This window comes from Zingiber officinale, chromosome 9B (genome assembly GCF_018446385.1).
Source record: "Zingiber officinale cultivar Zhangliang chromosome 9B, Zo_v1.1, whole genome shotgun sequence".
Lineage (NCBI taxonomy): Eukaryota > Viridiplantae > Streptophyta > Magnoliopsida > Zingiberales > Zingiberaceae > Zingiber > Zingiber officinale.
Window position 1 is genome coordinate 20,080,432 of NC_056003.1, and position 72,089 is coordinate 20,152,520.

General features: G+C 39.7%; 1 protein-coding gene and 1 pseudogene across 2 annotated transcripts; one reads left to right on the top strand and one right to left on the bottom strand.

The window, feature by feature from the left end:
• Positions 1-6,065: 6,065 nt before the first annotated feature.
• On the bottom strand, positions 6,066-7,571 carry LOC122025369 (polyamine oxidase 3-like). 2 transcript variants are annotated; one of them, XM_042584174.1, is made up of 7 exons: positions 7,498-7,571; positions 6,990-7,105; positions 6,768-6,856; positions 6,551-6,664; positions 6,379-6,466; positions 6,287-6,300; positions 6,066-6,111 (listed from the first exon to the last, which is right to left on the bottom strand). In XM_042584174.1, the coding sequence occupies exons 3-7, from the start codon at positions 6,779-6,781 to the stop codon at positions 6,093-6,095; spliced, it is 249 nt and encodes an 82-aa protein (XP_042440108.1). In that variant the 5' UTR covers positions 6,782-6,856; positions 6,990-7,105; positions 7,498-7,571; the 3' UTR covers positions 6,066-6,092. The 2 variants fall into 2 exon arrangements, with proteins under 2 accessions (XP_042440108.1, XP_042440107.1); XM_042584173.1 differs by lacking the exon at positions 6,066-6,111 and having other exon boundaries at positions 6,202-6,300.
• A 24,330-nt stretch (positions 7,572-31,901) lies between these two features.
• LOC122022868 lies at positions 31,902-42,903 on the top strand (annotated as a pseudogene).
• Positions 42,904-72,089: the final 29,186 nt, after the last annotated feature.

Below are 72,089 nucleotides of genomic sequence, written 5' to 3' on the forward strand. Positions count from 1 at the left end.
CATTCATTGTGAGTACAGAAGAACAAAAAAGACCCAAGTAGGAGGAAGTTCGGATAGTCTGCGAGTATCCGGAGGTATTTCCCCAGAAGAGCTACTTGGACTACCTCCCAACAGAGAAGTGGAGTTTGAAATTGAATTGGTTCCTGACACCAGCCCAATTTTAAAAGCTCTGTACCGAATTTCTCTAGCAGAGCTAAAAGAGTTACAAGAACAATTTCAGGAGCTACTTGACAAGGGTTTCATCTGCCCTGGTCATTCACCCCGGGGAGCTCCAAAGTTGTTCATTAAGAAGAAAGACGGATCCATGCTAATGTGCATAGATTTTAGAGCGCTGAGCAAAGTAGCAGTTAAGGACAAGTACCCTCATTCCAGAATAGATGATCTATATGATCAGCTAAAAAGGGAAATAGTGTTCTCTAAAATAGACTTGCGCTCTGGGTACCATCAGTTGAAAGTGAAGGAAAGTGATATACCCAAAACAGCTTTCAGGACCAGATACGGACACTATGAGTTTGTAGTCATACCTTTTGGTGTGACTAATGCACCTGCAGTCTTCAAGGACCTGATGAACAGAGTGTTCAGAGAATACCTTGACAAGTTTGTCATTGTGTTCATCGACGACATTCTAGTCTATTCCAGAACCTCAGAGAAGCATGACACGCACTTGAGGATAGTACTGCAGACTCTTCAGCAAAAGCAGCTTTACGCTAAGTTCTCAAAGTGCAAGTTCTGGTTAGAGTAGGTGGCGTTTCTAGGCCACGTCATTTCTAAAGAGGGTATTCAAGTAGATCCAGCCAAAATAAAAGCGGTCAACAACTGGAGCAGACCCAAGAACGCCAGGGAGATCAGAAGCTTCCTTGGTTAAGCTGGGTACTACAGAAAATTTGTGGAGGACTTTTCCAGGATAGCCTCTCCACTGACAGCCCTGACCAGAAAGAATAAAAGGTTTGAGTGGTCAGACAAATGTGAGCAGAGTTTCCAAGAGCTGAAGAAGAGACTACCAGTGCTCCCATTCTGACTGTTCCAGCTAGTGACAAGAGTTTTGACATCTATAGTAATGCTTCCAAGATGGGTCTAGGAGCTGTTCTCATGCAAAAAGGAAAAGTTATAGCTTATGCTTCCAGACAACTCAAAGATTATGAGAAGAATTACCCCACTCATGATCTTGAACTGGCAGCTGTGGTCTTTGCACTGAAACTCTGGCGACATTACTTGTATGGAGTCCAGTGCAGAATCTTCACAGACCATCAGAGTTTAAAGTATTTCTTTACCCAGAAGGACTTAAACATGAGACAGCGTAGGTGGCTAGAGTTGGTCAAAGATTATGACTGTGAAATCCTCTACCACCCAAGTAAAGCTAACAAAGTGGCAAATGCACTAAGCAGAAAATCCAGTGCATCCCTGATGACTTTGTCATCATTAGCCCTGCCACTGCAGAAGGAGTTGTCAGACTTTGGAATTGAAGTTATTTATGGGCAACTCACTGCATTGACCTTAGAGTCAACCTTACTTGAGGATATACAGAGAAAGTAAAGTGAAGATCTAAATATCCAGAAGATCAAGCAAGGGATACAGAAAGAAGAAAATTCAGAGTTTCGAGTATCAGACAGTGGAATTCTTTATCAGATGAGCCGCCTTTGTGTCCCCAATGATGAAGAGATGAGAAAGAAAATTTTAGAAGAAGCTCATAGTACAACATACTCCATGCATCCTGGTTCTACCAAGATGTACCGAGACGTGAAACAGAGGTTCTGGTGGTCTGGACTCAAAAGAGATGTTGCTAAATATGTCAGTACCTGCCTGACATGTCAGAGGGTCAAAGCAGAACACCAGAGACCAGGAGGAGTTTTACAGCCTCTTCCAATACCAGAGTGGAAATGGGAAGACATATCCATGGACTTCATAACAGGTCTTCCAAGAACTACAAATGGATATGACGCTATATGGGTAGTAGTGGACAGATTGACTAAGTCTGCTCATTTTCTAGCCATCAAGGTGTTCCACTCTGTAGAGCAGTTGGCACAACTGTACGTTAAGGAGATGATCAGACTTCACGGAGTTCCTAAATCTATTGTTTCTGATAGAGATGGACGCTTCACCTCACACTTTTGGGAGTGTGTTCAGAATGCACTAGGCACCAAACTCAAGTTCAGCACAGTCTTCCATCCTCAGACTGATGGACAGACAGAGCGAAATAGGGAATATTAATAAGGGATTTTTCTGGAATTTTTGGAAATTTTTCGGAGCTCGTATGGATAAGTTCACGGGGATAAAAAAACGGGGTTCGGGAAAAGCCTGTTTAGGCTACCCTGTTTTAATGAGGAAAAGATTTATTTTCTTTTCCTTTTTCTTTTCTTTTTTCTTTTTCTCTTATTCTTTCCCCGCGAGCCCTAATTTCCTCCCCCTGATCCCGAGCGGTTCCCTTCTTCTTCATCCTCGCCGAATCTGTCTCCTTCCTCGCGACGCCCATCTCCACTGCCACAGCCGACGCCGCCGGAGAAGTGCTGACGGTCACCTCCTCTCTGTGCCGAGCCCTAGTGCTGACCGCACACCACCGACCACCTGTCCTCAGCAAAGGAGCGCCGGCCACCAGGTCCGTCACCAGTCGCGGCTGTGCCCTAGGCTTCTCTTCTAGTGCCGCCACCACAGCGACACCGTCTCGATGCCCTAGCCGCCGGCGATGCACGGAGCCAGCGCCGCTGTCCGCCTACTTTTCCTCGGCCGAGACTTTCTTCTACTGTGCCCTAACGCCACTGCCGCCGGCGACGCACGGAGCAGCGCCGGTCATCTTCCTCTGTGCTCGTGCCTAGCTAGTCACCGGCGCTCGTCACCCCTTGCTGTGGAGATTTCAGCGCCACCGCAGTTACCACTGCTTAGTTCTTTGCTGTGGGGGCAGAGCCCTTCTGATCTGCCCTAGTTCTGTCGAAGCCCTTCAAGCCGTGTCTGAGACCTCTCTATCGGGTCATCCTTCTTTGTCATCAGATGCCGGCAGGAAGAAAGCTACCGACACAAGTTTAGGGTAAACATTGATTTAATCTTATTTAGTTGAGGAATTTATTGTGGATTTAGGCATTTAACTATGTTAGGTGTCTGATTTTAGAAATGTTGATTTGTTGGGCAGCAACTTGACCTAATGTCACCACCCACCATTTGATTGGATCTGCTGCCATCGTTGGAAAGAGGAAAATTACGTATATGTTGAGGTGAGTTTGGGAAGATGAATTTGATGATTTAGATGGTTTGAGCTATTGGTATTATTTTTGTTATGTAAGCATAGGGTTAATTATATTAAATCCTGGGTAGACCTTATATGGTGATTTCCTTTGCAGACATTGTTGGAGAGAGAGCACTAATCGCTGTGATCTTCCTTTTGTTTGATCCAGAGGTAAGGCTTAATGAATACAATCAAATATGTTAGTTGATTTTGATTGATGGTGTAAATAGGGTTAATGAAACTAACCCTAGATGGTCGATGGATTAGAAATTAGTTTAGCTATTTGTTTATAATTAAATTAGCTAAACTGTATGATTTAACACAGGAGTTTGACGCGAGACGAGTATCTCGATTTATCGGATTGGACCATTTCTTATTGGAGGCGGGTACTTTTGACTTATTGTCTTTGATATGCTTAGTAATTAAATTAACAAGATGCATTAATTGTGTTTCTTACTTGTTTCGGTTAATCACTGCCCAATACATGCTACCTGTTGATTGATTGTTTGTTTACATCTTGTATGGATATGTACCTGATTCCACATGCTCATGGGTAGTGATATAACCATATTTTACCATGTCAGGACCTAGGTTTGATACCTTGTATGATCAGATACCTTGATATGATTCATTTGCTTTGGTGCACATTATAATATGTCCAGAGATTGGTTTAGTATATTACCATGTTTAGTGACATGCACCATTCGCATGATTGCATGCTAAGTGATTGGTTGCTCCTTTATTGTCGAGCACTTTGCCAGTTTCATCACTGTTCGGTGCTCCGTTGTGACGCTCATGGGTAGCGGGACACAGCGTGGTAGCACGTCAGTTTGGCTCTTCCGGTGCTCCGTTGGTCCGCTCATGGGTAGTGTGACGCAGCGTGTAGCACGTTAGAGATCCCTCCCCGTCACAGTGTACCGGGAGATGAGAGCATGGCGCTCCCCCATTTATGATTTGGGGTAGGAGTACGTATGTACTCCGACAGCATCCCGTCCACTCGATCACTCATCAGGAGTAGTGTTGCAGAGTGCACGGTCATCACAGCCCTACCCACTTGGTCCCACTTTTGTTGTGAGTTGGCTGACTGGCGTCAGGGGTGACCATGACATTGGCATCATATGCATGATGCATTTATTGTTTGTGATTGTGATTGCTGCATTTATATGCTGCATATTGTTTGGATACCTATGTTTGACATGCATACAGGATTCCTATACCACTCGGACTGTTTGTCCCTATACTCAGGTCCTGGTTAGTACAGATTCTCTCTTGTCTTCTTCGGTTGCATTTACCTTTATTTTTATCAGGAGACTGTACGCATGATTAGTGCTAGGTGTTATTTCTTTACTTTGCATATCAACTGTACCTGCTGAGTGTTGGACTCACCCCGCCTCCATTGTTGTTATTTTCAGGTTGATGCTGTCAGGAGGGAGTTCCAGTTGCTAGTCCCCTGCAGACCTCCAGCTATTTGCTATCGTTTGTATTGTTTTTGATTCTCACTTGACTATATTTGGATTTGGATGTTGAATACTTAGATATTATATAGTTTGTCTCGTTGATGGATTTGTTTTCGATTTTATACTACTACATGCCTGCCTGGACGGCAGAAGAGGTAAGAAAAATCGGATTTGGGCTTTACGAGTGTAGTTGAGTAGGGTTGATTTCGAGTCAGAGTATTACTATGTTGTTTATTTTATTAACTGCGTGGTTGTGACAGCCAGAGGCTGAATACTTATATAAACTGCGTGGTGATTGGTTTTATTTACTGTTATTATTCCAGCCGCCTGTGGCTGAGGTATTTATGTATGTAGAAAGTTTCAGATTGTCCGCCGTACAGGGGAGATGCTGCCGAAATTTCTTCGGACAGAGACTCCTCTGGGGCGTGACAGCGAGTAAATCAGATTCTGGAAGATATGCTCAGATCTTGTGCACTAGATTTCAAGGGAAGTTGGTGCAAGTATCTATGCTTAGCTGAATTTGCCTACAACGATAGTTATCAGGCTACCATCAAGATGACACCCTATGAGGCATTGTATGACAGGAAGTGCAGATCACCCATTTGTTGGCAAGAAGCAGGTGAAAGAAGAGAGATGGAAGCACTACAAGAAAAAAGCCTTACAACAACGATTTTTCACCGTTGTCGTAGCCCCTTTCGGACTGTTGTTAAAGGCTGTGTTGTTAAAGGGGGTACTCAAAGACAACAGTTTTTAACCGTTGTCTTTGAAGACAAAGACAACAGTTTTTACAACGGTGAAAAACTGTTGTCTTTTCCTTCAAAGACAACAGTTTTTTACCGTTGTCTTTGAGCGTCTACCTTTAATAACAGGGTCTTCAACAACAGTTTTAAACTATTTACGACAACAGTGAAAAATCGTTGTCTTTTTTTGATAAAAAATAAAAAAAATATTAAAATTTATTATATAATTTTCTAGTATTATAAATCATTCAAAATACTAAATTTGTAAATAAAATTTAACATATAATTTTCTAACATTCAAAAATAATATTTACAACATTCCGAAGAAATTTCAAAAGCAGCCAACAAAATGATAACGACACTATTAAAACAAAGGTAGAACAACACAACATCCTAATCCTAGAAGAGTAACACAACATCCTAATCTTGATATCCAGTTTTGAAGAGTTGGATCATTTGAACTACTTTTACCATGTACAACACTAGAAGAGTAACAAAACACTGCTTCTTAATTCTCCTAATCCTTCATCTTCTTCATCCTTGCCATGTTTGCATCGTACTTGGATCGAAGTGGACCAAGTAGATAAAGAAAGAAGATAAACTAAATGCCTTCATCTTCTTCATCCTTGCTTCTTAATTCTCCTAATCCTTCATCTTCTTCATCCTTGCTTCTTAATTCTCCTAATCCTTCAAACTCCACCTGTAAGAAGAAGATAAAGAAATGTCACTTGATCTAAACTAAATGCCTATGAATAATAAAAAAATCTGAAATCTCATAAAGTATACTTAATTCATTAATAATGCATCATATTGAATGCCTCTCCATGACTAGCTTAATAGCCTGTGCTATAGACATGTCTTCATTTGTTTCATACCTGAGTTTGTTAGCCTGTAAACATTGAACAATCATTTCACAAGAGAAATATTTCCAAGTTATCAACAGATATAAGGTTAATAAAGAACTTGCCTCTTCCAGAATGGTTTCAAACACCTTACCAACTTTTTCCACTAGATCTTGAGGCACTTGATGTCCATCACCATCAAAGAGTGCGTAGCTGAAAAATAGAAGTAAATTTGTCTCCATAAGATTATAGTCTCCATGATCAGTGATATCTGTTAGTTATTCAGTTAACCATTACCTCTCCAAGTCATGATCATACAAGACAGAATTGTCACCAGAAGTTCGATAAATTGGTAGACCAAGTCTTCCAATCCAAGATGCCAATGGATTCTCGTTGCAGACACCATGCAACCTGAAGTGTCCAAATTAAAACTTCTAATCACTGAAATTTTGAAGGCTGGCCACAATCCTCTTCAGAAGGAATGAAAACAAAAACACAAAAAAAAGAAGCATATCAGGCTGCTCCCATGTCAACAGGAAAACCAAATGAGTAGTTAGTGTGAACTCGACCACCAATTCTATCCCGAGATTCTAAAAGCACAACCTAAGGAATAAAAAATAAACTTCCATGTGATACAAATTTACCCAACCACTTCACACACTGCATTCATATCAGAACTTAGAATCTAATATGTAAAGGCAACTGAAAAAACTGTTAATTTATATCGACATAACACCTGAAAAGCTGCATTTTTCAGTGCATGAGCAGCTGCAATCCCTGCAAATCCACCACCAATGACAATGGCAGAAGGAGAGTGAGATTGCCTTGCTTCAGTCTTCTGATAGAATGATGCTGCAAGAAAATTTAAGTCAATATATATATAGATATATATGTTGATGTGAAGAAGTAAAATGCAAACTAGAATATATTTTAACACCATGAAAAAAAACATAATTAATAATAAATCCAACACAAGAACAAGCAACATATTCTGTCGTGTTGTATATATATTTACCAAATGCATTTTCCTTCCACATGGTTGAACTCTAAAAATAATTCAGAAAGTACCCCAATAATAAGACTGACAATAGAAAACACCCCAAACATAAAAATTTAGTTTTATTTGCAATTATGACAGATAATCATGTAACTAGCTTCAGTATTCCCACAAAAAAAAGATATGTAACATAACAATATACTGATACAAAGAAAACTAAAGGGATGACCATTAAAGGAAAGAATACCTTAAATAAAATGAATTCAGAAAGTTCCCATAGGCTCTGGATTAATCCTTTAAGTTTACTTTGATCATGAGCTAAATCATTGCAGTGAATAGATTTAAATCGAAGTAGGTAAAATTCCCATTTTGGCAGCCTGTATACCTCACGAAACCCATCTGCAATTTCACACTAGAGGTTGAAATCGAGCTCTTAAAAATCTTTAAACTTGATATACCGAAAGCTGGAATAGAGCAGGAGGCTATACTCACCAAAAAAATCCAAATTGATGTTGGAAATCATTGAAAAAGGGATGAGTAGTTTCAAAACTCTACTAAGCTTGAACACCAACATCTCACGACTGGAAGCCCTAAGAATCGACCTGAAATCAGTCAAAAAATTGAAGATTTTGTGACTAAAAATTTATGCAGAAATAGGTCACAAAAAGGACTCTATTTGGGCAGAAACAAGCATAAAAAATATGTAAGGAACAAAACCCCTCAAATGATTTGAAAATGAGGGAGGCGGGGAGGCGAAGGGTGTCAGTGACAGTGGCGAGTACGCGGAGAAGAAGTTTGTCCAAGAGCAGCAGAGATCTCTTCCTCCATCGCAGGTTCGTTTTCATTAGGGTTTGTGTTTGATCACTAAGTCGCATGTTGAAGAGTGCATGATAGAGAGGCCTTTTAGTTGAGGCGGCAGCGACGCATATGGCAGAAGCGAACCTGAGGCCCATCTAGGATGGAAGGCAGTGGAGCATCTAGGGTTTTCGACGAGAAGATGCAAGAGGAAGAAGTAGAGGACACTTACTGTTAGTGGATTTCATGTCGGAGGTCTTGCCGGTGAGGGCGTCCTTAATGGACTCGTGGACTGCTGCTGCTCCTGCGCGGCTCCGGTGAGCGAGAGATTGTGAGAAAAGAGAAAAGAGGGACGGATTGAGAAGATAAAAGGGTGGAATGCGGCGGCAAAAAACTTTCGGGGAGAGGGAAAGAAAAAAAGCGGGGCAAAAATTGGCGAAGGGGAAAAAACGGCGAAGGAAAAAAAAACACCAGTATTCAACATCACTTAATCGACAATAGCTTTTAAAAACTGTTGTCGTAATCCCAAAAAAAAGCGCACATAGACAACAGTTTTCAAAAACTGTTGTTGTAGCATTTAAAAACCGTTGTCGTAGTCTTAAAAAAACATAAATAGACAACGGTTTTTAAAAACCGTTGTCGTAGGCTAAAAATATTGCTAAAAGACAACGATTTTTGTTAAAACCATTGTTAAAAGGAAAAAAGACAACGATTTGGTATAAAATCGTTGTCGTTTGAGTGTTGTTGTAAGGCTTTTTTCTTGTAGTGAAGTAGAGCTGGGCATTCAGACAGAGCTATCCAGGCTATCCAGAAAATCTGACAAAGAATCGAGACTGCCCATAGCAGACAGAAGAGTTATGCTGACACACGCCGTAGGCCACTTGAATTCCAAGTAGGGGATTCAGTCTTTCTCAAGGTTGCTCCTATGAAGGGAGTGATGAGATTTGGCAAGAAGGGCAAATTAAGTCCTCGCTACGTAGGACCTTACCTGATCATAGAGAGGATTGGGAAAGTAGCTTACAAGCTGGACTTACCACAGGACATGTCGGCAATACATAATGTATTTCATGTCTCCATGCTAAAGAGATCGTATTCATGACTCTAGCCAAGTGATTCAGCCTCAGATAGTGCAGATCCAAGAGGATCTTAGCTATAAGAGCAGACCTACACAGAAAGTGGACAGAGAAGTTAAGAGACTAAGGAATAAAGAAGTACCACTAGTGAAGGTCATCTGGCAGAACCAGAAGCACGAGGAAGTCACTTGGGAGCGTGAGAACAGTATGAGACGGAAATATCCAGAACTATTCTAATTTCGATGATGAACTTTTTATAAGGTATGAGGGATTGTAATGACCAAATTTTCCCTATTTCAAGTTCTAAATGTCCTTAAAAATATTTGGAAATGTTTTTAAAATATTCTAGATATTTTTAGAGTATTTTTATGCAATTTTTGGAGGTCGTTTGGTATTTTTACTAAACGAAAGAAGTTTTGACAAAAAAAACGTCCAAGCCGAGATTCGAACCGTGGACCTCGGACCTGAACCGAGCCTTAACTGAATCCAGCCAGCCAACTGTTCTGCAAACGTTTTGTGAATAAATATGGAACGAAATATATTTAAGTAGTAGTAAGGAACGTTTAAAATAAAAGGGGAATAAAATGCTCGGCTGAGGATTCGAAACCACGACCTTTGACTTGGTCAAATTGTGGTTGACCAAGTGTGCAAGTGGGTTATGTTAATTAAGGAAAGAACAGATTGTATATAAGTAGTCATTGGTTTATTGAAACCCTATTTATAAGAAGAGAATTAGGTTTTTCTTTTTCGAAAATTTTCTCTCCTCTCCTCTCCCGACGCGTGCGGCTGCTCCTCTCGGGCGAAAGCGATGCCGGACCTAGGGTTCCTCTCCGGCAGCCGGCGACGACTTCTTTTTGGAAGCCGTTCACAGATTCATGGTCTTCTCGTCAAGGAGAACACGCGGATAGGAAGGGATCGCCGAGATCTTCACCTCCTCCAAACCCTAAGTCGTCATCTTCTCGGTTGTAAGTCCAAGAACGTTAGGTAAGTGCTTCTCACCTGCAGTAGGAGTAGTTTTCGGATCTTCGTTTCCATTTTTATCTTCGAAGCATGTTGAGAAGAATGTTTCCTTTTTCCTTGCTACCTTAATGTGCATGATCGGCCTAGATTTTAGCCCTGCAGATTTAGTTCTTGTGCATCAGATAATTCTAGGTCTTGGGTGATACATTCCGTAGATGAGTTGTTTCTTCAAGATAGTAATGGGATAGCTCATTGTAACGAAGTTCCTGTTCGGATTTGTGGGTGATGCAGCAGGTTTTGGGTGCCCTTATGTTGCTTGACAAAATGTTTTCTTTGAATGTTACCATAGACAGGGGACGGTTTGTTTGCTGTGAAGGGATTTGAATAGTTTTAGATCTATTCTAGTTTAAAGCATGCAGTGTAACTTTAGATACTTGCTGTTTAGATTTTCTTTGTTTTAGAACTTGCTGTACAGAAAGAATTGAGGATTGATAGAGCTTTAGTTCCTATCATGATTTAGGACCATGCAGAATTTAGGCTTGGGTTCCACTGTTGTTGTGATATTGAACCTGAATTTCCTTCTTAAGATTCAGATTAGAGTTTCTTTTGTTTGTAGTGGTCCTTTTAGCAAGTGCTTAGTTCTGTTGTCATTTCCTTTTGGTTAACACGTAGCTTTAGATCACCTTACCATATGGTTTGAGTATTTTAGTTTCGAATTTGCAGTAGACAATTTTGTAGCAGAGTAGATTTATCCATTAAGATAAACATGTATATGCACATGCTAGTTCCGTTCCTTAAAGTTGCCAGACCCGAACAATATTATATTGAGCATTTCGGTTTTCCATTTGCTAATAATTAAGCATGATCAGTTTTCCATTTTGTTAATAGAGCATGAGCAGATTTTTATAAGTATAGGATGCAGATTTTAATAGGCAGGTTTTCATAAGTATTGCTTACAGATTTTCTACTTGTGCTTGCTGTCATATCTTTGCATTCTGGAATTAAAGCATGCTGTACAGATTTTCTACTTGTGCTTTGCTACCTCCATGAACATTAATAGTCTTGTTATCCTAGCATACAGTTTAGATTTCTTAGTTGTATGTTTCTTGTGTAGTCGAACAAACATGAACAACCACTTAAAATGAGTAAGCAATATCAGAATTTGATTGACTTTGCTTTATTTTAATAGCATGCTCAGTTAGTTGCAATTCTATACTTGTTAGACATACTTACAGTGATCTAGTAAGCTCTATTAGAGGATTATGAGTAGCTACAAGTAAGAAAAAGACCAAGGTCTAGTTAGAAAAGATAACAAGTAAATTAAAGTAAGAGGCTAGTACCCGACTTCCGAGGTTGTCGTTAAACAAATCCAGGTGACCAATTCCGAGGTCTTGGCCCTGGTAAGACCAAGGTCTTTATCCTCATAGGACTGGAGGCTCGCTACCTCAGTCACTATTAGAGAGCGCGCATAAGATGGTACTAAGCTTGGGCCCAAGAAAGAGAAGAAGAAAGTTAAATCTTAATTTCAAGTATAAGGCTATAAGTAAATGAAACAAGTATCACCTATGTTTAGAACCAGTAAAGTTTAGCTCTTTTGATTCTAAGCATACCGTATTAGTTTTCATTTGCTTTCCTTATGAGTTTATTGAGCATGATTAGCTTTATTTCCAGTATGCAGATTTATTCTTGTATATCATGAGTATGCAATTTATTTTAGTGCTTTGCTATTAGATGAGCATGTTTAGCCCTTTCTTTTAACATTTCAGTTTCAGTATCCTTTGCATATTATGCAATTTCGAGTTTTTGTGAGATAGATTAGTATTTACTAAGCGTTTCGCTTATAGATTTATTTTTCCTCCTACTGCAGATAAAAGAAAAGTTAAAGTGTAAAGAGGAAGGCGACAAGGAGGATGTCTGATGGAGGTGTGTGATGCCAGGACTATGGGAGAGATCTGGGAACATTATTAAGTTATTTTGAGTTTTGGTGAAAACATTTGAGACTGTATCATTTATTCTAGGTTCTTGAGATTATCTTCGGTTCTAGATTGCATGCTATGATGTAATTGTTAGTAAGTTAGTACTTTGATGCTTTCTTGAGTTTTAGTTTTGATATGTTTCTTTTAGTATAGTTATGTTATAAATGCATGTTATGTATGTATTGGATTTTAGTCCGCTGAACAGCAGATACTCTGTCAAAATTTTAAGTTTTCTAGAAACATTTAGTACAGCTTACTACACTAGTTGTTTTAGAATCTATAGTAGTTAAGTAGTTGATATATGTTCCATCCGCCTATGGCTGAAGTATATATTTTTGTATCTCAGTTTATGGTCACCGGTACAGGGGAGATTCTGCCGAAATTTTTCGGTAGGAACTTCTCTGGGGCCGTGATAAATCTAAGTGTTGCTAGCAATAGCATAAGTAACACTAGTAAGTAGAGTTAGTAGTTAAGTAACGGTCATCCTTAGAGAGTAGTATATTATAGTAAGAAGGGTGGTCGTTACAAAAGAGTATTTGGGACATATGATAAATGATCTCAAGTGAACCAATATGTGCCAAAGGGATTAGAGTTGGATTTGAGTCTCTACTGTAGTTGGTTGGCACAATTGGATTAAGTTTCATGCATGAAAATATGACATTGGGGTCATATTGCATAAAAATTAGTTTTTGATGTATAAGTACCATATAAACCTATGCTAGGGAAGTATTGTGGTTTAGTATGGGTAGATACATCAAGAGGAAGCCAAAACTAGGACTTTAGGTCAAGGGTTCAATTGAACCATTTAGATAGTTTTGAATTTTGTATCATTCTTGGGATCTGTGATAAATATATTTTTTTATATATTTTTACCAAGTAGATAAGGTTAAAATAGACTTCTCCACAAAATTTGGGAATTTTTGGAAGTTTGTAGAATTTTTGGTGCATTTCTGAAGTTGGCTAGAAAAGGTTAATTTTTGCAGAAATAGGGTACCAGTCGACTGGTAACAGTGTTTTTGAGCACAGAATGTCTCTGTAAGCTCATTTTGATGAGGGCAGTCGACTAGTCCTAATACCAGTCGACTGGTAACAATGTATTTCGAACATAGAGGGTTCTATGAGTTAAAATCGAAGGGGGCAGTCAACTGATACCTAGTGCAATCGACTGATACTAGGTTGGAAGTGTTTTTTAGCATTATAAAGTGACCAAAAGGATGATAAACATGTATGTAATCTTATGAGGGATTAATACATGATATTTATGGTCATTAGAGGTCAAAGAGTCCAATTATTAAGAGATTGTTGGAGCTCTTTTTGATGTATGGCAAAGGGGGAGAAGTTTAGGTTTAAGTGGGAAACCTACACACCTTTGTAATAAATCCTAACTCAAGGGGAGCTTAGGTGAAGGGGGAGTGATTGTTTAGGCAAAGGGGGAGAAGTTTACCTTTGCGGGAAATTCTAGCTCAAGGGGGAGCTTAGGTGAAGGGGGGGCCTAGGGATTTAGGTTCCATTATTTATGCCTGAGTTGATTTGCATATTTATTTGCATATGTATTGTTATATTATTTCCCTAACTTAAACGGATTGACAAACATCAAAAAGGAGGAGATTGTTGGAGCAATCTGAGTACCCTAGGTTTTGATGTTTGGGCAAAAGTTTAAGTTAGGTTTATTGTTGTATTTGATATGCATTGTGAGTGTGAAAGATACAGGTACAACAAGGAAAGTCCAAGTGTGATCTTGGCAAAGGAGGAAAGTCCAAGGATGAGTCTTGGCGGTGTAAGTCCAAGCATGTAGTCTTGGCAACATAAGTCCAAGTGTGACTTGGCAATGGATGAAGTCCCGAAGGTGAGGAGCCTCTTGGCAAAAGAAGACCCGACAATATGGACAAGGCCGAAGGAAGCTCCAGAAGGAAAGACGTGAAGGATGGGGAGATGTAAAATACCGAAAAATGGCGAATAATAATAAGGGAGTTTTCCGAAATTTTTGGAAATTTTTGGAATTTTTTTGGGAATTTTTCAGAGCTCGTATGGACGAGTTTACGGGGATGAAAACTGAGCCCTGGGAAAGCCTGTTTAGGCTACCTTATTTAAGCGAGGAAAATTTCTATTTTCTTTTTTTTTTCTTCTTTACTCGCTCGACTCTTCTCCTCTTCCCCCTTTTTCTCCCGACGCCGACTCCTTGCCAAAATCACCACGCGACGGTTCCCTCTCCTCTTCCCCTTCTTCCGCGAACATCTAAGCCCTCTCTGCCATCTCTCTCAAGTGACGACAAGCCAAGGAAAGCCCTCTTTCCCTGAAACCCTAGCTTCCACCCGAGCCCTTCACCTCTTCCCTTTCTCTCAGCAAAGCGGCAGGCGGCTGATGCTAGGTTACCATTTCGAGCCGGCCAGAGGAGGAGCGTGCGGGAGCGGCTGCATAAGCAGAGGTCTTGGCAGGGGGCTCCGGCGAGCATTCGGCGATGTGATGCTAAGGGACACCGGGAAGCTGGAGCTGATCCCGTACTAGGGCGACCTCGCCATCGAGGGCTATCATCTATTTCACCGATTGTCACTTTTTTCTCTCCCTCTTCCGCCTTCGATCTCCTCTGCCGCCACCACTGCTTGGTATCGCCGTCATCGGAAAGGAGTAATCGACGAAAGTGTTAGGGTTGCCAACCTCTCTCCCTGCCGGATTCGAACAAAGCAGCGGTGATTTCATCGGGAAGGTTCGCTGTTCTTCCGATGCACTAGAGTTCATCTCGGTGGCTTGCAAATCTGCCTTGGCGATTTTTTTTGGCTGCTGCCATAGAAGCCACAAGGTTCCAGCAGCACCTCCTCGTCGAATCCTTGGTCCTCACAGGTAGTTAGAGGTAGAGGTAAGGTGCACGGATTGTTCTAGAATTTGGTTGTTGTTGACTGTGATGATTTCTTGAGTTCCATTTTGATCTGGACACTGAAATGCAGGGTGTTTCTTAGTTCAGCAGCTGACACATCAGATTTGAATAAGAAATGCTGGGTAGTAGATATAGCATCGATCTGATTTCAGTTTGCTGGTTGAGATATTGAGGTTAGTTATTTTCCCGATCATTGTAGCTCAGTCCATTTCTGCTATGGGATTAATAGCGAATTAAATTTATTATGAGTTAAGGTAATTAACAGATGTGTTAATTGATGATTAGTTTGTATTAGATTGATAAATGAGTAAGTTGGATCCAATTTGGGTTAGTTAATTTGGGTGGATTGTGTAAGACAATCCAAATGGATGTTCATAGTGAAATTAGGAATTTTTTTAGCTTGTTACATTTTGAATTTAGCTAAATAAAATATACACACTGATTGATACAGGACTTTGACGCGAGACGAGTATTTCGGAGTCAGATTTGGACCATTTTTATCGGAGGCGGGTACTTTTGACTTTATGTCTTTGATATGCATAGTAGTGAATTTAACAAGTAGCAATAATTATGTTCTCTTATTTGTTTCGGTTAATCACTACCCGATATCCATTACATGATTGATTGATTGCTTGTTTTGCATCTCATGTATTCCTTACCTGCTTATACATGCTTGTAGGGGGGTAGTGATATATCATGTTTCACCATGTTCAGGACCTAGGTTTTATACCTTCAGTGTACCTTTGATTTGATTCGTTGACCTATGGTGCACTTTTATATAGATATGGATTAGCTCAGGATATTATTTGCATGATTGCATGCTGTGCGATAGTCCGCTCCATTATTGTTGAGCACATCGCCAGTTACATGGATCTGCACACATCACCACTCATGGGTTAGTGGTCGATTCAAACAGTGTGTGTTGCAGCAGGGACTTTGTTTGGCTCCGTTGGTCCGCTCATGGGTAGCGTGATACAACGTGTTAGCCGGCAGGGACTCCTCCCCGTCATCGTGTACCGGGAGTCGAGAGCATTGCGCTCCCCCATTTATGATTTGGGGTAGGAGGATAGGTGTACTCCGACAGCATCCCGTCCACTCGGTCACTCATCAGGAGCAGTGACGACGGAGTGCACGGTTGTCACAGCCCTACCCACTCGGCCTCACTATTGTGTGTGAGATGATCGACTGGCGTCAGGGGTGACCAGGACGCATCATTGGCATCATATGCATGATGCATTTATTGCTTGTGTTTGTGCTTGCTGCATTTATATGTTGTATATTGTTTGGACGCCTTTGACATGCATACAGGATTTCTATGTCACTCAGACTGTTTGTCCTTATACCCAGGTCCTAGTTAGTACAGTTTTTCTCCTGTTTACTTCAGTTGCATTTCATCCTTTTATATCAGGAGACTCTACGCATGATTAGTGCTAGATGTTATTTCCCTACTTTGCATATCAGTTGTACCTGCTGAGTGTTGGACTCACCCCGCCTCCATTGTTGTTATTTTTTAGGTTGATGCTGTCAGGAGAGAGTTCCAGTTGCTAGTCCCTGCAGGTCTCAAAGATATTGTTGGTGTTTTGGTTTTCTTACTTATATTATGCTAAACTTGTTCTGGTTGATGGTATAGACATTGTATGGATTTTGTGATGTCGATGGATTTTTATTCGATATGTTTTACTACATGTCTGCCTGGACGGCAGAAGAGGTGAGTTTGTCGGATTTGTGTTTTGTGGGTGTAGTGGAGTAGGGTTGGTTTCGAGTCTTGGTATTACTGTTTTGTTTATTGATTATTATACTACATGGAATGTCTGTGTGTTGTATTTTATTATTTTAATTATTCCAGCCGCCTGTGGCTGAGGTATATGAGGATGTAGAAAAGTTTCAGATTGTCTGCCGTACAGGGGAGATGCTGTCGAAATTTCCTCGGACGGGGACTCCTCCGGGGCGTGACAATTTAGTGGTATCAGAGCTTAAGTTTTACGATCTTTGCTTTCGTATTTTGGATATTTGGAATAACCTGATACCAATTTATTTGGTATCAGAGCGCCAAGTTGGCGATACTTGTTTGATTTCCGTGTGTTGGATTTTTGAGATTTATCTGATACCAATTTAGTGGTATCAGAGCGGGTTATGATACCTGCTTTTGGTATTCTAGATTTTTGGGTTAACCCAAGTTTGCGAGTCAAACTGGGTAGTTATTTTCGATTTCACTGATTTTCCATTATGTATATGTTATAGACTCCGTTTCGGATTTATATGGATTTCCGGTGATTTTCATGTTCGGAATTTTGAGGTCAGAAGTTGGGGACTGGACAGCGATGGAACATCTCCAGACAGCAATTAGGTATGATGTTTAATTTTATAGTTTATGACATGTATTAGCATTCTTTATTTAATACTTGTCTGGTTGTTGTAACACATATTATATGTGATAGGTTAGCCATTGAGCATGGTTGACCTTAATAGAGATCAAGGATTATAGTCTTTGGTGATTTTTCATATCATACCATCAGTAGTTTTAGCTTCTGTTACTACTAGTAGGAGATGGAGGCACGTACCAGCCTCTGCTATTGTTAGCTGGGTAATGGATGATACCTACATATTCCTGTTGACTTAGCCAGTAGAGTTTTTATACTCATATCTTTTGGATATTAGGATACCCGATACGATGAAAATTGGTCATTGGGGAGTTATCATGTTTGATCATTGTTGAGAATGGTTTGAGGTTGAGGGATATTGTGAGATCAGATATTGTGATGTGTTGATTTCTAATGATTTATGAGAGTAAATGTTATGTGGTTGTCTGATGATCTATTACTAGATATTTGTTTTGATGATCTATTAGTGGATAACTATTTGATGATCTATTATTTGGGTTGTCGTTGATGTGACATAGTGAGTGTCATGTATGATATTCACAGGTTTGATGATTATAGTTGGTGATCAGATTATAAATCAGGTGCTAGAGAGTTTACGGTTGAGTGTGCCTATGAGATTTTAATAAATTTGGTTACTTGTGGTTAGTTAACAGGATGATAAAAATTGATAATTGCTTCCTCTGATATTGGACTATGTGGATAAATAATGATTGATGTTTTGAATGCTAACTTGCTCTCATGGGGAGTAGAGACTTATTCATTTGATATTATGTGGGCTGATATTTTTGAGGATAAAAATGAGGGTGTCTTGATGTTCTTGAATTCTAACTTTTTCTTTTGGGTCGTACACATTTAGACATATGATATTATGTGGGTTGACATTTTCTAGTTTGAGTTGATATAATTAGTGTTGAATTGACCCATGAACTGATTTAGTTATTTGATAATGTAGTATACCATTTTATCTTAGTTAATTTTCATTAGTGAATATTGATTTACTCTTGTTAGATCGGTCAGTAGAAGACTGATTTACGTTTGTCGAGTTGGGTAGTCGTGGTTTGATATACCTTAGTTGCTTGTGGAGGATTAAGGTATTCTTAATTAGTTAGTAGATGAATGATTTAGTTTTGTTGGTTGATCAGTAGAGGATTGCCATACTCTATTTTTAGAGGTTCGAACCTTTAGGTTATTTGTGCTTAGTTATGTATCTAGAGCACCTTTGAGTACATGTTTGGTACTGACGTGGAAAGGACTGATTTAGTCGTATACCATTGTCAACTTGGATAGTTTATAGAAGATCGATGTATCTTATTCCATAGGGTATTTTAATTTTTGATTGTATGTACCTAGTTGGATAACTTGGAAGGTAACATAGGGAATCCCAGGTTGATTGGGTTAAGTATGTTGATTATTTATATGATTGTCATGTGTTGTAGGAGTCCTGTGATAGATTGCCCATTTGCGAGTAGTATTTGTATACATGTTCTGATATGGTTATTGTAGGTTCCTTGTGAATTTTTAGCTATGTAGTTAGATGTACGTGTCTGATTGTATTATTGAAGATATCTTGTCGATTAAATCTGAGTTGTAGTATAAGTACATCTGTGGTGTTTTGATGGAGGTATCTTGTCGATTTAATCTGAGTTGTGATATGTACATATGTGTTTGGTGTGGTATCTGAGGTATTTTTTTATTATGTTTGATTTGTGAGTGCACCTGGGTTTAGTGTGTTTTTTTTGGAAGTATATGTTGGTTATACTCTTGGCAGAGGTGTATATATGTCATGTGAGTGTTGTTTGAGGTGTATTGTTGATTTTACCTATGTTGATTTTTGCACACGTGTTCGGTATGTATTGTTGGAAGTATCATACTAAATATACCTGAGTTGTGTGTGTGTTTGGTGTATAATAAATGGAGGATTATGTTGATCATACCTATGTGGTGTGTGCACGTGTGTCAGGTGTATGGTTGGTAGCATCATTATGATTTTACCTATGTTGAATGTGGAATGTTGAGTGTGTACATTATATTATTGGTTGTATTACCGTGTCAACTAATTCTCCGATTAGTGGGTGATCGACCCACTAGGATGATGATAGAGTTGACTATGGATTTGATTTGCTTACTAGGTTGTTATACCTTTGGCTGCCCACAGTGATCTGTGGTAGAGCGACCCCAGATAGTCTCTGGTTAGATAGTTAGGTGCTTTGGGCACTTAGGTTTGTTCTCCCACATATTGCGGATTGGTTGTAGCGGAGCATTGCTCCCATATTTATTGTGGATACATATTTCGGATTATTTGTGGTGGAAAGTTGCTCCCACATATTGAGAATTTCTTGTAGTAGAGCGTTGCTCCCACATATGTGGTATTTCGTGTGATGGAGCGTTGCTCTCACACTGGAGGATCTATTCTTTGGTGATTTATATCGTTGGTGATCAGATTTCTGACTTATTATCGGAGATCTTATGGTTAGGAATGTCTGTGATACAAACGTTATGTATTTTGGTTTTACCATTAGGGCTTGTAAAGCCTTAGATGTTTTCAAGGGTTCGATGATTCTGGTATTTCGAGGATGTTTGGATCGGTTTCCATTGTCTTTGCTGACGATGTTGTGATCTATTTCGGATCCGCGGTGAGTCACGCACATCATCTTTGCATAGTTCTAGAGATGTTTCGATGGGAACATCTATATGCACAGATCAGTAGTGCGTATTTTGGTTGTCTTCTGTGAGATGTTTGAGACACACGGTCACCAGTAGAGTAGACCGTGGTTCCACAGGAGATCGAGGTTGTTACCGTTGGGAGTAGACGGAGTCTATAGAAGAGGCTCGTAACTTCTTTTGTTTGGCTCGATATTTCCGGAGATACGTTGAGGATTTCTCTCGGATTGCTATGCCACTTACACGCTTGACCAGGAAAGGCGTGACGTTCACTTGGACTGAGGATTATGAGATCAGCTTCCAGGAGCTGAAGCGGAGACTAGTGTCGGCTTCGATTTTTGGTTTTTACCTTCTGGAGAGGACGGATTTGTCCTCTACATCGACGCGTCTCTACAGGGTATGGGTGCTGTTCTAATGCAGCACGGTAGAGTATTCTCATATGCTTCTCGATAGTTGAAGGAGCATGAGAAGAAATACCCAGTTTATGATCTAGAGTTGGCCGCTATTATTTTTGCCCTGAAGATTTGGCGGCATTACCTGTATGATATTACATTGAGATTCTCACTGACCATCAGAGTCTCAAATATCTGTTCACTCAGAAGGAAATTAATCTTCGACAGAGGAGATGGATGGAGTACTTGAAGGATTATGATAGTACCATTAGCTATCACCCGGGAAAAGCTAATGTGGTTGCTGATGCACTTAGCCGGAAGTCCAGAGGGACTTTAGCTTGTCACCGAGTTGTGGTCACAGACTTGATTCAGGGTTTCTCCAAGTTAGACCTTGAGGAGCAGGGACAAACAGAGCAGGGTATTCTTGTTACCATAGTTGCTCAATTGTCAATCAGGACGAGAATCTGAGAGGCCCAGTTGTTGGGACCTCATAGAGCTCAGCGTGAGGCAGAGTGGTCTACACTATCAGACGGAGGATGTCAAAGGCATAAGACTGCCAGAAGAGTTATGCTGACCCGAGCTGGAGACTCTTAGAGTTCTCCATTTGTGACCATGTATTTCTGCGAGTTTCAGCCACGAAAGGGGTGAAGAGATTTGACCTCAGAGGTAAGCCAGCTCCGTGATACATTGGACCTTTCCAGATCTTGGAAAGGATTGGAACTGTAGCTTACTGGTTGGCACTATCGCCGTCCTTGGCAGGCGTTCACGCCGTTTTCCACGTATCTATGCTGAGGAGATACGTACCCGATCCGATACATGTGTTGATAGATAATCTCAGTCCCCTTCAGCCTGACATCACCTATGAGGAGGTTCCGGTATGGACTTTAGACCGGAAAGAGCGTCAGTTGCAGAACAAGACTATTTGGCTGGTTAAGTCGGATGACAGTATCATTTGGACGAGGAAGTTACTTGGGAGCTCGAGGATACGATCTGAGCTCGATACCCCCATCTTTTCAATTGAGATATGTGATTTAATTTACCGTTCAGCATTTGATACTCTTTACCTGTTGTTGGTACTTGCTGATGGTAGATAACAAAATTTGGGGACCAAATTTTTATAAATGGGTGAGAATGTAAAATACCGAAAAATGGCGAATAATAATAAGGGAGTTTTTCGGAATTTTTGGAAATTTTTTGGGAATTTTTCGGAGGTCGTATGGACGAGTTTACGGGGATGAAAACTGGGCCCCGGGAAAGCCTGTTTAGGCTACCTTATTTAAGCGAGGAAAATTTCTATTTTCTTTTTCTTTTCTTCTTTACTCGCTCGACTCTTCTCCTCTTCCCCCTTTTTCTCCCGACGCCGACTCCTTGCCAAAATCGCCACGCAACGGTTCCCTCTCCCCTTCCCCTTCTTCCGCGAACGTCTAAGCCCTCTCTGCCATCTCTCTCAAGCGACGACAAGCCAAGGAAAGCCCTCTTTCCCTGAAACCCTAGCTTCCACCCGAGCCCTTCACCTCTTCCCTTTCTCTCAGCAAAGCGGCAGGTGGCTGATGCTAGGTTATCGTTTCGAGCCGGCCAGAGGAGGAGCGTGCGGGAGCGGCTACACAAGCAGAGGTCTTGGCAGGGGGATCCGGTGAGCATTTGGCGATGCGATGCTGAGGGACACCGAGAAGCTGGTGCTGATCCCGTACTAGGGCGACCTCGCCATCGGGGGCTGTCATCTATTTCACCGATTGCCACTTCATTCTCTCCCTCTTCCGCCTTCGATCTCCTGTGCCGCCACCACTGCTTGGTATCGCCGTCATCGGAAAGGAGTAATCGACGAAAGTGTTCGGGTGGCCAACCTCTCTCCCTGCCGGATTCGAACAAAGCAGCGGTGATTTCATCGAGAAGGTTCGCTGTTCTTTCGATGCGCTAGAGTTCATCTCGGTGGCTTGCAAATCCGCCTTGGCGATTTGTTTTGGCTGCTGCCATAGAAGCCACAAGGTTCCAGCAGCACCTCCTTGTCGAATCCTTGGTCCTCACAGGTAGTTAGAGGTAGAGGTAAGGTGCACGGATTGTTCTAGAATTTGGTTGTTGTTTACTGTGATGATTTCTTGAGTTCCATTTTGATCTGGACACTGAAATGCAGGGTGTTTCTTGGTTCAGCAGCTGACACATTGGATTTGAATAAGAAATGCTGGGTAGTAGATGTAGCATCGATCTGATTTCAGTTTGCTGGTTGAGATATTGAGGTTAGTTATTTGCCCGATCATTGTAGCTCAGTCCATTTCTGCTATGGGATTAATAGGTAATTAAATTTATTATGAGTTAAGGTAATTAATAGATGCGTTAATTGATGATTAGTTTGTATTAGATTGATAAATGAGTAAGTTGGATCCAATTTGGGTTAGTTAATTTGGGTGGATTGTGTAAGACAATCCAAATGGATGTTCATAATGAAATTAGGAATTTTGTTTAGCTTGTTACATTTTGAATTTAGCTAAATAAAATATACACATTGATTGATACAGGACTTTGACGCGAGACGAGTATCTCGGAGTCAGATTTGGACCATTTTTATCGGAGGCGGGTACTTTTGACTTTATGTCTTTGATATGCATAGTAGTGAATTTAACAAGTAGCAATAATTATGTTCTCTTATTTGTTTCGGTTAATCACTACCCGATACCCGTTACATGATTGATTGATTGCTTGTTTTGCATTTCATGTATTCCTTACCTGCTTATACATGCTTATAGGGGGTAGTGATATATCATGTTTCACCATGTTCAGGACCTAGGTTTTATACCTTCAGTGTACCTTTGATTTGATTCGTTGACCTATGGTGCACTTTTATATATATATGGATTAGCTCAGGATATTTTGTGGTTAGTGTCATGCACCATTTGCATGATTGCATGCTGTGCGATAGTCCGCTCCATTATTGTTGAGCACATCGCCAGTTACATGGATCTGCACACACCACCACTCATGGGTTAGTGGTCGATTCAGACAGTGTGTGTTGCAGCAGGGACTTTGTTTGGCTCCGTTGGTCCGCTCATGGGTAGCATGATGCAACGTGTTAGCCGGCAGGGATTCCTCCCCGTCATCGTGTACCGGGAGTTGAGAGCATTGCGCTCCCCCATTTATGATTTGGGGTAGGAGGATAGGTGTACTCGGAAAGTATCCCGTCCACTCGGTCACTCATCAGGAGTAGTGGCGACGGAGTGCACGGTTGTCACAGCCCTACCCACTCGGCCTCACTATTGTGTGTGAGATGATCGACTGGCGTCAGGGGTGACCAGGACGCATCATTGGCATCATATGCATGATGCATTTATTGCTTGTGTTTGTGCTTGCTGCATTTATATGTTGTATATTGTTTGGACGTCTATGTTTGACATGCATACAGGATTTCTATGCAACTCGGACTATTTGTCCTTATACCCAGGTCCTGGTAAGTACAGTTTTTCTCATGTTTACTTCAGTTGCATTTCATCCTTTCATATCAAGAGACTGTACGCATGATTAGTGCTAGATGTTATTTCCCTACTTTGCATATCAGTTGTACCTGCTGAGTGTTGGACTCACCCCGCCTCCATTGTTGTTATTTTTCAGGTTGATGCTGTCAGGAGAGAGTTCCAGTTGCTAGTCCCTGTAGATCTCAAAGATATTGTTGGTCTTTTGGTTTTTCTTACTTATATTATGCTAAACTTGTTCTGGTTGATGGTATGACATTGTATGGATTTTGTGATGTCGATGGATTTTTATTCGATATGTTTTACTACATGCCTGCCTGGATGGCAGAAGAGGTGAGTTTGTCGGATTTGTGTTTTGTGGGTGTAGTGGAGTAGGGTTGGTTTCGAGTCTTGGTATTACTGTTTTGTTTATTGATTATTATACTGCATGGAATGTCTGTGTGTTGTATCTTATTATTTTTATTATTCCAGCCGCCTGTGGCTGAGGTATATGAGGATGTAGAAAAGTTTCAGATTGTCCGCCATACAGGGGAGATGCTGTCGAAATTTCCTCGGACAGGGACTCCTCCGGGGCATGACAGGAGACATCCGAGGGGCGCGAGGCTGATGGAGGAGGCTAGAAGGCTACGTCTAAGTTGGTCGGGTGAGGATGAGTGCTGAGTGATTGTACTTAGGGTAAAATTCTATGTGTTTAGGATTTACTGTACCAGTACCGCAGTGACACGGCAGTAGTACTGTAGCGACACTGTAGCAGTAATGTAGCGACACTATAGTAGTACTATTGTGACATTGTAGCAGTACTGTAGCAGTCGACTGGTTACTGTAGAAGTCGACTGGTACACTATTGCAGTCGACTGGTAGCCGACAGTTGAGTAACGGTCGGCTTCACTTAAAGGACCGGTCGACTGGTGCATACACCAGTCGACTGGTAGCGGGAAAAAAGCTTCGTGTTTTCCTCTCGAACTCTATTTAATAGAGCTCGGGGTGCTTGGGCATAGTTGATGAAATAAAGGTGGTTAACCCCTATTAGTAGTCTTCCAAAGCGTCCAAGCTCTTCTTGTGATCTAAGAGTGTTTGGATCAAGGTTGTGGTGAGGTTTCTCCACCTAGAAGGAGGTTTGAGCTTGCCGGAGGTTTCCAGGGAGTCATCCACTGACGGATCGGGATCTTCCACCTTACGGACAGCCATGGAGTAGGAGCTCTAATCTCCGAATCACGTAAACGCCTTGTGTTACGGTTTATTTTGTCTTTTCCTATTGTTTATAGGGTTTAGCTTTCTTCTTGTCAGTTTGTATTTTGTTTTCCGCTACGCACTAAGAAGTGTAGGAAGTGACGATTTGGGTGAGACGTTATTCACCTCCTCTAGCGATGTCAATGTCCCAACAAATGCGTATCTGAAGGAGCATGCATAAACTCTGAGAGCTTATTGACCACAAAGGAAATATCAGGACAAGTCATACGGAGATGTTGTAAGCTCCCAACCACTTGTCGGAACTTAGTCGCATCAAAAAATAAAGACCCATCATGTAAAGTAAGACAAGAGTTAGCAGCAATAAGAGTGGAGACCGGCTTGGAGTCAAGCATGCGCTGTTTGGAGAGAAGATCAATGACATACTTTTGCTGAGACAAGAGAAGACCATTTGAGGTTGGGTGAACCTCAACACCGCAGAAGAGGGAAAGAGCCCCAAGATCCTTAATGGCAAATTTTGTATGAAGTTTACATACTATGATGTCAACAGAAGAAGCATCACTCCCTGTAATGATTAAATCATCAACATATACATGCAAATAGATAAGAGTATCATCCCGAAAATAAACAAATAAGGAGGTGTTAGCCTGAGATGCGACAAACCCAAGAGAGACCAAGAAAATGCGAAGCTCCAAATACCAAGCGCACGGAGCCTGCTTCAGGCCATAAAGTGCCTTATGCAAACGACACACATGATCCGGAAACTCAGCACTGAAACGTATATAAACCTCCTCTTCAAGGCGACCATTAAGAAACGTATTGTTAACATCAAGTTGGCGAAGACACCACCCCCAATTCACACCCAAACTAAGAATAATGTGCATTGTTACTGTATTAATAACAGGGTTGAATGTATCATGAAAGTCAACACCAGGACGCTGATGAAAACCCTTGGCAACAAGGTGAGCCTTATACCGATCAATTGAGCCATCAGAATTACGCTTAATGCGAAACACCCACCTGTTACCCACAAGATTTTGGTCTGACGAAGGCGGGACAAGAGTCCAAGTCTGATTACGGAGAAGAGAATCATACTCTTCGTGCATAGCCTGTACCCAATTCGGATCTTTGAGTGCTTGCGTGACAGAGGAGAGTTCACAGGGTTGTGGAAGGCTAATATGAAGAAGATACTTTGGATTGAGTTTGTAGATGGCATATTTGGAGTGAGTTTGCATGGGATGTTGGTTTTAAGAAGCGAGGGGGGGATAGAGAGGCGATGGGCTAGAGGGTCGGTCGCCACTAGGCAGCGTGGGCGGCCCGACAACAAGAGGCGGTGATGGTGGCGGCGATGACAGCGGTGAAGAAGTCGGTTGCGGGTGGCTAGCTACGACTAGTGGCAGGTTGCGGAACCGGTGCCGGAGGGTCCCACGAGAGGACTGGTGCAATAGAAAGCTCAGAATCAATGTCTATTACTGGCCAAAATTTGCGTCTTCATTATCATCCCCTTTTGCCTTTTCTATATCTGTCTCGTCATTATTTCCTTATGGCATAGTCGTTTAGGTCATCCATCATTAGATGTTTTGCAATATTTTTTGTTATCCTTGGGTCTTTCGTTTCCTGTGGATACTTTGTCTAATTTTTCATGCACTTCGTGCAATATTAATAAGAGTCATAAATTTTCCTTTCATAAATCTAGTATTTCGTCTCGTGCTCCTTTGGATATTATATTTTCTGATGTTTGGACATCTCCTATATCATCATTTGATGGACTCAAGTATTATGTTATCTTTGTTGATCATTTTATAAGAGACGTGAACTGCAAGCGTCAGGCAGAGTAATTGGAGGTGATGAGTTTCAACGGTGCTTGAGCATTGACGTTGAGAACCATAAGAGCGAAAGGTGAATCATGAGTATTTATGAGAGATAGCCGGCAAGTGATGTCGTCGGCAGCAGTCATTGTAGAAGGTGACTGGTGGATATTGTGGAGAAGAAAAAATTATTATTAAATTTAGCACTCTGATACCATGTTGACGATAGAATTCATACACTTTATTAATGATAACATGTGGTATATAAATACTATTACAAATTTAAAAATAGAAAAATATATAAAATACTATAAAATAAATATATATTTCCTAATAGATATTTCAATCGGCGTTGAGATGTTCTCTGACAGGTAATGATAAGGATTTTGAATTCTCTTTAACTCCAACAAATTCTGTTTTTCTTCTTTTATCTCCATCTTACAAACTACCTCAAGTATATCCTAACTTAAATATCAGAATGACCTCAAAATTAATTTTCCGACCAATCTAATCCTTTCTTTAAGTGCATCTTAAGTCCCATCGTCTTTTCCGCCAATGATTTCTGGAGCTTGCGTACTTCGGTAAGTTTGTTAGCTGATGATATAACCGTTTATGATATTTCACCGGAACCGTGTCCACAATTATCTCACGTAATTAGTAAAAGCTACGTAAAGTTTAGAATTCCGTGGAGATCAAAATAATTCATTGATCTGTTGGAAGCGCATCCTTTTTACTCTTTAATTATTTGATGATCTATTACAAATTAACTTCATAATTTAGTTTCCTTCACGTAATCGGTAAAGATATGCTACAAAATAGTTAAAGAAGATAAAGCCAGCTGGCATCCACTTTGAGATGGTTAGAATTGAAAGGGCCATTCAAAAACAAAAAAACATCTCTTTCTAGTCCCATCAAAAAACAATCAAACTAACTATGGCTAAGCAAAACGCGTCTTCTTTTTACACTACTATTACTATATATTAAATTATGATGAATTTTATTCAAATTGCGTACGTGACTTGGGATTCAAATCCGTAGGACCCAAACGTTGAATGCGCACGCCATTAAAAGCTTCAATAATGGATTCCCACGGTGATCAGATGATTAAAAAATAATAAATTTAATATATGCCTTTGAAAAAGACTCACCTCGTCCGACCCTTTAGTATGATTATAAATTCATCTAATAATTTACAATTTTTTATATAATATAGAGATGGACTATGAATTTGAAGATAAACTATGAAGAATGCTGAGATGAATATAATTATTTTACTATAATAATGGATCTTCAATACACTGAATTATCATTCACCTCCAAAAAAAAATCTGTACAACAAATACATACAAATTATCCGATTAACCAGACCAATCTAAGAGAAAGATAAAAAAACAAAAAGAGATTAAACTAAACATAATTTGACATAATGATTAAACTTAAATTGGATTTAAGATATAATTTTAAGCAATAAAAGATTTAGTTACTATGTTTTCAATTGTGGGATTAATAACTTTAAAAGGATCTAAATTGATTCTAAAATTTTAAAGATAATAGTTTAATTAGTACTACGGATTCCTGATAACCTTAGCGTACCTGAAGAAATTGACTTATAAGAGGCTTTTTTTTAAAAAAAATGATTTTTTTAATAAGAGGCTTTTAAAGTCTATTATTGTAGGCTCCAGTTTTAATTAATATTCTATTGAGGTTAACTAATTAGATTAGTCATTAGTTGACTTATTTACAAGGTAGATTTGTTTAATACTTAATTAGTTTTACTGAAAACTTAGTTGAATAGATATCATAGGCCAAACATAGAATTATTATTATTATTTTTTGGTACTCAACTAAGAGTTCAAATAAAAATAATGCTTTTTTTAATTATTAAGCATCATATTTGCATCTTAACTAGTTATTAAAAAAAGACTGATTGGACTTGGGCGAATGATGCTCTAGAACGACCGCGTAGTCTTCAAACATGTTTCAAATACTCACAAATTATGGGAATAATTGAAATGCATCTTAAATCGTGTAATGGTACATTAAAGGGGTTATTATTGAGGCAAGTTTATTCCATTGTAACTTGGGAGTAAAACCAAAAGATTAGTCAATAAAACGTAATGAGTTAAACGTTTATTAATTAGGGACTAGCCCATCCATTAATTATTAGTTGTTGTGTATGAAAGCATTATGATATATCTGTGGTGGTACAAAATGAAGTCGTCATCTTAGTAATCCTTCTAGGACAGCCCCACATATTTTAAAAGGGGATAAAATCATAGGGATTTATTCAGCCTTAATGAGTGACCTTCCTAGATTATTCGTCTTTTTGCCACCACGAGATAATTTGAAATAATATTTGCACATGCCAGAAATCAAACTATGCTTCTCCGGTGACAAGCCTGTAGAAATTGAGATGAGAAAAAAGTAGTCATCTTGATAAATCCAAAAGTATATAAGAAATAAAGAGTACAAAGTCTTATATATGTAGCTAGATTAAGAAATCCTAAACCTTAAACTGAAAAGCTAAAAGACTAAATTTCCTTAAAGGCTATAAATAAATAATTCTAACAAATATATATAATCTAACATCCTGCTCAAACTCATGTTGCTACAACTAAAAGCATTGAGAGTTTGTCAGACAAAAAACGGAAGCACCAAGTCTGTTTAGCTATCTACAGTGAGGGAGGAACAAAATGCAGCGTGATAGTGTCAAGTTGTAGATGATGATGAGTGAGATGATAAAACAATCTCAATATGCTCCATTCTCTCATGGAAAACTATATTGCGTGTAATCTGAATATCACTCTAATAATCATAATGAAGAACAGTAGGTTGCCGAAGAAAAATTCTCATATATGCAAGCAACCAACGTAGCCAAACAATCACACAAGTGGTGGTAGCCATGTCACGATACTCAGCTTCTATGAAAGTTCTGGAAATAATATCTTGCTTATTACTCTTCCAAGAGATAAGAGAATTTACAAAAAAAAAAATACAGAAGTCGATGGTTGACTTACGATCCATAAGGTCACATGCCCAATCAATATCAAAATATGCACATAGCTTTAACAAGAAAGTAGAAGGAAATAAGAGACTCTAAAACTGAGTTCCCTGAAAATACCGGAGAATGCAAAGAATAGCAACCCAATAAACTGTGGTCGGTATAGTGACAAACTGACTAACCACATGTACAGCACACGCAATATTAGGACAAGTCATAGTGAGATAAACTAAGTTTCCCACAACTATATGATAGAGGTTAGGATCTAGATAAGGAGAATCATCTGATGGAGAGTACCAAACATTAGTCTCAAGGGGAGTATCAACTACCCTGTTTTCAATTTGATGTGCACGTTCAAGTAGATCAGCTATGTACTTTAACTAAGATAATTGATAACCTTTTGCCGAAGAGATGATCTCGATCCCTAGAAAATAGCTGAGTAAATCCAAGTCTTTTAAAGTGAAACAATGAGCTAATTCAAACATCAAAGACTCAATTCCATCGAAATCATCACCCATAATTATCATATCATTCATATTTAAAGACAAAAGTATACAAGTTGCATGCGTACACTTGACAAATAAAGCCGAATCATGATTATTGGGATGAAAACAAAGCGAGTTAATCACTATGGAGAACTTCACAAACCAAACATGCGATGCTTGTTTGAATCCATATAGAGCTTTGCGAAGCTTGCAAACTTCACCAAGTCAATGAGCAACTCCAGGAGGAGGCACCATATACACTTCTTCTTGAAGATCACTATTCAAGAAGGTATTTTTGACATCTATCTGAAATATTTTCTATTGATAAATAGAGGCAACGACAATTAACATATGAACGGTGGTTATTTTAGCAACAAGAGCAAAAGTTTCCTCATAATTCATATCATACTCCTGAGACTAACCTTTATCAATAAGATGAGCTTTGTGGTGTTCAACAGAATCATCAAATTTAGTTTTGATCTTACAGACCCAATGAGAACCATGACGCATTTCCTTGGTAACAGAGGTATCAAATCTCAAGTATGAGTATGATACGGAGCAGTTAATTTCTCGTCCATAGCATTCTATCAAAGATTATACTCAACAGCTTCTCTATAGAATAAAGGCTCAAAAATATGATGAACAGATGCAACAAAAGAAGCAAAGAAACTAGAATAACAAAAATAAGTAAACTTAGATAGTGTAGTAGACTTATGAGGACATGTAAACTGACGAGTAGGATTATCCATAATCTAACCAGGTGATAGAACAATCGTAGGAGGGGGAGGGGGAGGAGATGTCTCAAGAATACTTTATTCAATGAAGCTGTCATGTGAAAGAGTAGTTTTCGTCGGTGTCGATACTGAAGGGATCAATGTGAATAAGATCTGCATGAATCATGTGTAGAAGAGGTATGGAGAAGAAAGAAATATTCTCAAGACGCATAACATAACGAGAGACATATAATTTTTTACTGACTGGATCAAAACAGCGGTATCCATTTTGACCAACACCATAACCAAGGAAGACATACAAAGCAGACCTAGAAGACAACTTACCACACTCAACGTATGGTCGGAGAACAAAATAGGTACAACCAAAAACATGTAAATAGAAATAATCAAGAGCATGATCATACAATTTTTGAAAAGGAGACAAACCTAAATTATAAGAAGTTAGAATCCTATTAATTACATGAGTAGCAATAAGAACTGCTTCTCCCAAAAAAAATACTAGAAACATTCATAGATAATAAGAACGAATAGGCTGTCTCAACAAAATGTCTATGTTTTCTCTCTACAACCCCATTTTATTCAGGTGTTTCTCAACACGAGATTTGATGTATAGTACTTTCTAATACAAGTAAAAGAGAAAAAAATATTAGAAGTATACTCACCCCCCAAATCCCAACAAAAATATTGGATAATAGCTAAATGTTGAGTTTTGATAAAAGTTTTAAAGTCATTAAAGATGGTAAGATAATTAAATATGTGTTTCATAAGATAAACCCAAGCATAACGAGTGTAATCATCAATAAAAGAAACATAATATCTTGATCCCCCTTTTGTAGTAACAGGATAAGACTCTCATACATCAAAATGAACAAGATCAAAAGGATTAGGAAAAAAGATAGACTTTTATTAAAAGGTAACGCTGAAAATTTTATTAGTTTATAACTACTACAATCAAAAATATCATGAGCTTTTAAAGTTTCTAATACTCCAAATATAGTTAAAAAATTATAAATAGGATGTTGAAATATGACCTAGATAAGTATGACCCAAAGGAATAATTAGGAGCATAGCCATACAGTTCTTGAAAATGAGACAAACCTAAATTGTGAGAAGTTAGAATCCTATTAATTACATAAGTAGCAATAAGAACTATTTCTCCCCAAAAAATACTAGGAATATCTGCAGATAATAAAAATGAACGGGTTATCTCAAGAAGATATCTATGCTTTCTCTCTACAACCTCATTCTGCCCAAGTGTTTCTCAACACTAGGTTTAATGTATTGTACTTTCTAATACAAGTAAATGAGAAAAAATATTCGAAGTATACTCGCTCCCCAAATTATAATGAAAACACTTAATAATAGCTAAATGTTGAGTTTTGACAAGAGCTGTAAAGTCATTGAAGATGGTAAGATAATCAAATCTATGTTTCATAATATAAACCCAAGCATAACGAGTGCAATCATCAATAAAAGCAATATAATATCTTGATCTCCCTTTTGTAGTAATAGGAGAAAGACCCCACACATTAGAATGAATAAGATTAAAAGGATTAGAAGAAAAAGATAGACTTTAATTGAAAAGTAATGTAGAAAATTTTGCCAGTTTACAACCACTACAATCAGAAATATCATGATCTTTTAAAGTTTCTAATACTCCAGATGAAGCTAAAAATTGTAAACGGAATGTTAAAACATGACTTAGATGAGTATGACACAAATAAAAATTAGAAGAAGAACAACTCAATCGAAAAGATGACAAATCGACACTAGATGCTACAACATCTGGTACTTGGAGCTTATCCAAGACATTGATTCCTCCTTGCCTACGGCATGTCCCAATTACCTTTCGAGATAGTTGGTCCTATACATAACAATTGGATAAACAAAATAAGATTGAATATCCATTCTTATATAATTGACTAACAAAAATAAGATTAAGTGTAAGACTAGGAATATAATAAACATCAGGAAGAGACAAGTCAGTTATAACAATAAAACCAACACATATTAATGGCATCAGAGTACCATCAACAATCACAACTGATAAAGATAAATTAGAAGACAAGGAGATAAAAGATGACAAGTCAGGTGGCATATTATGTGAGGCTGTAGAATCTAAGATTCATAAAGAAGAAGATATACCAAATGTACCAGAGGATGACAAACCTATATGAGAAGAAGTAGACATGGCAAAGGGCTGTGAAGCAAGAAACTATTGAAACTGTTCAAGCATATATGGGTCTAAAGAGGGGGCAACCACTGCATTACTAGACTGAGATAGTTTATATGACAACTGTTGTGGTTGATTACCATATTTCCAAGAAACATTATGATGTAGCAATGATGGATATTGAGCTCATTGTTGTTGATACTGCTACTGTGGTAGTTTACCTTTGTTCATCAATAATGGACACTTAGACTTCTAGTATCTTTTTTTTTAACAATAATAAGCACACTTATCGCTAGAAACTGTCAAAGTCGACCTACTTTGATTATGAGGCGGAGGCCACTGTGGTGTTGAAAAAACAGATGGCGTAGATGATACAATAGTCTTCTTATCAACTTGAGACTTATGGAGAATCTCCTTAGTAAGAAATTCATGTACTACTGAATCAAGGAAAGGAAAAAGACTACGATGCAAAATTGTTCCACGCAATCCTTCAAAGTTATCATGAAGAGTCATCAAGAATTGGACCAGAGGTTATTCTTCTCTATGAGTGACATAAGCTGGGAATGCTTGCAATTCTGAGAATTTTATGATTGCCAACTGGTCTCATAGTTCTGACATGGCAGAATAAAAATCTTAGATGCATATATCTTGTTGCCGAAGTGCGAGGATATCTGCTTCTAATTGAGATTATTTGGCAATGTTAAACTGCATGTATAGTCTTACCAAATGGTCCCAAAACTCTTTGATTGTCTAATACTTGTCCAATTGAGAACCAATGGAGTGTGAAACAGAATTATTGATTCACATAATAATCTTCACATTATCGACCTCCCAAACATCTAATGACTTAACATAATCATCAACGTTGTTGTTCGTAGGTTGAATTCGCACACCTGAAACATCTCTCCATAAATTTTCCCTATAAGAAGTTCTTTATAACATATCTCCAATATGAATAAATTTTTCCATCTAGTCAGACACTAATCGATTGAAGCAAATTATCTGTGCAACCACCCATGATGATAGAATGAATTGTGCTCATGAATAATCAAACAGACAAAACCAAGTTGATACGAAAATAATTGAAACCTAATCAAAATTGTATGGCTGCACCAAAAATTATAGATCAAATTAACAATTCTTTAATTAAACTATCAAAATTATGAAGATGAAGGCTCTGATACCATATAGAAATTGAGATAAGAAAAAAGTAGTCGTCTTGCTAATCCAAAGTATTTGAGAAATAAAGAGTACAAAATCTTATATTGATAGATTAAGAAATCCTAAACCCTAAACTAAAAATGTAAAAGACTAAATTGCCCTAAAGGCTATAAATAAATAATTCTAATAAATATATATAATCTAACAAAGTCATGTCCGAGTATCAACTCGGCTACACTCGCAAGAGAAAAGCATTACATCTAACTAAATCCATGACGCATATCCGTTTATGGCTGGGGATTTGTCAAAAAGTCCAGAAGGGTGCATAAGTCCACCATAAATACCTATCTAGCCCCTAATAAACAACTCACAGTAAAGGCATGTCAAATCCATTGATAGTTGGTCACTTGCTCAAAGTAACTTCATGGGGCCTTGGCCCATGACACAGAAGGAGATGGATCGAGATGATTTGGAGTCACCTGAGACTCACAGACACATAGGAGATGTGAGAGGCATGGAGGAGATGTGGGGCACCTGCTTACAGGAGACACAGGACATAGTGTGAACACTGATGATGATGCAGGCACATGAGTAGTATGGACAGAAATAGCAGGCAATGTTGGATGATGCCTCAGCTTCTGTATCTTATACTTAGGGCGAGCTTACAGCCAACATATGTAGAGGAGATAGGAATAGATGGTACACGAGTGAGCACATGTATATGACCATGGTTCTCCTTCCAGATATGATACTTCGTCAGACATGACACAAGGGGTTTCAGGATCACTTTTGTATGTTTGTGTATTTTGAAGATATATATTTACCTTTTCATCAAAAAAAAAATCAATGATGCATATACATGATATAGTTATCAATCATCTTAAAGGCTACATTAGAAAACTAGATGCAATAGTAATCGAAGGGCTGACCTAAATTGAGAGCCACTCTCATTGCTTCTTACTTGTCGTGGAGGAGTTCTTGTAAGAGAAGCAGAGTCTTCTGTAGAAATGAGTGACAATTGAATCTTGGCCTCAATAGAGAAGAGTTCAAGGAAAAAGAAGAGTCAACTACCATAAGATGCAAGATGCCTAATTCATTTTGACTTCCTCCTTTTTATACTCAAAGCACATCCTACAGGAACCATCCACTTAAAGAGTCCATAATCCGTTAACGACTCATTAATGTTAATAAACCTGATTATTGGATTTACACATTTAATTTATTTCTAAAACTTATACCCTCTTTATGTATCAAGCATTAACAATCCATTAACGCTAACAAATCGAATTATTGGATCTACACATTCAATCTGATTCTAAAACTTAAATCCCATTTATGTATCAAACATTAGATCACTTAATTGAAATTAAATTCCTTAATAATAAAATTGTTGTGTGTTGTTATTGATCTCATATCAATGTATATATCATGCAATCTCCACATGGATGTAAAATTTTAACTACTAATGGAAGCAATATCAAAAGAAATCGAGGAGTTTTAAAAATGAAGAGGTTATCAAGTTATTAGTTTGACTGAGAGTAATTAGGAAAACAATTGCTACTAATGATAAATTTTCTTATTTCATTTCATGTGGTAAATTGTTCCAAACCATATTGATAAATATTTTTTTTTAAAAAAAAATCAGTACATCAAAATAATATCATTCTTCTTTAAATTCATGGGTCATTAAAATAATGTCTCATTCCATAAGAATATATGATTAAATCAAATATATGCTTAAATTATAATTAGGAACTCATGTTTCTTAAGCTCTTAATCGAATCTATCTAACAATAAATCATAAAATTATAAGTCACTTAATCTCTTATATGTCTTTCGATCGTACGTAGTATTGGACAATTTTTACCGAGATATAAGGGATATTCTAAATTGAAGAGTTGAGGCATGCGTTCAACGCAGTTTCTTTAAAATAGATTTGTCTCATCTGTTAGTGTGATTGTTCTCGAGTCAAGGTTCATCAATTTGTCTAAACTCAAGTTTGCTCAAGCTTGAGTTTTGATATTTGACAATATGTGAGAGAGAAGTTAATTAGATCAGGGGAGGACCGGATACTTATCTAGGAAAGTTCTAACTGAAGGTTAGGCAAAGAAAAATCTTAACTAAAGGTTGGACAACGAAAAATCCTAACGGGAGGTTAGGTAACGGGAAATTCTAATTGGGTGTTAGGCAATGGAAAATCTCCAGTGAGTGATGCTAAATAGTGGAAGTCCTAGCGGGGCTACACTACAACAAAAATGTTAAAAGACAATACCACAAAGATAATGATGTTAGGAGAAACCATTGTGATTTTGATAAAAGACAATGGTTTTTGCGCCCATATAACGCAAAAGACAACGGTTTTACACTATCCATTGCCATTGAGTGTTTTTCTTTAATCAACAATACTTTTTACAATGGTTTTCTAAAACCGTTGTCTATGTGTACTTTTTTGGGGGCTACAAAAATCGTTGTCTATGTGCACTTTTTTCTTGAAGACTACGACAACGGTTTTTGAAAAACCATCTGCGACTCTAACCCTAAATGCCTTCCCGAACCCTTCTCTGCTTACAATCTCTTCACGCTGCCAAAACTCTAAGCATATACGTCCAACCCCTCCCTTGCACAAGTAGCTTCCTTCATTTGGATCTATTTCTCCAGACGATTTGATTTTTGTTATTGTTGGTTACGGGGGTGGGGGATGTTGAAGTTGGAAATTGCATGTTGATGTGGCAGTCAGAGTTGGAGAAGCTACAGTACATGGTGAAGGTGGAGAAGATCGAGGTCGACCATTGTAACAACGTGCAAATGAACGTCAAGTGGTACTGCCGCCCTAAGGAGTCCATTGACGGCTGACGACTGTTTAACGGTTCTAAGGAGTTGTTCCTCTCTGATCACTACGACGTGCAGAGCGTGCACAACATCGAGGGGAAGTGCATTGTGTTGGTGCGGTTAGCACTAACAGTCTAATTCAGGTTTTGATGAATGACAAAGTAGGTTAAGTTAGTTTCATTGTGATCTAACACTTTAACTAAGTGTGCAGAAAAAGCCCAGCTAGGTCGACAGGCCGATCGAATAGCTGGCATTAAGCTCAGACTGGTCGACGGGCTGATTGGATGTTTGACACGAAGTTCAGCTAGGTCAATGGGCCGACCTGATAGCTGGCATGAAGCCCAGACTAGTCGACGGGCTGACCAGATGTTTGGGACGAAGTCCAACTAAGTCGATGGGCTGATCTGATAGCTGGCACGAAGTCCAGATGGGTCGACAGGCTAATCGGGCGTCTGGCAGGTGAGTTAAGGTAAGTCACTGGAGGAGAGTGACTGTGACGACATGCTCTTGGGTAGGGAACTTAGGCATCGATCCAACTTAGATCCATTTCAGAAATCTAGGTTGAGATCATGACTAGATTCCGGTCTCGAGGAGACGAAATCTAATTACTATTCCTTTTCCATTGTACTAACTTCTGTTTTGCAGGGTAGTTTAAACTATTATTTTTTCCTCAGACTAACTCTTTCTTGCAGGAGAAGGACATTCTGGAGAATGGTGGTCCGGGCACCCAGAGTTGGTCCGAGCGCCCGAAATTGGTCTGGGCGCCCGGAAGACAAATTTTATCTCGTCGCAGTCATCGCACGTGGAGCTCACTAGTTGGTTGGGCTACGTCACAGTTCAGGCGCCCGAAAGGGATGCGGGCGCCTGAAAGGGATCCAAGTGCCTGAAAGGGATCCGGGCGCCCAGAGCTTCCTATATAAGGAGGGTGAGCCCTGAAGCAAAGAACAACAACGACATCTGCTCTATTACACTGTGCTCCTGCGACGCTGCTTCTCCGACAACCTGCGGCTCAGGTTCTATATATTGTTGTCGGTATTTTTCATTTTTTTTATAGTTCTTGTACTCAACTTTGTAAACTTGTTTGCGAACTATTGGTGATTTTCCAACGAAAGCACTCGACGAGTGCGGGTCTTGGAGTAGGAGTCGACCAAGGCTCCGAACCAAGTAAATTGGTTTGTGTACTCTTTACGAACTTTTCGATCGATATTCACCCCCCCCCCCCTCTATCGACTTTCACGATCCAACAAGTGGTATCAGAGCAGGTACCGCTCTGAATTGGTGCAACCACCAATCAAGCAAAGGGGGTCTTTTTTAAAAGAAAAATTAGATATCATTTTTGCTTAAAAAATATTTTTATGCCTTTCATTTTATTCCCTCCAAAAGTATTTTTGAAAATTTTATTTTCATTTTTTCACCATTGATTAGTGTTGACAAAATATCGCATTTAACAAAATTTGTAATAATTTTTTATTAATATTTTATTTTTTAAAAAAAAATATTTTTTTTGTAACGACCACACCTCTCTACTACTCTCTAGAGGTGAACGCTACTCAACTACTAACTATACTTAACCGGTATGATTGAAACCATGAGGAGTCTCTACCGGAAAATTTCGGCAACATCTCCCCTGTACCGGTGACCATAAACTGAGATACATATATAGTATACATCAGCCACAGGTGGCTGGAACATATATCAAACACCCACGTAATTAAATAAGTGTCAAACACCACTCACATCAAAATAACCCAAAAACAGAGGAGAACTATACTAGTGACGTCACACGAGATCACAATCCATCTACCATGTCCTAATAACAGCAAGATAACATACATGATCCCAAATACTTCTAACATAGCAATAAGGACAATCTCAAATATTTATTAATCACTAAAATGCGGAAACTTAAAAATGCCCCAAGTCTCTCCCATAGTCCTGGCATCACACATCCATCTGCACCTCCTTGTCGCCTTCCTTTGCTATAGGTTTCCTTTTCCTTTATCTGCAGTAAGAGGAAATGCAAACTATAAGCAAAATTGGTTAGTAAGCGTTGTCTAACTCACAAAAACTCGAATATGCATGTAAGCTGAAAGAAATCTGAAAACTGAATTCTCAAAGGAAAATTCTACTCATGCTCATCTAATAGCAAAGCACTAAAATTTGCATACTCATGATATACAAGAATAAAACTACATGCTGGAAAACAAGGCTAATCATGCTCAATAAACTAATCAGGAAACAAATAAAACTAATACTGCATGCTTCGAATTAAAAGAAACTAACTTGCTGAATTTTTAAACTTAAGTGAAGCTTGTTTTACTTGTTTAAAAACTTATACTTTTATTAGTTCAAAATAATAATCAACTTTCTTCTTGGGCCCAGGCATAGTACCAAAGCGCGCTCCCTAATAGAAACTGGGGTAGCAACCCACCAGTCCTACGAGGGTAAAGACCTCGGTCTTACCAGGGCTAAGACCTCGAAATTAGTCACCTGGATTTGTTTAACGACAACCTCGGAAGTCGGGTACTAGCCTCTTTAAAAAGTAAAATACTTGTTATCTTTTATTACTTCTAATATATAATGCCTCGGCATTTTAATAAGCACCTTGTGTGCCAAAATCCCTAAAGTCTTGACTTTGGGATCTACTTAAGGCCTTGGCCTTTTTCTTTCTTTTCTTTATCTTATATTTGTTAATACCTCTAATAAAAGAAAGCTTCTTTAAAAACTGAAATGTTTAAACAAATTCTAACATTGAAATGCATAAACAAAAATCTGTATACTAGGCTAATCGAATTCTGCATATTTAGCTAACAGAAATCTGCATACTGTGCTAACAAAACTGCACTATAAGAGATCTAAACTGCACTAGAGTTTTGCATATATAACTAATAAAAATCTGCACTACATTCAGCTAATGGTAAATGAAAACTACACATGTTCAGCTAAGGGTAAATGAAACTACACATGTTTAATTACTTTACTGTAATTAAATCATAATTTATCTTAATTAAAGATTTATCTAAATTGAACCTTAAAATTACTTAACCTGGTTTAATAACTTTGATAAATTTAAACCTTGAATTAATACTAACTTTAAAAATCCTACTTAAGTTAAATCTAATAAAAGGATGAAGTGAAATAAATAAAAAAAACTATATTATAACTCAGACTTTCATTTAATCAATTAACTCAATCATTTAATACAAAATTTAAGTTGTTTTAATCAAATAAGTATTGAATTGAGCTACTTAACTTATTATGGATTAATTTAAATAACCTTATTTTAATCAAACTTATATAAGCAAGTATATATAAATTCTTATATAAATAATAAACTTTATAAACATAAGTGTTAATAAATCCCCTAAAACACTTAGGTTGAAAAATGTGTTAAGGCTCTAAAATTTCACATACCCAAACCTTAGTGTTAACTTAAGGGGGAGAGATAAATTAAGGAAGAGTAATAAATTCAGGGGGAGTATCAACTTTAGGAGGAGTATCAAAGTCAGAGAGAGTATCAAATTTTTTATTAGAAAATTATTTCCTTAAGTTTTTTTTGGAATTTTTTAATTATTCCTTATCAAATTCCTTTTTAAAATCTTTTTTTTTGAAAATCCTACCTTACTTTTAAAAAAAATTATATACTTTGAAAATCTTACTTGAATTTTTTTTTGGAAAATATTTTTAAAAATCCTTATTTCAAAAATAATGTTAGGTCCAAGGGGAGGATTAATTATTTTCATACTTATTATTTTTTTCCTTCTTTGAAAATATTTTTGCAAAATTACTTTTGAAAAGTATTTTTCATTTTCTTAAAAATACTTTAGCAAGATTGTTTTGAAAATTACTTTAATTTTGCAAATTTAATCTTTGAAAAATGGCTTTCAAAATTTTTTAACTTTCAAAAACTTATTTATTTTTAAAAGGGTCTTTTACAAACTTATTTTTGAAAATTAATTTTAAAGTTGACTTTTACAAACTTATTTCTGAAAGTAAAATTTTACAAATTCATTTTTAAAATTGGCTGCTATAAACTTATGTTTGAAAACTATTTTTGAAAAATTGCCTTAAGAAAATCACTTCAACTTTTTGCAAAAACTACGTTATTTTGGCAATTATGCAATGTTAGTTTTTGAATATATGATACTTTTCAAAAACTTAGCTATTTTGAAAAAGTTAGACAATGTTGAAAATTTAACTCCCCCAGGACAACCTAAAAATTTTCTGTTGTCAGATTTATTTTTTTTACGTGACCATTTTTTTTATGCTTGCTATTATGCTTTTTGATGAATGCCAGAGGGGGAGGGTTAGGTGATTTAAGTTAGTTAGCAACAAAAATATATAAAACCAAGTCTAACTTAAAAACCAAGTCGTTGATTGCTACTTACTTTTTGCATATTTTTCACTAACTTAACCCAGGTTGTCATTGCATCAAAAAGGGGGAGATTGTTGGTGCAGTTAGCACTAACAGTCTAACTCAGGTTTTGATGAATGACAAAGTAGGTTAAGTTAGTTTCATTGTGATCTAACACTTTAACTAAGTGTGCAGAAGAAGCCCAGCTAGGTCAACGGGCTGACTGAATAGCTGGTATAAAGCTCAGACTAGTCGACGGGCTGACCGGATGTTTGGCACAAAGTCTAGCTAAGTCAACGGGCTGACCTGATAGTTGGCACGAAACCTAGACTGGTCGACGGGCTAATCGGATATTTGGGACAAAGTCTAGCTAGGTCGATGGGCTGACTTGATAGCTGGCACGAAGTTTAGACGGGTCGACGGGCTGACCGGACGTCTGGCAGGTGAGTTAAGGTAAGTCACTGGAGGAGAGTGACTATGAGGACGTGTTCCCGGGTAGGGAACTTAGGCGTCGATCCAACTTAAATCTATTTCGAAAATCTAGGTTGAGATCGTGGCTAGATTCCGATCTTAGGGAGACAGAATCTAATTACTATCCTTTTTCTATTGTGCTAACTTCTGTTTTGCAGGGTAGTTTAAACTATTATTTTTACCTCAGACTAATTTTTTTTTGTAGGAGAAGGACATTTTGTAAAAAGGTGGGGCGGGTGCCCGGAAGGTATCCGGGCGCCCGGAGTTGGTCTGGGCGCTCCGAATCGATTCGGGCACCCAGAAGGCAAATTTTATCCCGTCGCAGTCGTCGCACGTGGAGCTCACTGGTTGGTTGGGCTACATCACAGTTTAGGCGCCCGGAAGGGATCCGGGCACCCAAAGCTTCCTATATAAGGAGGGTGAGCCCTAAAAAAAAAACAACAATGATATTTGCTCTACTGCGATGTGCTCCTGCGACGCTGCTTCTCCGATAACCTGCGGCTTAAGTTCTGTTTATTGTTGTCGGTATTCTTCAATTATAGTTCTTGTACTCAACTTTGTAAATCTGTTTGTGCACTATTAGTGATTGTCCAACGAAAGCACTCGACGAGTGTGGGCATTGGAGTAAGAGTCGACCAAGGCTCAAAACCAAGTAAATTGGTTTGTGTTAGCATTGCTCTCTTTCTTTTCCGCTGCATACTCTTTACGAACTTTTCGATCGATATTCACCCCCCCTATCGACTTTCACGATCCAACACATTGTGCACTCGTCTAAGAACTACACCAAGCTGGAGAATGTTAGGGTCGAGGACTACTTATGCTGCTTTGAGTACAAGGTGGCCACTGGAGCTTTCATGCCTGATCGAGTTGTAGTGTAGGATTTGCCTTCTTTGCATCTATTTTCTTCATTATTTGTGATCCTAGTTTTTTGGTAATTGGATTTTTACCTATCAAGTTTGTGTTTTTTACTTCTTTTTTTTTTTTGTTTCGGATATTGCAAGTGTGAGATGCATTACAACCCTGATGATCTAGTGTGGTGGATGCAAGGATTGGTAAGTGAGTTTGGTTACTCATTCACACGTTGCTTGACTTGGTCTTTTCTATGATTGCTTCAAGCTAGGATTTGGAGGTGAGACTGTGGAATAGAACTTGAAAAAAAAATCAATTCTGGTAGTTTGTTAAAGTTGAAAATATGAATGTCTACGCATGCACTTATGATTCAAAATGCTAAAGTTGAGGAATTTCTCCAACATGGCCTTAGTCTTTCATCTTGTAGAATTCCTAATCTTCTGGTTGATTCTTGAGTTGCTTCTCGTTGTCTCCGAGAGTTATTTCGTGCACGATAATTTATTGAAATATGTATGCACTAATTATATGGTTTGTGTATAGTATTCCTTTGTTGCAAGAAGGAATTGGCTTTATTTCATGATCTTAGGTGATAATAGTGTCATGAATTCCTAGTCACATTCATCATATTTTTTTTTATACAAGAAAGCAAAGTTAGTCATCTTATAAATTTTGCTTTCTGGTCAAGTTTTAGAAGGGCAATTTCTTTTATATGTTGCATTTTCACATGTATTTTTTATGTGACAGTTTCTTTTAATCTTAGAGAAACAATTATATATTTCTCCTCTATGTACAGGTCCCCTCATACATTTCATGGTTTGTGGCTGGAAGCTATGACAATGAAACTATTGCAATATTTGCCCTAATTTTCACTTTTTATCTCTATATCAAGGTATAAATTTGGTTATGTTAGTTGTGAAATCATGTCCCTGTAAAAAAATAAATATTTTAATTATCCAATCATTGGTCAAATGTTATCCATTGTTTGTGACATTTTGTTTTACAAGTCTTCTAATTGCAAGAATTACATGCAGTGTCACGCCCCAGAGGAGTCCCTGTCCGAGAAAATTTCGGCAGCATCTCCCCTGTACGGTGGACAATCTGAAACTTTTCTACATCTCACAAATACCTCAGCCACAGGCGGCTGGAATAATAACAATAAAATAAAACATCACCACGCAGTTAAGATAATTTAACAGTAAAATAATACTCTGACTCGAAATCCACCCTACTCCACTACACTCGTAAAGCTCAAATCCGACGAACTCGCCTCTTCTGCCATCCAGGCAGGCATGTAGTAGAATAAAATCCAAATCCAAATCCATCGCAATAATAAAATCCATACAATATCCATAAACAGAATAATCCAAAACATATCATGTTCAAAACAGTCTAGAACAGAAAAGAAACCAAAGAAAACCAAACATATACTCGAGGTCTGCAGGGACCAGCACTACGTGCAGTGAGGACTAGCGACTGGAACTCCCTCCTGACAGCATCAACCTGAAAATATCAACAATGGAGGCGGGGTGAGTCCAACACTCAGCAGGTACAGTTGATATGCAAAGTAAAGAAATAACACCTAGCACTAATCATGCGTACACTCTCCTGATAAAGATAAAGGTAACTACAAACCGAAGAAGACAGGAGAGAATCTGTACTAACCAGGACCCGGTAAAAGGACAAACAGTCCGAAAGGTATAGAAGACCTGTATGCATGTCAATCAAGGTATCCAAGCAATGTGCAGCATATAAGTGCAACAAACACAAACACAAACAATAAATGCATCATGCATATGATGCCAATGTCATGGTCACCCCTGACGCCAGTCAGCCGACTCACAACAACAGTGGGACCGAGTGGGTAGGGCTGTGACAACCGTGCACTCTGCAACACTACTCCTGATGAGTGATCGAATGGACGGGATGCTGTCGGAGTACATACGTACTCCTACCCCAAATCATAAATGGGGGAGCGCAATGCTCTCATCTCCCGGTAGGCTATGACGGAGAGGAATCTCTAACGTGCTACACGCTGCGTCACACTACCCATGAGCGGATCAACGGAGCACCGGAAGAGTCAAACTGACGTGCTACCACGCTGTGTCCCGCTACCCATGAGCGTCACAACGGAGCACCGAACAGTGATGAAACTGGCAAAGTGCTCGACAATAAAGGAGCAATCAATCACTCAGCATGCAATCATGCGAATGGTGCATGTCACTAAACATGGTAATATACTAAACCAAATCTCTGGACATATCATAATGTGCACCAAAGCGAATGAATCATATCAAGGTATCTGATCATATAAGGTATCAAACCTAGGTCCTGACATGGTAAAAAAAATATGGTTATATCACTACCCATGAGCATGTGGAATCAGGTACATATCCATACAAGATGTAAACAAACAATCAATCAACAGGTAGCATGTATTGGGCAGTGATTAACCGAAACAAGTAAGAAACACAATTAATGCATCTTGTTAATTTAATTACTAAGCATATCAAAGACAATAAGTCAAAAGTACCCGCCTCCGATAATAGAATGGTCCAATCGATCCAGGATACTCGTCTCGCGTCAAAGTCCTGAAATACCAATACACAGATATTTTATTTAGCTAAAATTCAAATGAATTGCTAAATAAAATTCTCAACACAATTTAGGGCAAAACCCTGAGTCATAATCATCAACCTACCTAATTTAACACATATAATTTAGTTACTCAACATATATTAAATAACTAAATCAAACTACTCACTCAATTAGGAAAACCCTAATTATTGATCAACCTTAACTGATAATCAATTAACTTATCCGCATCAAGACCTAAATCAATTATACGCGCAACAACGCATTACCTCAATCCACGCTCACCCAAATTCGTATTCTTCGTCGCTAATTTGTCGATGGAACACCTGTTTCTGGAACCGTGGTCGTAACTAGAGTGAGCCACTGATCTACACATCAAACACCAAAAATTTGTAGTCAATACATCGACCTCTATGAATTAAACCCTAACCTTACCTCCACAGTTCTAAACCAACAGCTTACCCTAATGCCAAAGCTCGGTAGAATCCAGGGCAGCAACTCACGCCAATGTGAGGCTCGGCTAGGGCAGAAGAAAGGGTCGGTTCGACACTGGGGCAAAGTGTGCAGCGGCAGTGGCAAGGAGTGGCGTCGGGCTCGCTATAGCATAGCGACGGCACTAGGGCTCGGGTGCTGGCACAGAGAGTCGGCCGCTGCTAGGGCTCAGATCCCGAAAGGAGAAGAGGAAGAGAGGTGCGGCGTCGGCACCTAGGGCACTCCTCGGAGGAGTCGCCAGCGACACTGCTGCTCGGAGACGGCGGCGTCGGGATCACTCCGTGAGGGCGGCTGTCGGCAGAGGAGAGGAGAATCAGCGTCACTGGAGTCGGGGCAGGGGCTAGGGAATGCTGTCGTCGTGAGGGGCAGGGAATGAGGAAGAAGAGGAGGAGGAAGAGGAAACCGCCGAGTGGCCGGCGGTTAGGGCTCGGAGGAGTCGGCTGAGAGGGAAATCGGCGTCGGGGGGGAGAAACTCGGGTTCGGCGACAAAAGCAAAGGAAAAGAAAATAAAAAAAATACAAAGAAAAGGATATATAAATATAATCTTTTCCTCGCTTAAATCGGGTAGCCTAAACAGGTTTTCCGGACCCCGTTCTTGTTCCCGTTAACTCGTCCATACGAGCTCCGAAAAATTTCCAAAAATTCCGGAAAATTCCCTTATTAATATTTGTCATTTTTCCGGTATTTTACATTCTCCTCCACTAATAAAAATTTGGTCCCCAAATTTCAATATCTACCATCAGCAAGTACTAATAACAGATAATAGAGTATAAATGCTGAACGGTAAACTAAATCACATACCTCAAGTGAAAAGATGGGGATATCGAGCTCGGATAGTGTCCTCAAGCTCCCAAGTAGCCTCCTCGTCTGAATGATGCTGCCATCCGACTTTAACCAGCCGGATAGTCTTGTTCCGCAACTGACGCTCTTTCCGGTCGAGTATCAGTACCGGAACCTCCTCATATGTAATGTCAGGCTGAACTGGAACTGGGATATCTGCCAGCACATGTGTCGGATCAGGCACGTATCTCCTCAGCATTGATACGTGAAATACATCGTGAACGCCTGACAGGGACGGTGGTAGTGCCAATCGGTAAGCTACCGCTCCGATCCTCTCCAAGATCTCGAAAGGACCAATGTACCGTGGAGCTAGCTTACCTCGGAGGCCAAATCTCTTCACCCCTTTTGTGGGTGAAACTCGTAGAAATACATGGTCGCCGACAGAGAACTCTAGTGGTCTGCGTCTCCGATCAGCATAACTCTTCTGACGATCCTGCGCCTCTGACATCCTCCGTCTGATAGTACGGACCAACTCTGCATCCTGCTGAACTCTATGAGGTCCCAACAACTGAGCCTCTCCAACCTCATCCCAAAGGACGGGTGTCCGACAAGGTCTACCATACAACGCCTCAAACGGTGCCATCTGGATAGCCGAATGAAAGCTATTGTTGTAGGCAAACTCTACCAACGGCAGATGGTCCTCCCAACTGCCTCCAAAATCCATAACACATGACCTCAGCAGATCCTCAAGAGTCTGAATAGTCCGCTCTGACTGTCCATCTGTCTGCGGATGGAAAGCTGTACTGAAACGGAGCTGTGTGCCCAAGGCCTGCTGCAGACTCTGCCAGAAACGAGACGTGAACCGTGGATCTCTATCCGAAATGATACTCAATGGAACACCATGTAGTCTGATGATCTCCCGACAATACAGATCTGCCAATCGATCCAAGGGATCAGTCCTCCGAATCGCTAAGAAATGCGCAGATTTGGTTAATCGATCAACGATTACCCAAATCGCGTCATGACCTCGTCGTGTCCTCGGCAACCCTACCACAAAGTCCATGGTAATGTGATCCCACTTCCACTCAGGAATACGAATCCGCTGAAGTAACCCTGTAGGTCTCTGGTGTTCAGCCTTCACCTGCTGACAGACAAGACATTTAGCTACAAAATCCGCGATGTCTTTCTTCATGCCGTTCCACCAGTAGGAACGCCTCAAGTCTCGATACATGCGGGTCCCGCCTGGATGGATCGCAAATCGAGAACGGTGTGCCTCCTGTAATAGCTCCTGTAAGACCGGATGAGACTGAGGTACGCATAATCTGCCTCGGAAGAATATAATACCCTCCTCGCTCGTAAACTTCACGCCTTAAGCTATCTCGATCGCTAATAAACGCAAATGCCGATCACGGCTCGTGCTTCTGGATCCTCGTCTCGATCGACGATCGAGCAACCATGGTAACCAAAACACCTGCTCTGCCGGTCCCTCGCCTCAAGATCTAACTCGAGAAAGCCTGAATCAAGTCCGTGATCAAGTCCGGTGGCAAGCCAAAGTCCTCTGGACTTCCTGCTGAGTGCATTTGCAACCACATTAGCTTTCCGTGGTAGCTAATGGTACAATCGTAGTCCTTCAGAACTCCATCCATCTCCTCCGTCAAGATTAAGCTCCTTCCGGTGAAAATATATTTGAGACTCTTATGATCGGTGAGAATCTCAAATGTGATACAGATAAATGATGACGCCAAAGCTTGAGCAAAGATGATGGCGCTAACTCCAAGTCATGAACTGGTAGTTCTTCTCATGCTCCTTCACCGACGAGAAGCATAAGAGACTACTCTGTCTTTGGCAGAAGGAGACCTCAAGAGACGCGTCGGTGTAAAGTACAAACCCATCCTCTCCAAAAGGTAGAACCAAAACGGAGCCGACACTAATCTCCGCTTGAAAGCCGGTCTCGCAATCCTCGGACCATATGAACTTCACGCCTTTCCGAGTAAGACGTGTCGGTGGCATAGCAATACGTGAGAAGCCCTCGACAAAATGTCGGTAATATCCGCCAATCGAGCTGCGTATCTCTGAATCGACTTGCTCCCAACCGGTGACCTCGATCTTCGAGGATCAATGAAATACCGCTAGAAACCACGTGTCCCAGAAAACCGATAGCCAGACCGCACACTTGCTGAACTTCACGTACAACTGATGTCGTCAAGAATCTCCAAGACTATGCGAAGATGCTATGCATGCTCCTCCTCGAGAGTAGACCAATATGTCATCAATGAAAACGATAACAAACTGATCCAGATACCGTAAAGATGTGGTTCATCAAATCCATAAACACCGGAGCATTGGTAAGCCCAAATGGCATTACCAAAACTCATAATGACCGTGATCCGTACGGAAAGTCTTCGGATATCGTAATCTCGACTCTCAATCGATGATATCCGGATCGCGGATCAATCTTAGAATACACTGATGTACCGAGCTGATCAAACAAATCCTCGATTCGTGGTAATGGATATTTATTTCGATGGTCACTAAATCTGTCTGTAGTCAATACACAACCTCATAGTACCATCCTTTTCTTGACAAATGTAATGGAGAACCCCATGGTGAAACACTAGGGCGAATAAATCCCCTATCAAAGCTCCTGGAGTTGAACCTTCACTCATTCAACTCTTTTGGTGCCATACGATACGGAGCTTTCGGTTCCCGTAATCAGCTCAATAGCGAACTCCACCGGCCTTCGGGAGGCAAACCAGGTAGATCCTCCGGAAATACATCCGGGTACTCACGGACTACAGAACGTCGGAGAGCTGCGAACTACTACCGTCCTCGAGACTGATCAACGATAACAGAGACAGCAGCTTCTGCGCCCGAATCGCCGAAATAATCGAGATGTCGTTGTCTCGATGCGTGAAACTCGAGGTTGGTTCGGAGGTCGGAAGGTGACCACCCTCGTCGGCAATCAACGGTAGCATGATATATTGACACCAATCCATGCCAAGTATGACATCAAACTCGACCATCTCCAATACTAGAAGATCTACCGTAAGTATCATGTTGCCAAAGTCTAGCATCTGATCTCTTCGGTGACTTCTAAAGTATCACCGAACGGTAGAGAGACAATCGGCGAACTTAAAGAGGGTAATCTACCAATCTCCGCATAAAGGTACGGGATATAAAAGAATGCGAACTACCAGTATCAATCAAAATATCGCAGTACATGCATAAATAGAAATCGTACCGCGAAAACGGATTCGCTGCGCATCCTCTATGGTAATCGCATGAACACGACCGGTCTCTGGCGGAGGAGGAGGTGGTAACATCGCCCGCGCAGGCGTAAGCTCGCCATCGAGGCGGACTATGTGCCGATAAGGCGAGAGGATGGTGACGTCTGCAACCGGGGACCGAGTCCGACATCGCCCGAGTCGGATAATAAGGTCCTGGAGCAAAACTACAGAAGCACTGGAGTACTCTGTCCAAGCATGCCAAATGCTGCTGCTTCCCTGCCGACGCTGTGAGGGTGAATCTCCGCCTCCTCGTCGAGACACCGATTGACTAGACTGTCCCCTCTGCCTGACCCTCCGGAAGCCGTGTGCTGAGCCTTCACCGACAATCTCGGCTCTGGTGCCCAGGCAGTTTGTAATGACTGTTCCAGAGTGCAAGTGAAGTGATGTGGTCTCTGGAACCACATCGAAACACTGAGTATCGGTGGACTGTTTCCGATCCTGCCGAGGAGACCGGAAACGCCCCGAGGAAGATCGACCCGAGGCCTACGAAACCCTGAAGAACTCGACCGATCGTCGCGACTACTCGGTCACATGCGCTGGACTGCCGATGTCGACCGTATGCTTTCTTTTCCGTCCGGATATCCGTCGCCGAGCTAACTCTATCATCAAAGCTCGATTCAATGCATCGAGTAAGATGTAATCCCTAATCCAGAAGTCGTACATGCAGATAACCATCCAATCCTGTATAAACTGCATCATGCGAGTTCTGTCCTCCGCAACTAACTCGGACAAAATCGAGCCAACCGGAGGAATTCAGTATTATACTCGGTCATCGAGCGATTATTCTGCCTCAGACTCATAAAATCCTGTCGGCGAGCCATCTGATAGGACAGTGGAAAGAAACGGCTCTCAAAAGCCTCTCTGAACCTGGTCCATGTGACGTTGCGCTCACCAATAATAGAACGCTGAGTAACCCACCAGGCATTAGCTTCATCCCATAAATGGTAAGCAGCCAGCTCTGCTTTCTCCCACTCGGAGCAAGCCATATAGAAGAAAGTCTGCTCCATAGTCTCTATCCATGACAGAGCCATACTCGGATCGAGATCTCCTCGGAAAAGAGTGAAACGAGTCTTCATCGACTCAGCCAGTGCTGGAATCCTAGCTCGTGCAGCGACAATATCAGTGAGCTGTGTCGGGACGGCTGCAGGAACTGGTGGAAACACTGGAGCTGATACTACAGGTGGTACCGCGGAATAAACCGGAGGAGGAACTCCTGGTGCTGCTGTATATACCGGAGCATAAGCCGTCGGTGGTACTGACTGGGGAACAAAAGTGGTGGCAGCTGGAGGTACGGTAGGTAATGGTACCGGATATGGTGCAGCTGCTGCTACTGTAGGCACTGGGGCACAGGTGCCACTGGTATAGGATACACTGTAGATCCAAGTGGTGGTGGCACTGAATACGCCGTAGGCTGCGCTGGAGCAGATGTCGGGTACACCAATGGTACCCCTGATGGTATGGTAAACAGGGTAGGCGTGGATACCGTCGATGTGGCCAAAGTAGGTATCTCTACAGGAGCTATCGGGATTTGAGAGCCCGACGCTCCCGCCGCATCCTGAGTCTGTCCCTGACTGACAGGCTCACTAACAGTGGGTATCTCCGGCATATCCAGAGATCCCGTGGTCCAAGCACGTGATCGACCAGCACCACGTCTCGCAGCAATACGAGTAGATCGTCTCATATCTGTTAAATTAAATTACAGATATCAATACCAATATAACAAACATAAAATAACAACATACCTATTTGCTGTCTGGAAATGTTCCGTCGCTGTCCAGTCCCCAATTTGACCTCAAAATTCCGAACGTACATATCGCCGGAAATCCAAATAAATCCGAAACGGAAATCCGAAACATAACCATATCGAAAATCCGATAACGCCCAGTTTGACTCGCAAACCTGGCTAACCCAAATATCCAGAATACCAACAACATGTATCCGATAAATCTCCAGAACACCCAAAAGAAGGTATCATAACCCGCTCTGATACCAAATAAATTGGTATCAGATAAATCCTGAAAATCCAAAATACGAAACAAAAGATCGTAAAACTATGCTCTGATACCACTAAATTGTCACGCCCCAGAGGAGTCCCTGTCCGAGAAAATTTCGGCAGCATCTCCCCTGTACGGTGGACAATCTGAAACTTTTTTACATCTCACAAATACCTCAGCCACAGGCGGCTGGAATAATAACAATAAAATAAAACATCACCACGCAGTTAAGATAATTTAACAGTAAAATAATACTCTGACTCGAAATCCACCCTACTCCACTACACTCGTAAAGCTCAAATCCGACGAACTCACCTCTTCTGCCATCCAGGCAGACATGTAGTAGAATAAAATCCAAATCCAAATTCATCGCAATAATAAAATCCATACAATATCCATAAACAGAATAATCCAAAACATATCATGTTCAAAACAGTCTAGAACAGAAAAGAAACCAAAGAAAACCAAACATATACTCGAGGTTTGCAGGGACCAGCACTACGTGCAGTGAGGACTAGCGACTGGAACTCCCTCCTGACAGCATCAACCTGAAAATATCAACAATGGAGGCGGGGTGAGTCCAACACTCAGCAGGTACAGTTGATATGCAAAGTAAAGAAATAACACCTAGCACTAATCATGCGTACAGTCTCCTGATAAAGATAAAGGTAACTACAAACCGAAGAAGACAGGAGAGAATTTGTACTAACCAGGACCCGGTAAAAGGACAAACAGTCCGAAAGGTATAGAAGACCTGTATGCATGTCAATCAAGGTATCCAAGCAATGTGCAGCATATAAGTGCAACAAACACAAACACAAACAATAAATGCATCATGCATATGATGCCAATGTCATGGTCACCCCTGACGCCAGTCAGCCAACTCACAACAACAGTGGGACCGAGTGGGTAGGGCTGTGACAACCGTGCACTCTGCAACACTACTCCTGATGAGTGATCGAGTGGACGGAATCTCGTCGGAGTACATACGTACTCCTACCCCAAATCATAAATGGGGGAGCGCAATGCTCTCATCTCCCGGTACGCTATGACGGAGAGGAATCTCTAACGTGCTACACGCTGCGTCACACTACCCATGAGCGGATCAACGGAGCACCGGAAGAGTCAAACTGACGTGCTACCACGCTGTGTCATGCTACCCGTGAGCGTCACAACGGAGCACCGAACAGTGATGAAACTGGCAAAGTGCTCGACAATAAAGGAGCAATCAATCACTCAGCATGCAATCATGCGAATGATGCATGTCACTAAACATGGTAATATACTAAACCAAACTCTGGACATATCATAATGTGCACCAAAGCGAATGAATCATATCAAGGTATCTGATCATATAAGGTATCAAACCTAGGTCCTGACATGGTAAAATATGGTTATATCACTACCCATGAGCATGTGGAATCAGGTACATGTCCATACAAGATGTAAACAAACAATCAATCAACAGGTAGCATGTATTGGGCAGTGATTAACCGAAACAAGTAAGAAACACAATTAATGCATCTTGTTAATTTAATTACTAAGCATATCAAAGACAATAAGTCAAAAGTACCCGCCTCCGATAAAATGGTCCAAATCCTGACTCCGAGATACTCGTCTCGCGTCAAAGTCCTGAAATACCAATACACAGATATTTTATTTAGCTAAAATTCAAATGAATTGCTAAATAAAATTCTCAACACAATTTAGGGCAAAACCCTGAGTCATAATCATCAACCTACCTAATTTAACACATATAATTTAGTTACTCAACATATATTAAATAACTAAATCAAACTACTCACTCAATTAGGAAAACCCTAATTATTGATCAACCTTAACTGATAATCAATTAACTTATCCGCATCAAGACCTAAATCAATTATACGCGCAACAACGCATTACCTCAATCCACGCTCACCCAAATTCGTATTCTTCGTCGCTAATTTGTCGATGGAACACCTGTTTCTGGAACCGTGGTCGTAACTAGAGTGAGCCACTGATCTACACATCAAACACCAAAATTTATAGTCAATACATCGACCTCTATGAATTAAACCCTAACCTTACCTCCACAGTTCTAAACCAACAGCTTACCCTAATGCCAAAGCTCGGTAGAATCCAGGGCAGCAACTCACGCCAATGTGAGGCTCGGCTAGGGCAGAAGAAAGGGTCGGTTCGGCACTGGGGCAAAGTGTGCAGCGGCAGTGGCAAGGAGTGGCGTCGGGCTCGCTATAGCACAGCGACGGCACTAGGGCTCGGGTGCTGGCACAGAGAGTCGGCCGCTGCTAGGGCTCAGATGCCGAAAGGAGAAGAGGAAGAGAGGTGCGGCGTCGGCACCTAGGGCACTCCTCGGAGGAGTCGCCAGCGTCACTGAAGTCGGGGCAGGGGCTAGGGCACCAGCGATTGAGGTCGGCGTCGGCTTCTGTGGTCGGCGCTGGGTGGCTAGGGCAGGCGGTCGGGCGACGGTGCTAGGGCTGAGAACGCTGTCGTCGTGAGGGGCAGGGAATGAGGAAGAAGAGGAGGAGGAAGAGGAAACTGCCGAGTGGCCGGCGGTTAGGGCTCGGAGGAGTCGGCTGAGAGGGAAATCGGCGTCGGGGGGGAAAACTCGGGTTCGACGACAAAAGCAAAGGAAAAGAAAATAAAAAAAAATACAAAGAAAAGGATATATAAATATAATCTTTTCCTCGCTTAAATCGGGTAGCCTAAACAGGCTTTTCCGGACCCCGTTCTTGTTCCCGTTAACTCGTCCATACGAGCTCCGAAAAATTCCCGAAAAATTTCCAAAAATTCCGAAAAATTTCCTTATTAATATTTGTCATTTTTCCGATATTTTACATACAGACACTTAATACTTGATCCCTCTTTTATGTTACTCTTAATGCTCTATCATATTTCTACATGGTAAAGTATGATTTGTCTTTTATTCATCAACTCATCTTCCAAGTAGAAATTATAGTAGTATCTTGTTCTTAATTTGCAGGGGTGCTCTTGGGGAGGCTATACATTTATTATCAACCTTATTCCAATGCATGTCCTTTTGTGCATTGTAAATGGATGTTACTCAACACGTTTGTACATTGCCTATGCTCCTTTTATAAGTGTTTGCAGTTGCATATACTGTTTGCTTTAAGTCATCATCTAGTTCTAATACATCAAATGTTTTTTTTAATAAAGAGGTGTCACTTTTGTCATATAAAATTACTGTGCCTTTGCAGGTGGTTTGGAAGACTGTTAGCTTCCTTGATGCCTATAGTCGGTTTCAATGCAGTGATGGCATCTGGGAATTTTGCTTCATTTTTGGTTTGTCATTCAATATCAAATCACATGACATGCTATCTTTCTATGATTTCTAGGAGTTCTATGACTTGAGGACCAAAACTTTATTGGTACTTGCTTCGTTTTGCATGATACATAACATGACTGATGTTAAGTTCCCTTAAGAAATTGCTACTATTTAGTATAAATAATTACAGTCTACATTCTAATAGTATCATGTTTACATAACATAATCTATAATCTGATTAAGGTAAATACCCATAGGTAAGGGGAAAAGGCACACATCAATTTAAACCATGGATATTTTTATATATTTTAAATTCTAGTACCTTCAAGATTGGATTTCATTAGTTTTCTGTCTAATATGGTAGAAGAATTTAAAGTATGTCTGTATTTCTTACCAACGCTGAACCTATTGCTAATGGGTAGAATCCAATATGCTTTTATAATGACTTGCCCTCTAATTTGTAGGTTTTCATAATCATTCACGTGGTTGCTCTAGTTCATTATATCAAAGGAATATTATCTTGTAAGATGTTTAAATTGGTCAGATAAGGAACGAGAGAGATGCGAGAAGGAATTGACTTTGTTTCAAGATCGTCTTGCTAATGTAGAGAAGACATTTTATTCATTGTGAAAAAAGTTCATTTATGGTTTGATAGTATTAATTATTAGATGTATATAGTTATTTTTGTAAATCTTAAATGGTTGTGAAAAGTAATTAAATTGTTGTAAATCCTAAATTTAGATGTGTACAGTTAATTTTATGTATAGGTAATGTGACAATTGTTTTTTAACTGTTATGAAAAGTAATTAAAGATAATAGTTTTAAATTTTTGTCAAACCATCATCTAACATTAAGGTCCTCAAGAAAGACAATGGTGTTAAATTGTTGTCAAAAGCATCTAAAGATAATGGTTTAAAACCATTGTTGTTTAGCGCACTTTTAACAACAATGTCAATTATAATAGTTTTATAGGGCAAAGATAATGAATAAAATTCATTGTCTATGAGGATTTTTGTTGCAGTGCTAGGTAGTGAAGACCTATTTGGGAACTAGACAATTGAAGTCCTAGCAGGGTTAGGCAGTGAAGACCTAGTGAGTGAAGTTAGGTAGTGGAAGTCCTAGTGAGGCTAGATAGTGAAGACTTAGTGAGTGAAGCTATGTAGTAAAAGTCCTAGTGGGGTTAGGCAGCGAAGACTTAGTGAGTGAAGCTAGACAGTGGAAGTCCTAGTGGAGATAGACAATGAAGACATAGTTGAGAACTAGACAATAGAAGTTCTAGCAGGGCTAGACTGTGAAGACCTAATGAGTAAAACTAGGCAATGGAAGTCCTAGCGAGGATAGGCAGTGAAGACTTAGTGAATGAAGCTAGCCAGTGTAAGTTCTAGTGGGGCTAGATAGTGAAGACCTAGTTGGAAACTAGGTAATAGAAGTTCTAGCGGGGCTAGGCAGTGAAGATCTAGTTAGATACTAGCCAGTGGAAGTCCTAGCAGGGCTAAGCAAGGGAAAAATCTAGGTGGGTCAAAGGTTGATTGAACACTTGGTGATCGGAAGTCCAACAAAAGTTGGCACTAGATGAAAAGTCCAAGTGGGTCAAAGGTTGACTAGACACTTGGTGAGAAGAAGTCTTGACAGGTCAAGGTTGGCCGGATGCTAGGCAACAGGAAGTCCCAACAAGTCACGGATAACGGGATGTTGGACAATGGAAGTCTTGGTAGGTTGAGATCAATCGGATACCGAACAAAATGTGATTTCAACCTCGAAAGGCTAAATTAGGGTTAGTAATCAATTGCCAAGAAGTAGAATCGATTAACAAACCGTAAACCCAAATCTTAGGGTTTTAGTACTTGAATCGATTGACATAATCGATTTAGCAATGCTAATCGATCAGGGTAATCGATTGGAAATAAATGTGATTCAAACAGAAGGTGCTGAATCGATTAGGCAGATTGCCTAATCGATTGGCAACTGTTCTAATCTATCAGGTTGATTGCCTAATCGATTGGGAGAAGTTTTTGTGAAGCATAGAAAGGTGTTGAATCGATTAGGCTAATTAATCCAGCATGGCCCAATCGATTAGGGCAATCAATTGGGAGCTTTTTGAGACAACACGGTAGTTGTTAAAATCGATTAAGGTCAAACTAATCCATTAGGGTAATCGATTGAGAGCCTTTTGTGATAGCACAGAAAGCCTTGAAATTGATTAGGGCAATTGATTAAAGACTTCTTAATTGATTAATATGACTCACTAATCGATTAGCCAAAAAAAAGTTGTGAATGGTTGAGTTGATGTGACAATCGATTAGGGTAAACCTAATTGATTAGCAGGAGAAAAATAGTTCAAACAACGTCTATATAAAGGGGAGTCTATCTAGGGTTTTTGCCGTCGATTCTTGCGGTTCTGGCAACAAGTGTTACTATACTTTCCAAGCATCGAAAGGCTAACCAAAGTAAGAAAAGAACAAGTAAAGTAATGTTCATTGTTGTAAAGTCATTTTCGATTTCATTTGTAATCTTGTTTATGTTTCTTGTTGTATTTTAGTGCTTGAGCTTGTATGAGGATTCTCCACCTCTAGAAAGATTCCAAGGAGGGATTTCATAGTGGAAGAGATCATGAGAGTCAGACCCTTGGATTAATCACCTCAAGGAAGTGGAGACTAAGTAAAAATGAAGGTGTTAGCATTGTTTCAAGTTTTTCGTTGCAAATCAAGTTCAAAGTGTTAGGTCATTTCGAAGCTAGGGGGGTGAATAGCTCGTCGTGCTCATTCACTTGCTTCAAAGATGATGATGTGTAGTGGAATAAACTCGGATCTAAGCTCTCCAATGCTAACAAGTATATTTACTTGGTATCCACCTCAAGAAGAGGTGATTAATCCAAGGATCTACACACACGAACACTCTCCACTAAGAAAGAAACTCCTTCTCGGATACAACCGGAGGTGGAGAAACCTCGTACAAGACTCTGGCAACAAGATACAAGACACGCAAGAAGAAAATACACAAGAATACAAATAAAACCTTCTTGTTGCTTGATCTTGTTGATGTAGATTGCCTCTTGAACTCTGGAAATGCAGCAACACTTGTCACCAAGAGCCTCCAAGAATTGGCATGAAGAGATGTGGGCTCGGTAAAGAATATTAGGAGAAGTGTCCAGAGAAGAAAGCTCACCAACGACTTTATACTCTATGCTCCTAAGACTTCCAATCGATTGGGCCTGCTCCCAATCGATTGTCACGTCAGATATACGCAATCCTAGCCATCCAAAGCTAGCTACCTGCGCAACAATCATATTCTAATCGATTGACTGATCAATTGGGGAAGCTTGAATCGATGGACTGATCGATTTAGAGCGCCTCTGTGCTCTTTGCTAGAAATTCTCGGAATCAATTGACCGATTGATTCAGGCTTCCTCACAACCTCACGAAAAATCCAACCTCAATCGATCTGTTGATCAATTGGGAACTTCTCTGTGCTCGCGAGAATGTCTCCCAATCGATTGGTCGATTGATTGGGCCCTTTTTCTCGTAGCACTATCGATCGACTAATCGATTGGGCTCTAGTTCAATTGATCTCCTGATCAACTTGACCAACCCCAACTTGTCAAACTCAAGTCTAAGGTTCTCAAACCTAACATCCGGTTAACCTTGACCTGTTGGGACTTCGTCATCAAGTGTCTAGTCAATCCTTTAGCCCACTTGGACTTTTTTCTTCATGTCAAGCCTCCATTCCTCTTGGATCCACCTGGATTTCCACATGCCTGACTTCACTCACCAGGACTTCCTTACTGCCGAGCTTCACTCACTAGGGCTTTCACCTGGCTTCACTCACTAAGATTTACTATCTACCTAGCTTCACTCACTAGGTCTTTCACCTGGCTACATTCACCAGGATTTCCCCACCAAGTGTCCGGTCAAGACTGACCCACTTGGATTTTCATCTTCTACCAACCTTCCCGTTGGACTTCCTAATCAAATACCTTGACCAATCTCCCCAAATGAACGATTGCTCCTGCAATCTCCATACATTGTCAAAACAATCTTCATATATTGTCAAACATTAAAATTCACACATTATGACTCAAGTTTGAGTCAATTCAAACTTAGTCAACCTAGTTAACCTTGACCTAGGGAAATTACATCAGCAATCTCCCCCTTTTTGATGCTTGACAATATCTTTTAGTTAGGCTAATACATAGCTTCAACTTCTTCTTCATGTCAAAGCATGAATGAGGGTTTTCCTTCATTCTCTCCTTTTCCTAGAGGGTAAATTCCCCATTTGGGTAATAAAGGCCTAACTTAAACGCTACAATCTTCCCAATTTTTATGTTTGACAATATCTTTAAGTTAGGCAAATTCATAGCCTTAACTTTTTCTTCATGCTAAACAATGAATGAGGGTTTTACTTCATTCTCTCCCTTTCCTAGAGAGAAAACTCCCCCTTTGAGTAATGAAAGACTAACTTAAACCCTACATTCTCCCCGTTTCGCACACATAAAAAACTCTCCTCCTGAAGAGTTATCTATACGTTATTCATAACCTCACAATGAAGGTCACATACCCTTCATTTTCTCCAATACTCACCCTTGAGCATTAACCTACTTCACAATGCTCATCCTAGAGCATTCACACTCAAACAATGAAGATATCCAATCTTCCATTGTTTTCCAATGCTCAACCTTGAGCATTCATCATAATGAAGGTTTTACAACCTTCCATGGTTTCAAAGATTATTTTCATGTCTTTAAGGAGTAGCTCCCCCTCAAAACATGTTCTAAATTTCTATCATTGTACCAACAATAACTTAAAATTTCTAAAACTTTAGAAAACCCAAAGTTTGAAGTTTTGAGATTTAAAATCCAATAATGAAACTAAACCTCATCCCAAACTTTAACTTAGTCTTCTTTAACCAATTCACTCTTGTTTTCTTCAAGAAAACTACCCTTAAATTTATATAAATATATTTCAAAGGGTTAGGAATGGTTAATATGACTAAAAATAGCTTAATGGGCTGAAATCAGATATTTACAGTCAAAATCAGCCTTTTAATCGATTGAAGTAATTCAATTGATCCACTGATCGATTCTACGAGCTTATGTTCATAGAAATGCCCTTGAATCGATCACTTGATCGATCCAGCTAGGGTCAATCGATTGACTGATCGATTCCGTGAGCTTTTGCTCATGAGAAAATCCAATTCAATCAATCGGTCGATCGATCGAACTCTCCCAATCGATCGGCTGATCGATTGGATTTCTGATTTCTTGAAATCAAATTTCAATCAAAATTCAAAAATGCATCAATAATTCTACAAAATTTTAAAAATCATGAAAATTCTTGTAGATATTATTTAAGACATATACTATCAAGAAAAAATAATTTTCTAAGAAAATAATTCCTATTTTCAAAGATTGACACAAAATTTAAAACTCTTGAGAACTTCAATGATTCTCTCTAGTTTGTGCCAAACTTTTCAATGATGATTACTATAAAAAGATAGTCTATACCAAGGTTTTCCAAAAATATTTTGAAATGATTTTCAAAATCAGTTTCTAACCATGTTCTTTTGGCTAAATGCATATGACTTGTACATTAGCTTTCCCAATGATTAGATAACGTATAACTATGTGTTTTGATAAAGCTAAAACTCAAATGGATGCACTAATCAACATCTTGAGTCTAGTTCATTATCCTAACATCTCACTTATATTTAATGTGCACTAAAACACATACAAGTTATCTTATAGTCTTTGTGAGATGTAGACATTGACTTTGCCCTAAACTAAGGGATCATGCATATCTATCTAGGCATTGTAATCTTGATCATCCACCTAGGATGTCACTTGTTGATAAGCTCCCTTACCACACTTGTTGGTAAATGCCATTGTTCTTAATTACAAGAAACTTTAAAAATAATGCATGATGACTTATGACATATATTAAAATGAGTAATTTTTTAAAGAAAGATATATTATAGCTAAATGATATGTGTATGACATGACATGATATTTTTGTTGTATTTTTCATAATAAAATGAATATGAAATATGATGTCATGGCATATGATGGGTAAACAATCATGGTAATTTAGTATAAATAAATGTACCTAGATTATCTATCTAAGTATATCTAGATCTTTACTAACTTAGAATTAATCCTAGATTGCCCTCATTTTCCTAAGAAAATGTCAAACTTCCAACTTGGCATTTCTTGACTCTTTCCTATTTGTGCCAATTTAAATTAAGTCTAATCCCTCAAAGTTTGGCACATTTTACTCATTCAGGGAGTAATCAATTAATTCATTTCATTTTCAAGGTGTAATAATACCTTGAAAATGACTTCCAAGTATCAACTTTTTTAAGGTTAGGCTAACCATCATTCCAATTAAAGTTAACACTCTCTATACCCATCTAGGGTGTAGCGAATATACTCTTAGGAAAAATCTATTAGTGCTCCTTGAGTGCTCTAGGTATTCACTAGGATAACTTCCCTAGTCACCTTCCTAATGACCTTCCTAGGCTTCTTAGAAGCCTTAGTCATGCTCCTCTCCTCTAAGTCAACTCTAGGGATAGCTTCCCTTGTGACCTTCCTAGTGACTTTCTTAGACTTCTTTAAAGCCTTAGTCACATTGGTCTTCTCAAAGATACTTCTAGGGATCACTTCTCTTGTATTTTTGACTTGACCCCTAGATCTTGTTGGACCCCGTGGTAGTTTTGATGTGATCAACCAAGTTGGTTAGGTCCTGCTTTGTGTTTGATCCCTGTGTCTAAGTGTGCAGGAGCTTAGGAGTACGGGAAGTTGTGCGAAAGACGCAGCTAGCGAGAAGGATGGCACGGGAAGGGAGCCGACGGGCTCGGTTCGTCCGAAAGATGAGAGAGATGTGGAAGAGTACACCGGTGGGTGAGAAGAACGTGCACGGCGTTCGAGGGATGTTAAGCCGGGGAGGAAGACTGCTCGAGGAAGGCCGGAAATTGGGTTCGGGTGAGCCCTATTTCGGTTGGCCGAAATCACCCAATCGCATGGAGCTACGGAAGTCAAAGAAAGGCGAAAGGATGCTGGAAGTAGAGCTTAAGGCGCCTCAAGCCAGTATTGGAGGCGCCTCCATCTGCCTTGGAGGCTGATGTGCGTAGGTTATATACACTTTTATGCATGTCTTGACGCACATCTACTTGTATTTCATTGGCATAATCTATGTTTATTATACCCTATTTCATTGTAATGTCATACTTCCATTATATTTTGTTCGGAGATCTGCTCTTTGCTTGTTTTGATTGATAGGACGCTATTTGGAGCAAAAATGGAGCTAAAACGCACACGGGAGCAACTCCAGAAGAATTCATGCTTGGGCCGTGTATGCCACACGGCCGTGTGGCCATATCATGCCTTGGTCGTGCCAAATGGCACGGCCGTGCTCCAGCACCAAATTTAAAGAAGGTGTCGTGTGTCCCACACGGCCGTGCTAGGCTTCCTGTGGCCAAGCAACACACGGCCGTGCCAAATGGCACGGCCGTGCCAAGTTTCCAGAGGAGAGAAAGGCCACGGCTGTGTGAATCCACACGGCCGTGTGGCCTTGGCAGAGAAGAAAAATGCCACGGCCGTGTGTGCCACACGGCCATGTGACTCAACCAGAGAAGAAGCCATGTGAGGCCGTGTGGATCTCACACGGCCGTGTAACGAAGAACACGGGTCATGCCACGCCAAAACAGAGCTGTGCTGAATTCTGGGCAGACTGCAGACCGTTCGTAAAACGGCCATAACTTTGCGCTCGGTTGGAGTTTTTGGATGATTTTTATACCAAAACGTAGCAGACTTCAATATCTACAACTTTGCTTCAGGTCCAACAGAGAGGGAGACTTGTCTACCCGTGCTAAATGGCACGGCCGTGCCTGGTTCAACTGGACCTCCGCCCAGACCGCAGACCAAACTTTGAACCACCATAACTTTTGGTTCGGTTGGAGCTAGGGCTCTATCCAAGTATCAGATTGAAGATAATTTCAAGATCTACAACTTTGGTGCAGGGTGAATCACGAGAAAACCTGATTTAGTTGGTGAAAACCCTGGTTTACCGGACCCCTATTTTCCTGATTTTCCTGGGCAGCTTGGAGGAAGTATAAAAGGGTCAAGATCCTCATTCTTTGACTCATCTTGGGAGATTTTGGATCTGGGACTTCATCCCTCTCCTTGGGGAAAGGGTTCTCCCCTTAGGGGGAAACCCTAGAGCTCCATTCTTCTCCATCCCTTGGTGATCTATCCATCTCCGGAGCGAGGAGGCATCCCCAAGACATCGGAATCATCGGCAAGCATCTCTTCTTCCCCTTCTTCTCAAATCTAGGGTTGTAAATATGCTTTTCTATATGTTTTGGGGATGTTCTTCCTTAGCAATGGAGTAGATCTCTAGATCTAGGATGTAGGGAGTATTTGTGATGTGATGAATGATGTAAAACTATGCAGATTTTTGCCATGATTCTATTCAATGACTTGTTGATGCATTGTTCTTGTTTGATGTAATGTGATTGTATGCAAACTCTTGTGGATTTGTCAATTCCCTATTTCTATGATGTTGCCCTATTTGTATCAATTAAATCTTGAATGTATTGTTGTGATTTGGACCTAATTCACATTCTTGATTAATTGTTTGAATGTCTTGTGGATCTTGTAGAGATTATCTCTCACTCGATTTTCCGAGGGAAGCACGCGTAAGGTGAAAGCCCGTGTAAGGACGTTTGACGGATGAGCTTTAGGAGGGAAATAGGATAATTCAAGAGGGTAGGATAGATTTATGCATTAATCTTTATATCTTATGGGTTGAGAGGTAATGATTTCTATGTTGATTTTTCGAGGGATATTCGTGACAGGAACATGCCCGTGTAAGGACAACATAGGCTCATATCTAATTGATCGCATTTAGGTATAGATTTCAGTCCTAGGTCAGTTCTCTATTGCAAGAGAGAACCGACAACCTTCTACAAATGGTGGATAATTGAGAAATAAGATTTGGTAGATCATTTACATTGAACATCACAAAGAAACCGAAATCCTAGTATCTATTCCCCTCCATTCACTACGCTCATTCTCTCCCTCTTTACTCTCTTTCTTTTCTCTTCTATTTCTTATCCTAATATTACCACTTTTTGATTGTCTAGATAATTCGCCATGCGAAGTTAACTAGTGCTTAATCAACAGTCCCTGTGGATACAATAATCTTTTATATTACTAACGACGTAACCGTACACTTGCGGTGACATAACAGAGGCGCCTCAAGGTTGAAGGCGCCTTCAGTCTTGATGAAGGCGCCTGCAACTGGTCAAAAGTGACCGTTTGCACTGCGGATAAAGTTTTATCCGCCCACTCGATGGAGGCGCCTTGGACCTCTGTTGGAGGCGCCTCGGACCCTGGAGATCAGATTTCCAAAGGTTATTTAAAGGCCCCTGGAACTAGGAATTCAACATCTATTGAGTATTCAACTCTGTAACAACTTCCTTGCAATAGTTCTGAGCCGTTAGTGTGTAAAAGGCTTCTCCGCCTTCAGCAAAGGAGTTCTTCTACTGCCCTTTTCTTACTGCCCTGGATTAACAACTCTCTTGGTTGTAACCAGGTTAAATTCTTGTCTTCTTGTTTCTTTATTGCTTCATTATTTTATTTACTATTACAATATTTGAGTTGAAAGTACGTGGAGGGTATAGTTTTATTTTTTCAGAAGCAATTCACCCTCCCTCTTGCCGGCCTCCGCTGCACCTACAATTGGTATCAGAGCTAGATCGCCTCAGAAGGACTAATCGTCGACTGAAGCACAACGATCAAGACGATGGCCGGAGCGAATATTCATCCCCCGAAGTTCGACGGAGACTTCGCGACGTGGAAACGCCGGATGCAGGTATTCTTTAAAACCGACTTCGATATTTTACTAACTATGAAATATGGTTTTGAAGTTCCGAAAGACAAAGAAGAGCATCAGTGGAGCAAGAAAGAGCAAGCCGAATTTGTCGCCAACGGAAAGCCAGAGTACCACCTGCTTAGCGTGCTGCCACCACAAGAGGTAAGTCGGATCGGAAGCTACAACTCCGTGAAAGACCTCTAGGAAAAATTCCTGGAGCTTCACGAAGGTACCTCGGAAGCTAAGCTAGCGAGGCGCGACATCCTCCGGATTAACCAAGGCGATAAGGTAGCGCAACTCCAAGCAAGGATCAAAGAGCTTATCACGCAACTAACCAATCTTGGAGAAGAAGTGACGAATCGGGACTCAATCCTGTACGCGCTCAACGCCTTCCCCAAAACTCCAGAATGTGCGTCCTTAGTAGATGCATATTACATCTCTAAGGACTTCGAGGTAATTACTTTAGAAAATTTATTTTCTATTTTTGAACTTCACGAATCTCGAGTTGCAGAGCCCAATGGAGTAGAGAAGACTAGTCAGAACATTGCCTTAAAGGCAAAAACAAACGATTCTGACTCTGAAGTCTCGATCAACGAATCCGAAGCTACATTAATGGTAAGACGATTTAATAAGTTTTTTAAATCTAAAAAAATTAGATCGTAGAAGCATGACCGAAAAAGGAGAACGGTTCGTTGCTACAACTGCAATGAAGAAGGGAACATCAAGGATGACTGCCCGAAATTAAAGAGCAAGCAGAAAGAAAAGGAAAAGGTCAAGTACAAGAAGTCAGAATCCTCCAAGCACAAGAACCTGAAAGCCACTTGGTCAGATTCGTCGTCTTCCGAATCAGACATTGAAGCCTTCTTGGGGTTAGCGCTAATGGCTAACCATCAGATAGAAGAAGAGTCAAGCTCAGAGATGAGCATAGATGAAGGGGGAGAAACATCAGAAGAGGAAAGCTGCAATGAAGGGGGAGCCTCACCAAGTCAGGAAAGTAAGGTACGTAATCTAACCCCGACTCAGTCTTTTCGCTTTATTAAGTCTCTTTCTAAAGACTTATTCAAATTAGAAAAAGAAAATGCTGAATTGAAATTGAAATTAGCAAAAGCATGTCCACTTGAGATGTACGATAATCTAAAATCAGAAAATGATAATCTAAAATTAGAAATTAAAAATTTAAAAACTTATGCATGCTTAAATAGATTTCCAAAATCAAAAATAAAGTTATATGGAAAATTAAACTGGTATATAAGAAAACATCAGGGCCAACCTAGAAGAATACCTAAAGGATATGTACCCCCTAAGTTTTTAACCAACCCTGTAGGAAGGAACCTCTATTGGGTTCCAAAATCTGTGCTAAATTAATTTTTTTTGGCTTCAGTAAGAAAATTAAACTTTGAGTTTCTTTATAGAAGCTTTGTCTAAGCAAGTGGTTGTTGCACCAATAACCAAGAAAGTCTAATGCCTCGCCACGACCTGGAAGTCGAAATATCAAAATAAAAATATTTAATTAACTTTCTGATAAAAGCATTAAAAATAGAATTAAATAATGCTTTGAAAGTTTTTTTTAAACATTCTTTTTGGAAAACTCTAAAAATTAATTTTGACTTAGAAATTCATTTTACTTAAAAAAAAATTTCTGGAAAATACTGAAAATTCATTTTGACTTAGAAATTTTTTTTAAAAAAAAATTCTAAAAAGTCATTTAACTTAGAATTGTTTTTTGAATAATTCAAAAATTCATATTGCTCAGAAATTTTTTATTTGCTAAATACTTTCTAAAATACTCTCTTATTATTACCCCGTTTTTGATGTGATCAAAGGAGGAGAGAAAAGTCCAAGTTCAGGGGGAGAGAAGAGAATTTTTTAATTTTTAAATATTTTTTTAATTAATTAGTTGCAATTTTTTTTATTGCAAATTTGTGCTTAACATGTTAGTTTAGTTACTTTTTGTCTATTTTTACCCTAACTTGAACTTGGGTTGATGCACATCAAAAAGGGAGAGATTGTTGGACCCCGTGGTAGTTTTGATGTGATCAACCAAGTTGGTTAGGTCCTGCTTTGTGTTTGATCCCTGTGTCTGAGTGTGCAGGAGCTTAAGAGCACAGGAAGTCGAGCGGAAGACACAGCTAGCGAGAAGGACGGCACGGGAAGGGAGTTGATGAGCTCGGTGCGTCCGAAGGATGCGAGAGCTGCGAAAGAGTACACCGGTGGGCAAGAAAAACGTGCGTGGCATTCGAGGGACGTTAAGCTGGGGAGGAAAACTGCTCGAGGAAGGCCGGAAATTGGGTTCGGGTGAGCCCTATTTCGGTTGGCCGAAATCACCCAATCGCATGGAGCTATGGAAGTCAAAGCAAGGCGAAAGGATGCTGGAAGTAGAGCTTAAGGCGCGCCTCAAGCCAGTACTGGAGGCGCCTCCACCTTGGAGGCGCCTCCATCTGCCTTGGAGGCACCTCAAGCTTGAAGGCGCCTTCAATCTTGATGAAGGCGCCTTCAACTAGTCAAAAGTGATCGTTTGCGCTGCGGATAAAGTTTTATCCGCCCACTCGATGGAGGAGCCTTGGACTCCTGTTGGAGGCGCCTCGGACCCTCGAGATCAAATTTCCAGAGGCTATTTAAAGGCCCCTGGAACTAGGAATTCAACATCAATTGAGTATTCAACTCTGTAACATTTCCTAGCAATAGTTCTGAGCCGTTAGTGTGTAAAAGGCTTCTCCACTTTCAGCAAAGGAGATCTTCTACTGCGCTTTTCTTACTGCCCTGGATTAACAACCCTCTTGGTTGTAACCAAGTTAAATTCCTGTCTTCTTGTTTCTTTATTGCTTCATTATTTTATTTACTATTGCACTATTTGAGTTGAAAGTACGAGGAGGGTATAGTTTTAATTTTTCAGAAGCAATTCATCCCCCCTCTTGCCGCCCTCCGCTGCACCTACAGATCTAGAGTTAGTTCCATAACTATATGGAGGTCTATGATAAGAAGACACATCTTTCTTAGCTTTAGGTTTGTATCCCAAACCTCTATGGCCATAGGATGACTCTTGCATTCCTAAACCTAGGTTGTGCTGATTTACCCCTTAAAGATAGTTTCCATTCATTTTAGGGTCTTTTCCAATTTATCAAGCCTTGATCTCAAGGCTTGGTTTTCCATCCTTAAATCCTTAGATTTTGATTTTTCATTTGGTCCTTGAGCATTTCTATTTCTAGGCTTATATCTAAAATCCATAGAATTTTTACCGAGATTGTTATTTACCTTCCTAACCTTAGGTGAGGTGGTCCTGGCATGAAAGCTACATATTTTTCTTTAATCCTATCATGCATTCTATTTTCATGATAAATAGCATTAAAATGATATTGTTGGTTGGTCCTAGGAAGATCGTACCGGTTCCACTGTACACAAATTTTGTACAAGTGTCGAACCTTTCCTAAACAACCTATTGTGTTCTTTAGAAGTTAAATTAGGAATTGCAAACAGAACTTAACATTATTGATTCCAAATTTAACTTATCTGTTCTCAATGGTTTAGACACGGATCGCAAGCGGAACTTAACACTATTGATCCAAATCCACCTACGTTATAAATTTAATTAAATATTAATTTTTAAAATTGGCTTCCAAGACTGCATGGCGAGGCACTAGTCCTTCTTGGGTATGGGATTATCCACCACCGCCTAGACAAAGCCTTTTAAGGAAAGCTAATATTTAATTTCCTTATATAACTCTAGGTTTAACCAAAAAGAACAATCGAATCACAAATTCGAAAAACAAAAAGAAAACACAAACTTGAATTACAATTTGAAAAACTAGAATCTAATGCATCTTGTGTTTAGAATTCTTACAAATAAAAATAACTAGCATGATGCGGAAGAAAACTACTAGTTATACCTTTTCTTTGTATGCTAATAACCTCGAGATCTTCTGCCGTATTCCTCGCCTCGTCTTGAACGTCGTGTGGGTGACGATCCTCCAAGATGAACACCACCCAAAAGCTCCTCCTCCTCCTTCTCTAGAATTCAGCCATAACCACCACCAAGGAACAAAAGAGCAAAAGGAAAGGGAAGAGGAGAGATCCAGCCACAAGGGAGAACACAATCAATGGAATAAGAATAAATGCATACCCTACTTCTCCTCTTCTTCTCCTTCTCTTTGTATCCGGCCAAACCAAGCAACCACAAGAGGTGGCCGGCCCTAGCATGAAGAAAAGCAAGGGTCGGCCCTTAGGAGAAGACTTGAAGAGAAGAGAGAAAAGAATAGAATTCTTACATGAGGCCTCTCCTCCCCTTCTTTTATAATACTTGCCCAAGGCAAATAAGGAAAGACTTTTTACAAAAATTAAAATCTTCCACTTATTTTTCCTTTTCTCCTTTTATTTTTCCTTTTCTTTCCTCTTGATTGAATCAATCACTAAATCATGGATTGACTTGATTGGCCGGCCCCTTGCTTGGGCACCAAGAAAGGGTGGTCGGCCCTAAGAGGAAAAGAAAAATAATTTTGTAAAAATTTACAAGCAAAAAAGAATGCTCTTATAAAATTTTACAAGCTCTCTTTCAATTTCCTAAAGTGGATGTTAAAAATGAAAGTTTTAAAAAATTAAAACCAAGTTTTAAAATTTAAAACATCTCTTCTAAAATTTCCTTTTTTAATATGGTTACAAAAAATAAAAAATTTTAATTTTAAAACTTCTCTTCCTTTTTTCTAAAAAACCATGAGGATGGTTAAAAAGGGAAAGTTTCAAAACTTTTAAATTTTCTTTTAAACCATGTCGCCTAATTCAAATAAGGAAAGTTTTATATTTTAAAATCTCTCTTTTAAAACTTGTAGATATCTACAAGGAGAAGATTTTAAAAATTCAAAACACCCCCTTATAATTTGAATATTGTGGCTGGCCCCTTCTTGCTTGGGCATCAAGCAAGGGGCCGACCCCCATTGAGGAAGAAGTGGCCGGCCACATGGCATGGTCACCAAGCCATGGGTCGTCCCTCTCTTGGACACCAAGATGAGCTTTTCCATGAGTGGATTAGAGGCATTAATGAGGCTACGACAGGGACCTAGAGGAGAAATTGGTTTTGGCCTTCCGACGAGCTTGAGTATCCCATGTTCGCCCCGAACACACAGCTCAAGTTCATCAATAATAACTCATTCCACTAGAGAGTTATTATTGCACTACCGCACCAATCCCAAATTACATTATGGGCTCCTTCTTATCATGAGTGTGTTAGTCTCTCTGTGTTTAAGATATTGAATGTCCATTAATTTAATTGAGTTACTGATAACTCGCTTTAATTAATGTCTTTGTCCAAAAGTAGTACCACTCAACCTTATCGTCATGTCGGACTAAGTCTACCTGCAGGGTTTAACATGACAATCCTTATGAGCTCCTCTTGGGGATATTCTCAACTTAGATTATAAGGACACAGTTTCCTTCTATAATCAACAACACACACTATAAGTAATATCATTTCCCAACTTATCGGGCCTATTGATTTATCGAACTAAATCTCACCCTTTGATAAGTTAAAGAAATAAATACTAAATATATGTACTTGTTATTATATTAGCATTAAGAGCACACACTTCCATAATAACTAAGGTCTAGTTCTTTTATTAAGTTAGTATAAAAAGAACTTACCTAAAATGGTCCTACTCAATACACTTAGAGTGTACTAGTGTAATTCATTAGTCAAGATAAACTAATACCTAATTACACTACGACTATTCCAATGGTTTGTTCCTTTCCATCTTAGTCGTGAGCAACTGTTTATAATTTATAAAAAACTGATAACATGATTTTCTGTGTGTGACACCACACACCATCTTATCTACAATATAAATTAATTGAACAACTACACTTAGCATATAAATGTAGACATGTGACCAATGTGATTCTTATTTCTAAATAAATGTTTATACAAAAAGTTAGGCTTTTAGTATACACTCTAACAGATATAAATTATTTCTAGCATGCTTTTTATTATTACTTAAAGGAGTTAGTTCAATAAATGATACCTTGGGTTTGCCCTTAAGAGCTTCCTCTTGACTTGTACTTCCTCCTTTGACTTTGGCCGAATTCTTCTTCTTTGGACATTGGCTCCGATAATGTCCATTTTGTTTACACAATAAGAACATAATGTGCTCCTTGCTCTTATGTAGCATGGGGTTGACCTCCTTGTCCTTTGATGTAACTTGACCTTTCTTCTTAGCCAATTTAGGATACTTATTCTTGTACTACCCTTTTTCCTTACACTTGAAACAAATTATATGATCTTTATTATTTACATTTGAAATTTCTATACCTTTACTTGTAGGAGTGACACTTTCTCTATTTGATTCAGATGAAGAGACTTCTTGTTGATCCAGCATTGATGTTCCATACTCCCCCTCAATCCTTGAGTTGGAGGCTTCTCCATCTTCATCCTCTTGTATATGAAATAAAGAGTATGCTCCCTCTTTGCCTTTTTCATTGCACTCCTTTAAGGATGAAACTTCTTGGACTTCTTCTTTTTTCGATGTTGAGCACCTCTCAATCTCGGAGTCCTCTTCTTGTTAATCCAATGAGTTTCCCTCTTTCAATTTTTCTTGACTTGGTATAGTGGAGGGTTCTTCATGGATCTTTGCCAACTTGCTCTAAAGCTCCTTGGCATCTTTGTATTATCCTATCTTGCTCAAGATGTCACTAGGCAATAAATTGACCAATAGCTTAGCCATTTTGTCATTGGTCTCACATCTTTGAACTTGCTCCTTGCTCCATTTGTTGATCTTAATAATTTTACCTTTGCTATCCTTTGGAGCTTCAAAACCTTCCATTAAAGTAAACCATTGATTTATCTCCATCATGAAAAAGTTTTTGATTCTTGATTTCCAAGAATCAAAGTTTGTCATTGTGAATGGTGGAGGTACCCTTATGTCGAATCTGAGTCCA

Bases quoted from the DNA above. Each gene is read 5' to 3' on its own strand.
- LOC122025369 (XM_042584173.1), bottom strand. The intron at 6,467-6,550 runs GTAATGGTTAAC...TCTATTTTTCAG, and splicing joins TATGATCATGACTTGGAGAG to CTACGCACTCTTTGATGGTG. The intron at 6,301-6,378 runs GCAAGTTCTTTA...CAATGTTTACAG, and splicing joins TTGAAACCATTCTGGAAGAG to GCTAACAAACTCAGGTATGA.